Consider the following 52,735-nt stretch of genomic DNA (forward strand, 5'->3'; position numbering starts at 1 on the left):
CCTCGCTGTGGAGGCGGCCACAGCCTCGCTGTTTGTGCTGGCACAGCCTCGTTTTTTGACGCTGGACAGCCTCGCTGTGTGAGGCTGGCACAGCCTCGCTTTTTGACGCTGGCACAGCCTCGCTGTTTGACGCTGGCACAGCCTCGCTTTTTGACGCTGGCACAGCCTCGCTGTTTGACGGGCACAGCCTCGCTTTTTGACGCTGGCACAGCCTCGCTGTTTGACGCTGGCACAGCCTCGCTTTTTGACGCTGGCACAGCCTCGCTGTGGGGCTGGCACAGCCTCGCTGTTTGACGCGGGCCACAGCCTCGCTGTTTGACGCTGGCACACCTCGCTTTTTGACGCGGCACAGCCTCGCTGTTGAGGCTGGCACAGCCCCGCTTTTTGACGCTGGCACAGCCTCGCTGTTTGACGCTGGCACAGCCTCGCTGTTTGACGCTGGCACAGCCTCGCTGTGTGAGGCTGGCACAGCCTCGCTGTTTGACGCTGGCACAGCCTCGTGTTTGACGCTGGCACAGCCTCGCTGTGTGAGGCTGGCACAGCCTCGCTTTTTGACGCTGGCACAGCCTCGCGTTGAGGCTGGCACAGCCTCGCTGTTTGACGCTGGCAAGCCTCGCTGTTTGACGCTGGCACAGCCTCGCTGTGTGAGGCTGGCACAGCCTCGCTGTGTGAGGCTGGCACAGCCTCGCTGTGTGAGGCTGGCACAGCCTCGCTGTTTGACGCTGGCACAGCCTCGCTGTTTGACGCTGGCACAGCCTCGCTGTTTGACGCTGGCACAGCCTCGCTGTGTGAGGCTGGCACAGCCTCGCTGTTTGACGCTGGACAGCCTCGCTGTTTGACGCTGGCACAGCCTCGCTGTTTGACGCTGGCACAGCCTCGCTTTTTGACGCTGGCACAGCCTCGCTGTGTGAGGCTGGCACAGCCTCGCGTTTGACGCGGGCACAGCCTCGCTGTTTGACGCTGGCACAGCCTCGCTGTTTGACGCTGGCACAGCCTCGCTGTTTGACGCTGGCACAGCCTCGCTGTTGACGCTGGCACAGCCTCGCTGTTTGACGCTGGCACAGCCTCGCTGTTTGACGCTGGCACAGCCTCGCTGTGAGCTGGCACAGCTCGCTGTTTGACGCTGCACAGCCTCGCTGTTTGACGCTGGCACACCTCGCTGTTTGACGCGGCACAGCCTCGCTGTTTGAGGCTGGCACAGCCCCGCTGTTTGACGCTGGCACAGCCTCGCTGTTTGACGCTGGCACAGCCTCGCTGTTTGACGCTGGCACAGCCTCGCTGTGTGAGGCTGGCACAGCCTCGCTGTTTGACGCTGGCACAGCCTCGTTGTTTGACGCTGGCACAGCCTCGCTGTGTGAGGCTGGCACAGCCTCGCTGTTGACGCTGGCACAGCCTCCCCGTGTGAGGCTGGCACAGCCTCGCTGTTTGACGCTGGCACAGCCTCGCTGTTTGACGCTGGCACAGCCTCGCTGTGTGAGGCTGGCACAGCCTCGCTGTGTGAGGCTGGCACAGCCTCGCTGTGTGAGGCTGGCACAGCCTCGCTGTTTGACGCTGGCACAGCCTCGCTGTTTGACGCTGGCACAGCCTCGCTGTTTGACGCTGGCACAGCCTCGCTGTGTGAGGCTGGCACAGCCTCGCTGTTTGACGCTGGCACAGCCTCGCTGTTTGACGCTGGCACAGCCTCGCTGTTTGACGCTGGCACAGCCTCGCTGTTTGACGCTGGCACAGCCTCGCTGTGTGAGGCTGGCACAGCCTCGCAGTTTGACGCGGGCACAGCCTCGCTGTTTGACGCTGGCACAGCCTCGCTGTGTGAGGCTGCCACAGCCTCGCTGTTTGACGCTGGCACAGCCTCGCTGTTTGACGCTGGCACAGCCTCGCTGTGGAGGCTGGCACAGCCTCGCTGTTTGACGCTGGCACAGCCTCGCTGTTGAGCTGGCACAGCCTCGCTGTTTGACGCCGGCACAGCCTCGCTGTGTGAGGCTGGCACAGCCCCGCTGTTTGACGCTGGCACAGCCTCGCTGTTTGACGCTGGCACAGCCTCGCTGTTTGACGCTGGCACAGCCTCGCTGTGTGAGGCTGGCACAGCCTCGCTGTGTGAGGCTGGCACAGCCTCGCTGTTTGACGCTGGCACAGCCTCGCTGTTTGACGCTGGCACAGCCTCGCTGTTTGACGCTGGCACAGCCTCGCTGTGTGAGGCTGGCACAGCCTCGCTGTTTGGGACGCTGGTACAGCCTCGCTGTTGACGCTGGCACAGCCTCGCTGTTTGACGCTGGCACAGCCTCGCTGTTTGACGCTGGCACAGCCTCGCTGTGTGAGGCTGGCACAGCCTCGCAGTTTGACGCTGGCACAGCCTCGCTGTTTGACGCTGGCACAGCCTCGCTGTTTGACGCTGGCACAGCCTCGCTGTTTGACGCTGGCACAGCCTCGCTGTTTGACGCTGGCACAGCCTCGCTGTTTGACGCTGGCACAGCCTCGCTGTTTGACGCTGGCGCAGCCTCGCTGTTTGACGCTGGCACAGCCTCGCTGTTTGACGCTGGCACACCTCGCTTTTTGACGCTGGCACAGCCTCGCTGTTTGACGCTGGCACAGCCTCGCTGTGTGAGGCTGGCACAGCCTCGCTGTTTGACGCTGGCACAGCCTCGCTGTGGGAGGCTGGCACAGCCTCGCTGTATGACGCTGGCACAGCCTCGCTGTTTGACGCTGGCACAGCCTCGCTGTTTGACGCCGGCACAGCCTCGCTGTGTGAGGCTGGCACAGCCCCGCTGTTTGACGCTGGCACAGCCTCGCTGTTTGACGCTGGCACAGCCTCGCTGTTTGACGCTGGCACAGCCTCGCTGTGGAGGCTGCACAGCCTCGCTGTTTGACGCTGGCACAGCCTCGCTGTTTGACGCTGGCACAGCCTCGCTGTTTGACGCTGGCACAGCCTCGCTGTTTGACGCTGGCACAGCCTCGCTGTTTGACGCTGGCACAGCCTTGCTATTTTACGCTGGCACAGCCTCGCTGTTTGACGCTGGCACAGCCTCGCTGTTTGGCATCGCCCCCCCCACTTTCAGACACTAAAGTGCCATTTTGAGCTCGAAATAGAGAGAAAAATATAGCAATGTCGCAAATTCTTTGATTTTTGGCTTCTTGCCCGCTTTGCTCGCAGGTTTTCTTAATTTTCCTCCATTATTTTGCCGTTTGGCTCGCTTCGCCCACAATAAAGCGTGTGATTAAGCTCTGAAAAAAGGCAAAAGTTGTGTTAAAGTCTTGAATTGTGTGAATTTTTTCTTTAAGCTTGCTTCGTTTGCGGATTTGGAACACTATTAGAGAAGTCTAAACCGTATTGGGGGTTGCCTCTTAACGGTAGGCAACCCAACAATTTTTCATAAAAATTTCACCCCCCCCACCAGAAAGTACTTCCGGCGGCCCTGGCCGCGAGGCCGTCGCGCTTCCCCTGTCGCGACACTGTCGCGCTTCCCCTGCCGCGACACTGTCGCGCTTCCTTTGCCGCGACACTGTCGCGCTTCCCCTGCCGCGAGGCCGTCGCGCTTCCCCTGCCGCGACACTGTCGCGCTTCCCCTGCCGCGACACTGTCGCGCTTCCCCTGCCGCGACACTGTCGCGCTTCCCCTGCCGCGACACTGTCGCGCTTCCCCTGCCGCGAGGCCGTCGCGCTTCCCCTGCCGCGAGGCCGTCGCGCTTTCCCCCGCCGCGACACTGTCGCGCTTCCCCTGCCGCGACACTATCGCGCTTCCTTTGCCGCGACACTGTCGCGCTTCCCTGCCGCGAGGCCGTCGCGCTTCCCCTGCCGCGACACTGTCGCGCTTCCCCTTTCCGCGACACTGTCGCGCTTCCCCTGCCGCGACACTGTCGCGCTTCCCCTGCCGCGACACTGTCGCGCTTCCCCTGCCGCGAGGGCCCTCGCGCTTCCCCTGCCGCGACACTGTCGCCCTCCTCTGCCGCGACACTGTCGCGTTCCCTGCTGCGAGGCCGTCGCGCTTCCCCTGCCGCGGCACTGTCGCGCTTCCTTTGCCGCGACACTGTCGCGCTTCCCCTGCCGCGACACTGTCGCGCTTCCCCTGCCGCGACCCTGTCGCGCTTCCCCTGCCGCGACACTGTCGCGCTTCCCCTGCCGCGAGGCCGTCGCGCTTCGTCGTTCAAGTCAAAAATATAGGGTAGGTCAACCCTGGGGTGGGTCAACTTTTTTTGATAATATTTATATTACTCCTATTTTTTTTCCCATATTTATATTCTAATATTTATATTAATATTTTTATTAATTAATATATAGGTAGGTCAACGAGGGGGTATGCACTCGCGTAATAGTCGGTACACTCTATCTGTAATAGCTTGCGTAATAATACGCGTAATAGTCGCGTAATAGCCAAAATTGTCAAAATTTTATTAATTTTGGTGTGTTTTAGGCCGTTTTTAGCTAAATTCCGATTAATTTGTGGCGTAATAGAGCGTAATAGCGTAATAGTCGGTACACAGGTTCAGAGAGCGCATACCCCCTCGTAGGTCAACTTTGAGGTGGGTCAAGCTACATAGACTCGTCTCAGACCCACCTGCCCCAACGCCAGCAGGCTGACCTGGGAGCTCTCCTCCAACTGGTGGTACACCAGGTCGCGCGCGCACGCGGCCGCCAGCGACTCGGGCTGCGAGCACGGCAACAAGGCGACGGGCGCGGCGGTGCGCGCGTCGACCAGCGCCAAGAAGAGCGTCACGGCGGACACCCGACGCCAGGGCGCGAGCATGCTGGCCACCGCGGCGGAGGCAGTCGGCAACCACGACTGTCGGCAATCGGTCTGCCGGGGATTGGCGGGGCGGGTAATCTCCGCGACGCCATCGCAAGGCGCGAGCCGTGAGCCGCGCCGACTAAGTACTCCCGAAGCCCGCCTCCAACTGTCAAAGTCGTCTCGGAACTTGCAGCGATAATCAGTTCATTACTTCACCGAGTTGAGTCGCGATCGATTTTCGGGAAGGCCACGCTGCTCTCGCCTCTGGTGAAGGCGGTCAAAGTCAGGACTCGATGTTTGAAAGCCCTGCGACAACTGATAGCACATTCAAATTTTGAGCCAAAGTTGCTTTCTCTTGGCACTGCGCCGGGATCGCGTCATTGGTGTGGATGGAAGCGAGTGGAACCTCTAGAGCGAACAACACACTGACCCACCGGCCTGACCAACTAAAATAATCGAAAATAATACTCGAGAAACACTTCCCTGCGCTGTTCGCGGCTCGGAGAGTAGAGTCTCTGCGGCGCGGGGTACTCGCGACGCACTTGGCGCGCTCGCCGCTAGCTGGCGCTTCTGGTGGCGCCACTGCGAGCGGCCCAGGGAAGTCCACGCGGCCTGCTCTGGCCAATGCCGATGCCGGTCTCCACATTCCGGTCGCCCTGTCTCTCTCGCACGCACTCGAGGTGCCAGAAAGACAGAGCGACGAGAACAACTCTCGGAATGGCGCCAGGTCGGTTTGAAAACTGTGCTCTAGGACTCTAATTTGAAGCGGCCGAGACGGCATTCGGGGATCGAGGCCGGCGCCGCCAGCCAGGCCACCAGCGTGTCAACTCTAGCAGCCCCGCCACTCTCATTGGCTGAATAAAAGCGAGTGTGGCAGAGAGACTGGGAGAGAAAGGGGGGAGGAGGGGGGGCAGCGGCGGCGAGAATGCAGTTACACTCCGTTTACGAGCCGCGTGCCTCGGAGGTGACCGTAAGTGCGCCCTTAAAACAGACCACACAACTCAATTGCGGAATGCCGAGCAGAGCCGAGTGGTTGCGGCCGTGCCGTCGAGCCCCGTCGAACCGAGTATGTGGCCGACGTGTGAATGACGATGCGCGTCGACAGGCGGAGGATCGAACCCACTCTCCCCAGAGAGTGGCGTCGAGGCGAAAGTGCAACAGTAGCAACAACAACAATGACAAGTACAACGAAAACAAACAATAACAACAAAAACAACGACGACGAAGACAACGACGAACAGCAGCGACGCGCGAAAAATGTTCCTCGGACGTCACTGCAGCAACAGGCGCGCCACCCCGCCGCCGCCAAGAGGGTAGTGGTGGTGGTGGCAGCGTGGCACGCCCCCAGCCGTGCGGCGCGGCGTGGCGTGGCACGGGCTCGGTGCCGCCCGTTCATTCAGTGGCCGACGTGGGCCCCGGGTGGATCGCGCTCCCTGCCCTCAAGGACCGCCAGCCGCCGGGCCGCCGGGCCGCCCTCCACGCCGCCGTCCTGCTCCTCGGCGTCCTCGGCGTCCTCGCGTCGCGCCGTGGTGTTCCGGCGCGGAGAGTAGCTCAACCGTCGCGACGTGTGTAGTCGGACAGTTTACACGGCACGAAAAAAAATTCTGGATTTGTTTTTTTTTTTTGGCAAGTCAGCGAGTGCGCGTGTGTGCGTCGAGTGTGCGACAGTGTGTGGCAGTGTGCGGGTGATTGTGCTGGCGGCGGACTAACGTGATTGGATGACAGTGTGCCCATTGAGTGGATCATCCTGCTGCTTTGTGGCCGTCTCGGCGTGCCGTCTCAGCGTCTCGCGCCCGGCGAAGCGGAGTGGGGACGCGGTGCCAGGGATACTTCGGTCGCTTTCTTTTGGAGGTGGGTGTACCCGGGCGTACCTCATGACGGCCGTCTTCGCGATGGCGTCTAGCAGTGTGCGGGCAAAGCTGAGCAAAAACGCGTGAGAGGCCTACGCCGGACCCAGAGTCTGCTGACTTGAACACCTGGGTTCGCCTCAGGGCCTCGGAGTTCGCCGTGCGGTAGCCTACGTGTAGACCACGGTTGAATCCAACCCAAGGGCTCCCCCCCCCCTTCTCCTCCCCACAGTGCTGCGTAGGTCCTTAGTTTCGTTTCGGCGCTGCTTGCCTTGGCGCGCCTTGGCGGTGCCCCGGCCCGAACGGCTCACGCTCCCAGTGCAATAAAGGCGGTACCTGGCTGGATGCGATCGGAACGAGCCAAAGAAGGCGCCCGACCCTCGCTTGGGGTGAGGGAGGGGGCTCCCTCACCGACCTTGTTTCCCTTGTTACGATCCCCCCTGCCGCCATTCACCGTGCGCGGCACACTTTTTGCACCGATTTCCCGCGGTTTGTCAACAAGAAGAAGAGGAGCAGGTGGGGGCTGCTTTCATTACGCGGGCCGCAACGCAGCCCCCCTGGCCCGCCCTGGCCCGCCCCTGGCCCACCACAGCCACCGCCCTGCCCTGCCCCGCCCTGCCCTGCCCCACCACGCTAAAAAATTGACAGGATTGCACTCCCGTAACTCGTTAGCCAGGGGGACGAACTAAACTAAGACAAACGTTCAGGACAAACAGACTCCTCCCCGGAGCCGGGGGAGGGGAAGGGGCGGGGGGACGGGCAAGACAGTGTTGACTTAAAGTGGCTTGGTGCGGTTCAGAGCGCCCCGAGAAAACACTGATTGCTTTCCCTTTCGACTTCTTTTTTCGCCTTATTTCAGTGCGCAGCTTTATTTTTTTTGCCCACAGAAATCAATCTTGATTTTTCTGGCCCGTTTCTTCCTCTCCATTTCTCGTCGTCTTAACCCCCACCCCCGAAAAAAAGACTGAAATATGTGTCAGAGACTCACGAATTCGTTTATGTGAGCCGCTCGCTTGGGACTGGCTGGGGCTGGCTGGAGCTGGCTGGCTGGCTGGCTGGCTGGCTGGCTTGCCACGGCCTACGGGAGGACATCATTCATTGGCATGCCCACTGCGTTAGACCTTGCCTTATCTCGAGGCAGGGGGTACCATTTAAATGCTCGACTGCATTATGGGTGCGTAATAACTGCGTGAAAATCTCTGTGAGCACTAGAGAAGAAGAAAACCCCCCAGAAAAACCCTCGCGGCGCCTGGCCTGACAGTTTTTCCGGAGAGCTTTTCCCTTGGCTTTCCCTTGAAGAAAGACGCGCGCGCCTCTCCATTGAGTCGAACCTCGCGGAGCGCGGAGAGAGAGCAGGGCAGATTCCGCTCAGTGCTTTCGTCGCTCCGTCCCCCTCGCACCCTCGCGGGACGCCGCGAGAAAGAGAGAGAGAGAGAGAGAGAGACAACCCTGTTCCGGACAGTGAGCTGCGGAGAGTGTGTTACCGTGCCGCGTCGCGAGACTCTTTGGAATAGAAAAGAACAGCGAGGGCGACGCGGACGACGCGGACGACGCGCACACGCCTACACTGGCGGTGCGTATTGCGGTCCGATCCGGTTACCGCGGAGGGTGATGAGGCTTGGCGGGCGAGGGCACACAACGAACGCACTGACACCACACTGGCACCGCACTGACACCGCACTGACACCACACTGACACCGCACTGACACCACACTGACACCGCACTGACACCGCACTGACACCGCACTGACACCACACTGACAACGCACTGACACCACACTGACACCGCGCTGACACCGCACTGACACCGCGACTGACACGGCCACTGACACCGCGACTGACGCGCGACACATGTGGCCACGGTCCCCGCCAAACCCGACGGCGGTGGCGCGAAACTCTGTCACGCGTTCGCATTGAATTAGTCAGGGAGTCCCCGGGCGGGCTCCACCCCGGGGCCCCGGGCCGGGGGCGTGCGGCGATGCCACGAGACGGTGCGGCAAGGCCGGGCAAGGCGCTGGCGCTAGGCGCGAGGCCCAAAGCGAAGGCGGACTGCGGCGCTCGCGTGTTACTCGGTACACATGTTACAAAACTTGTACGTCACTCGTATTTTGCAGTTTAGAGTCCACGAATATTAACGAAAAAAAATCAACTAAAGCCTGCAGTTGGACTGAAGTATTTGACAGAAAACAGTAAAATGGCATGTTTGTCACAATATTCCTGTATTCCTTCGCATCGCACATGACAGATGACAATTGACGACCCATCTGAACCGCGCGCTTTGCCTCCAGGGAGGAGTGTCGGTTAGGATCTGGTGTGTGTGTGGGTGTGTTTGTGTGGGGTGAGTAAGGAAGAGGGTGAGCGTGCGCGAGGAAGAGGACAAAGCGACGGGGAGTGCGAGGGTGAGAGAGGGACAGCTGAGTATGTGTGGCGATTTCGGCGCCCAGGGAGCATATCTGGGGCTGGGCCCCTCTCTCTCCTCTCTGATGGAGGAAGTTGACTTGTGACTAATTTCCCTGGGCGGTCCAACTTTGCCCATTGCTAATGCAGTGGCCTGCTCAAAAAAGAGACACTCGAGACGGACAGGCGAGGCGGGACGCTCGCTGTCCACCGCCCTCCATCGCTCGCCAGTCGCCGCGGCCTGGAACCAATTAAACTCGACAAAAGGACCGTCGCCGCGTTTGCCCTCTTATCTCCGCCAGGCCAAATCTGGGAAATGGGTCTCCGGCCTGATTCGGTCGAGGAGGCGTTGTCGGGGCGGCCGGGACGAGACACCGGTGGCGCGTGGAGAGCCGCACCCCACCCGCCCCCTCCTCCGGGCTACTTGCAAGATTAAAGGCACGGCGTGCTTGCGAGGGCACGCACAGGCACGCCGCCGCGCTGAATTCCCGCCGTGCCGCGCCGTGCCGCGCCGTGCTCCGGGGAACTCCCGCAGCGCTCCCGCGCGTTTTCCGTGGAATCCCTGTGCTGCTTGCATCGGCTTGCCTCCCCCGCGAACACTGCCGCGTCGTGCCGCCGAGCGCACACGACGACGCTGTCCGGGCTATGGTCGTCGCCGAGGCGAGGCGGCGGGGCGCTCCGAGGAACACTGCGGAATTCCCCCTTTTCTCAGCGGGTACGCGACGGTGCGAGCCGCGCCTGGCAGGTTATTGAGGACCGAGGCGGGCGAGGCGGTGCGCCGTGCCTGGCCGTGCCTGCGGTTTGTCCCGGTGACACATTCCGCGGTGCCTGCCGGGCCTCCAGGCCTCCAAACGCCGCGCCGTGCACCCCACTGCGCTGGTGCTGTGCTGCGGACGGGGAGCCCCGTTGGTCGTGGTGCGCGTCATACCCGTCGCGAGGCTACAAATTAACGTACGCTAAAAAAAAACCGTCTGTTCTATGGCCAAAACTTTTTATAGCTTATTGTTAAGGAGTCAGCTTGCTTTTTCATTTATTTTTTTTTTAATTTTGTACAACTGATTTTGTGTTTTAAAGTGTACCTACAGGGATGCCATCACGGTTGATGTTAATCCAGGCTGTGGTTGCAGATGAGGTGACATGCCGCCCTCCATGGACCTGAACGAGTCCCGCGTCCCGGTCCTCGGCGGCGTCCCCGGCGGCGTCCCGGGCGCCGCCCTGGCCGCCGAGCGCGCGGACTGGGACTACGACGGACTGAACGGGTCGCTGGCCCGTAACGCCTCCCTGCTGGAGTTCCCCGCCGAGGACTACGTCTTCGACCGGGCGGACGTCCGGGCGCTGTTCATCGTGCTGTACACGCTCGTGTTCTGCTGCTGCTTCTTCGGTAAGGTGGTGCTGCACGTCCTGGACGAGGTTCCAGAGCGCTGTCAGAACAACCAGTGTATGGGTACTCCCCTCTCCCCCCCCCCCTCCCTCACCGAGGGCTGACACCGACAACACACACCGGCCCAGTCAACAGTAATTTAACACACGTAACACATCGCCGTTTTCACTTTCACTTCAAGTTTGCTATGTTTTATCGAAAATATTGATGGATTTTTAACGTTGTGCAAAGTAATACACAAAGTAATATGCACCCTTTGCACAGCACGGAGCAATGTGCAAGTTGACGCTCCCTCTTCCCACCCTCCCCAGGTCCTGGCCTGGGTCCCGCCCCGTCAAAGCAAGCCCCTAGGCCTGCCTCTGTCATCGCCTCTGATCTGCTCGCGAATCTTGCGAAGCCCAGGCTCACCCGCCCGCGCGCGCTTGCCTATCCTGAATACACACTATCTGGCGTACACCCGGAAAAGAGGGTCCGCACGGAAAATATGGAAGCATCCGCGCCCCACTCGGCGTCGTGACGAGGCGGCCCGTATAGTTTGCCGCGGGGGGCGGAACATGGAACCATTCCGCCTCCAGCAGACTGAGTCCGAGGGTCGCTTTCGTCGCTGTCTCTCCCGCACCCATGGGGCGTCCCGTATGGGCGCGAGAGAGACAGAGCGACGAGAGAGTGTTTCTCGGAATCAGTCCGCAGGGGCGGAAGGAGTGCCCTATGTTTAAGACGGCGAGGGCGGTTCCCGGGCCTACTCCCTCGGCATGTGTGTGGAGCCCGTCGAGGCCTTCGAGGCCTTCGAGCCTCTCGCCGCGAGTCTCGGAACCCTGGAGTCGACTCCGGCTCCACGAGATTGCCTCCCTCCAGCGAGACAGCGAACCGCCCCCGAGAGTCGTCTTCGTCGCTCTGTCTCTCTCGCACTCGTGGGGCGTCCCGTATGGGTGCGAGAGAGACAGAGCGACGAAAGCGACCCTCGGAATCAGTCTGCTGAATGCAGCGAGGCCGGGCGGCATAATTCGGCCTTTCTGCGTCCCTTCGCGGCGTGGCGGCGTAGCCATGGCGGAGCGTAACGAAGTCTGTCGGAAGTCTGCAAATATGAAATGAAAAGCCCGGCCGCGCCGCGCGCTTTGCGGCTTCGGCCGCGGACTCGGGGCGGGGAGCACAGAGGGGGAAAGGGAGGGGGGGGGGATTTGCCTCCCGGTGCGAACCGGCCGAGCCGAAAAACAAAAGAAGAAGAGGCGATGAAACAGAAACCGGAGGGACCGGAGGCGTGGCGGCGTTCGACGCGATTGGCCGCGCAATGTGCGAAAGGTTTAATGGACTTTGGCGCCGAGCCCCGAAACGCCGCAACGCCGCAAAGCCCGCCTACACTGCCGTGGACGACGCGCGCCGACGCGAAGATGAGCCGCAGGAGTTATCATCCCTTTGTAATGAAAAAGCAGAGGCGCTTTGTGCGCCAGTGAGAGAGCCTCCTTTTATCAATCAGCGCGGCCGACTTAATCACCGGCTCTCTGAGAAAGAAGGCGGCGAAAAGGCGACGCGGGTATTCGAACCCGGGAACCCGGGTCGTCTTGGAACCCCTCCCTGTTAGCGCCATACAATGGATGGAGCGGAGCCATCCGGGGAGGGAGGCGCGTGTTTTGCGTGGGCGTTGCCCCCTACACCATCATTACTCATTGTCGTCTGGAGGTTCAATGGTCTCGGCACTGCTAATTGGCTGGTACCGCGCGGACGGGCGGACAGGCCGGACAGGCGGACAGGCCGGCGGACGGGTGGACCGACAGGCGACGAACGCGGCACGACGCACGCGCCGCGCAGGGCCGCGGAGTGCAGCCCGGGGCGTTGCCACACGCGCGACTACAACACCCTCTCTCTCTTCTTAATCCGGGGGCTGTGGTGGCGCGCGGCGCCGCGTGGCCGGGGAGGGGAGGGGGTCGTTCGCCCGGAGCCTGAAGGGCCTGAAGGCTTGAAGGGCGTCTGCGTGGAAAGGCTTTCATGATTGAGGCTTCCTCGTGTTTGCTCTGGCCGGGCCTGGCGGGCCGGGCCTGGCTCGACGGCCACGTGTGTCGCCTGGCCGCATGGCCGGCCGGCCGATTACTCCACCACTCCCACTTTTTCGCTCCGCTGAAGCGCGGCCCGCGGCGACACGTTTAAAGCGATCAGGAGGAAGAGTGGAGTCGTGTAGAGGCAGGTCTATCGTCCTCCGCCCCTTGCTCCGCCCCGTCCACCGCCTTTTTGGAAATTTGCGTCCCCGCTCTGCTTTCCCGCGACGCCTTTCCTCCCTTTGACAGCGCGGCGGTAACTTCCCCGATAATTGCGGCCCTGCCCGCCCTGCCCGTCCGTGCCGATGAGTGCCCGTCTGGAGGCCGACTGTCTGCCCCGCACCGCGCAGGCACGCCCCGCGAGTGTGAGAGAGACAGAGCGACGGAAGCGCCGCGCCGTTCGGAGTCAGCCTGGCTGGCGCCGTAATAATGCTTTCCCCGGGCAGCTGTCGCCGGCGGCCGAGCTGGCAACGACCGTGTCGGCCGCGGGCCGCGGGCTGGCAGGGCTGGCAGCCCGCTGGCACCCCTCGCAAATTCGCACCTCCCTCCCACACGCCCACATACTCCCACACGAGTCCTCAATCTCCACCTCGGCTGCCATTTTCCAATTCCCGAGCCTCGCCGCCTCGCCGCGCCGTCGTCTGCAGGCCGCGTGTTTTTCGGCCAATTTCTCACTTGAAAATTAGGGCGCGGGCACGCGCCCACGCGAGTGTGCGAGAGAGATAGAGAGAGGAAAAGGGGCGGGGGCATGAACGTGACATACGGCCGGCCGGATACAGCAACTTCGGCGCTAAGGGGTGCGGCTGGGGGGCTGTGGGAACGGCCGTGGGGCTGACAAGGGTGCGCCCGCTTTTGAGAGGGTACTTTTTCATCCGCAAGTCGGTGTCGGCCGGGTCGGCCTAGAGAGGCGGTAGTCGCCCTGTCTCTCTCGCAGTCGCACGTCCTGCGAGTGCGAGAGAGAGAGAGACGGACAGGATGCCCTTATTGCATGCGCATTTCGCACCCTGTTTGCTTCTGGGCCCCCGCTCCCCGCGGCAGGCTGGGCGGCTCGGCAGGTATGGCGTCGCGCGCAAAGTTTGTAGCCGACGTGTTGAAGTTTCCCGGATTGGTCCGGAGGCAGTGCGGTGCGCAGCGGTCGGGGCGGCTGGTGTTTATGTAAAACGCGGCGCGCATTATGCCTCGAGCGACACCGCGTGGCGTGACGTGGCGTCGCACCGCGGCGGCCATTCGTAAACTCCTAATCGACTTAGCGCGGCCGGCCGCCGAGCCGCCAACTCCCCGCGGCAGCCACGGCCGCCAGGGCCGCGCAGCAGCCGGTCAAAAGAAGCAAACAAAGGCAAAAGGGAGGGGATAAGCGATATTGCGCAGAGAGGTCGGTAAGCGCCTTCGAGGGCAGGCGGGCCAGGGCCGGGGCCAGAGCCAGGCGCCGGCCGAGGCAAAAACTAGCAAGTTGGAAGCCGAGGGCGAGTGTAGGCGGGCGAGGCATGCGGGCAACATTTCGGCGCCACTACTTTCAAACTCGCCAAGTCGGATTTAGCGGATCCGGGTCGCGGGCTGGCGGGCTGGCCGGCCGGCCGGACGGACGCGCCGAATGCGTCAGAAGTAAGACTCGCAAAGTGCGCGTCGTTTTCCGGGCCGATGCTGCCGAGGCGGGACTTGGTGCTGGGGGTGGCCATGGCGTGGCCATGGTGTGGCGTGGGCCGATATCACGGCCTGCCGAGGACGCTCTGGACACCGGGGACCCTCGGGGAGGTCAAGCAACAGCGAGAGCTTTCTCTCTCCCTCTCCCCGAGCAGCGCGTTGGCACGGGCCGGCACGGGCCCTTCTCGCCACCCTTTGTCCGTCACCGCCACCACACACACCACACAGGCCCTCCGCGACCCTGGTCGCCACCTATTCAAGCGCGGCCCCAGAAAGGACGGACACTATCTCAGCTCCCAATAAATAAATCAAACTGCCGCTGCTGCCTCCCGTATCACTGACGGTTGCTTCCAATTCGCTACAAAGGAACGTCCGACCCGGGAGTGGCGTGGCGTGGCACCCGTCCCGTGTTCCCGGAATTCACGTTACCCGCGTTGCATCGCGCGAGTACGCGAAAGGGGAAAGGCTGCAACGGGCGCTGAGCTGGCTCCGAACCGGGCTGTCGTCTCTCTCTCTCTCTCTCTCTCTCTCTCTCTCTCTCTCTCTCTCTCTCTCTCTCTCTCTCTCTCTCTCTCTCTCGCAACCCTGCGGGCTGCTCGGCTGCCCCACGAGTGCGAGAGAGAACGACAGCACCGCCCACCGTGCCAGCAGAGCCAGGCGACCCGTGCAGCATCCAGAAGTGCGGCACCCTGTCACGGGATATACGCCGGCGAGAGTATCGGAGTGTCAACAGACACAGCGGGGCGCCCCGTTGCGGGAAAGCGGGGTAGATTTTGTCGCTCTGTCTCTCTTGCGCTGCTCGACCGCCCGGTGAATGCGAGAGAGACAGCGCGACAAAAGCGCGGTTCGGACTCGTCCTGCGGCGAGAGGGAGAGCGAGGCGAGAGCTCAAGCGGGGCATGCCATCCATCATGTGACAGCGAGACCAACTTGATTCTGCTCTTCTTCACACTTCATTTCGCTTCACGCCGGACTGGAGCGGACTGGAGCGGGCTGGAGCGCGCTTCAGGCGGGATGACCTAGGTCAGGGTGAATGAACCGACGGGGCGAAGCAAAACCCTTTCCAGTGGCGGGGCTCGCAGGGCGCTTACACCGCGCGGCCAATTGAATGACAACCGCGGCACCGCAGGGCCGTGGACAACGCGGCGCCCCGCCCCGCCCCGCCGCGCCACCTGCCAGCCCGACTGGAACTGATAACACTAAGGTCGTCCTAGGTCACGCCGTCGCCAAGCCCGCCGGGCTGTCGCCCCGACGCGGCACCGCATTTGTCCGTCTGCCTCGGACCGCGCAACTTTGCGGTTTGCTTGTCTGCAGCTCCGCGAAGATCTGTCTGTCTGTCTGCCTGTCTGTCCGTCCGTCTGTCCGCGCGTTGTCGCTGCCCGTCCTGGGCGGGCCAGGGCCGGGCCAGGGGAGGCTCGGCTCTGATCCAGCAGAGTCCTGCGAGATCCGCTTTGAAATTAGTGCGAGGCCATTCAGAGGGTGCGCGGGGCAATTGGCTGTGGGATCCATTGTCTGGGAAGCTGTTGCCCGGGCAACGGCCTCCAGCCCCTAGGCCGCCGGGCTTCCAAAATGCAGCGTTCGCTGGCGATCGTCCTCCCCGTCGGCCATCCCGCAGACGCGTCCTTCCGGTGGCCGTCGCGGCCGTCGTGACCTTGGCGTCGACCTTGGCGGACCTCATGTCGCGGCCAAGGCGGGGCAAGGTCACTCGGCCAGCAGGGGATGATAGCCGACCCGAAAGAAATGAGAGGTAAAATGAGGTGTTCTTCCTCGGGGTAATAATCCCTGGAACGCGCGGGCCCGAAATTGAATTCGGCTTCATGATAACGGGCAGGGTCAGCCACCCCTCTAATGCATGCAGACACACAAGGCCGTTAGCCTGAATAACGGCTCCAAGAAGACTCCCCGCCGTGAGTGTCTGTGTGTAGGTGGGGCGGGCGGCGAGGGACGGGGCGAGGGCGCTCGCCTCCAGAATACAGCCGTCGCTGTGTTCTCGTGTCTTCGCAACTAAAGACCAGACATAACTTTTCTTTCGCGTTGGAAACGCCAACAAGTTTGACGCGCCCCGAGGGCCGTCGCGGAGGATGCGGTGACGGCCGCCCCCGCAGGGGCCACGGGGACCGGGGACCGCGAGTGGGTAATCTCTGCACCCTGGTGTCGCTTCAAGACATGCTACGTCGTCTTCTTATCACACCCCGGCGCACTCAGAGGCGCAGCCGACGTGTATACACAATACACAGACAAGCGTACCAGCTCACTGCGCTAGCGAAAAGGGGGGAGGAGGCCCACCCCTCGCCGAGGAGCCCCACGCCTCCCCCGGCCGACAGAGGGATGGGGTTATCAGTGGCATTAATCGGATGGGGCGGCGTGCCCAATCAGTTCGCGCGGGGTCCTCGCGGCACTCCGCGGAACGACGTCGCATTAAAATCGAGATTAAACCTCCATCTCTTTTTTTTTGTCGCGCACCGCGTCATATTGGCTCCACCGTGGGAATCCATCACGACGCGGCGCCCCGCGGTGCGCGTCCCCGCATCGTTTCCCGGCTGGGTGGGCAGCGCTCCGCAGCGCTTCGCCAGGGGATGGATGGACGATGGACCCGGATGGACCCCGGACACGTGGCTCAAGTATCGACAGCAACAACGGACAACTTTTTCTCGCCGGCTACACGGGCCGTGATTGGTCGAGAGGCACTCCACTCTCCCGCCGGCCACGTCCCCCCCCCCCTCCCCGCGGGCCAATCCCTCCCCCGAGTCATCCTAAACTGGCCCGGCCGAACCAGAGGAGGAACCGAAAAGTCTTCATCCCTTACTCTCTTTTTCTTTTTCTCTCTCTCTCCTTGGATCGGAAATGGGAGCCGAAGTGGCGCGCGTGAGCCGAACACAAAGCAGCAATAATCTCTTTGTGTTACCAACTGGGACGAGTTCCGGCCCGCCCGGGGGCTTCAACGAGGTGAGCTGATTATTTACCTGCAGAGTTTCATTTCTCGCTGGCGATTTTTTCTTGCCACGACTCTTCTGGACAGAATCCCGGAGTGCATTTGGACGAGCGGCCCCCAGTCACGTTCCCAGTCTATTTAATTTACAGATTTGTACTGGGCGATGCGGCGGCAGGCGCGCGCTCCTTGCCATTCTGTCGCGCGTCCGCCTCTCCAATCCGAATTACAAATTCTCTCTAATTATCCTTGGCGAAGTACCCATCTTCTACCTCGAGCGCTTCTCTTTCTTTTTGAGAGCGCCCCATCTCGGCGCGCCGTGTTTGCAGATAAAACAAGAATTGCCTTTCATCTTACCAGATAGCGATGCGAACCCCTTTCGGGCCAACCTCGGCGAATCAGGAGGGGACACGCCGTGTAAAACCGAACTCGGGAAACCGACCAGCCAGCGGCCTTCGCAGAGGTCACCGCCACGAACAGTGGTGGTAGTTTGTTTTCGTGGTGAAATCAAAATCTTGCGGAAAATCATGAGTCATCACTAGAGACTTGTTGAGTTTTAGTGTTTCTAAGGGATCGGGAATTGAAATGCTCGGATGTGTTGACTCAAAGAACATTCTCAATGCAATATGCGCGCTCAGTCCTTATTTTAATTTCTTCTTTAGCAAACAACATCTAACACCTGCTATCGAACTGTAATAAATGCACTCGTCTGCAGTAATGAACTCACATATCGCCCGTGCCCGTTACTCACCTTTCCTTTGTATTGTACAGGAAGCGCAGGTTCCCTATCCAGTGCTGTCTTTCTTCTTCTCGCTCGCCGAGCCCCTGTGAGTCACGGCTTAGGCTGTGCCGCAGCACACGAAGGCTCAACGGGCGGCCTACCACACCCCACCCCACCCCACCCTAACCCCGCCTCGGAGGCTCTCTGCTGCTTTGTGTACTGCGTGACCGGCTTCTCCCCTCGTTCTCGCTGACAGGAGGCACCTTTATTTCCCTGTTTGCCTTGATGGTGCGCAACACACCTGCCGACTGATTTCACACCGCGTAGAGCGCGTCTTTCTCCCCCGCACGGGACGCTCCGGAGCGGTGAGAGAGAGAGAGAGAGAGAGAGAGAGAGAGAGAGAGAGAGAGAGAGAGAGAGAGAGAGCATGCTGGGAACCAGGCAGCCGGCTGCGGAAAGCCGTGGCAAACGAGCCAGCGCAGCCAGCGTCCCAAAGGCGTGTTCGGTTGGTTTGGTTCGGTTGGCGCGGCTGATCCGGCAATCGGACGCAAGCACCTCCAGGCAGCCGCCAGGCACTTCGTTAGCGCTCCCGCAGTGCCGCGTGGCTGCGTGATTTGCGCGCCACCCGTTTCCGCACTGCTATTTCACCTGCCGATCTGAAAAAGCGCGGAGCAGGCGGCCGCGTTCCCGCGGCTCCGCTCAGCCCTTCCGGCTTTCCAGCAGGCCGAATCTGAACGGTGTTCTTTCTCGCAGGCTTTCCCGCGGCCTACTACTGGGTGCGACAGATCAGATCGAAGTTGAATTGATCAGCCTCCAGGGGCAGAAACCGGGCATGCAGGGTATGGAGGGCGTCGCAAGCCGGTTGTAAAAGCCAGCATGCTGAGCCAGCCCCCGCAGGGCTGGACTCCGCACTTGAGCGCGACGTGCGACTTTGTTTCATGCAAGTCAGGTTGCTCAGCTTATCGTCCGTCGTGCCACCAGGCGGCATGGGTCGAAGAAATATTTGGGAGACTACCAACCGAGGCGTTGCGCGGAGGGAGTGTTTGCGCAGCGATGTTCCGCGTGGGAATGCAGTGATACCTCGTTATTTTGACATCCCTGCTGGGGAAAGCGATTGGTAAATACCGGTAACGAGTCAGCCCAGGAGCAAACCCTTTTGGCATTGGTGCCGGGGCCAGGGCACGCCGGTGGTGAGGCTGTCCCACTCAGGTAGAGATTACGGCCCTGCGATCCCCCAGTCGAGCTGAGCTTGCCGATGGCTAAGCTCATGGTCGCTGTTCTTTCCACACGCAGTGTCCGAAGCCGTGCGGTCCTTTGCTGTCCTCTGGCACACAGTTTCAGGCGTGATCCCCGGGCACGGGTGATACAGCACACCTTAAGGAACACGGGCCTCGCGTTCGCCGTCCGACGTCTGTTCATTTGGCCTGAGTCCGTGAAGCTGCGTCGGCCAGCGGAAGGGACACCCGTGCCACGAAATTAAGCAGCACAAAGAAAAGCAAATTTGAGATTGACATTCATGGAAAAGCTAAACAGCAAACCCGAGTGTGCCTTGTCACGTGCCGAACCTTGGTTCGCCAGTAGTATAGGACCTCCGCCATCACGTGGCCATAGTCGTTGCATCCTAGTAGTATGGGTACCCCATAGTCACGGGCTGCCATCTTGCTCCCCCATCGTTGCGTGTAACTCCCCTGTCTCCTTAGGCAATGGCTTTCTTACACGTACCGTTCATCCCAAGATGATAAATAATCGTGTGAAGTGACCCAAGTTTTCTATCTAAGAAAACATAATTGAAAACCAGTGTATCAGAGTACACGTAACAACGCTCTCAATGCTGTTGCGCGATTTCTTTCTTCTCAAAGACTGTCCCATCAACATTGAAAGCTGGCCGATGCCATGGCCACCATCGACAACACCGCGCGCAGGCCGTTCCAGCCCTGATGCGTGCTGTCAAAGGCAATCGCCACGCGTTTCGCCCTTAACAACCCCGCGAAGAGTCGCACACGCCTGCGACCTTCATGCCTGAGGATGAAAACTGACATGCCCATTTTTCCCACAATGTAAACTGCTGTAAAAGTAATACACGCCCAGCAAAAAGGAGAAGCTTTGCTAGAATTCGACCTAACATTTTTTTTTTTGGGGGGGGGGGGGTTATTTCTTCAGTGTCAAACCAAGTTCACTACCTCCCAAGCTTCCGATTATTCTTTAAATCACACTCCTTTGCTCCTCCTCCTTCCCCTCCTCCCGTCTTAACCAAGTGCGGCGCCTGCACGTGCTTCCACCCTGCGTGGCCTCCAAGCACGCCGAGAGCTCGTTCCAACGTCCGGACAGGACGAGGGCCGCGGTGGTGGCGGCGGTGGCGGCCTGGCGGCGGCCACAACTTTTATGATATCGGGCAGCCCCTGCTGCCAAGAGCCGAGCGGCAAGTGCTGCGGCTGGCTGGCTCATCTGTCGGCACGTAGAGCAGTCCTCTTAATCCGTCTGGCCCTCTCAAAGGCGGGCAAAAAACGAGAAAACTTGGCTCGGCTCTCCACGGTTCGGTGCGCTGTCTGCGCGACGCTACGCACCGCGAGAGGCAGGGGGCTCTGCCTTGGCTTTGCCGCTTTGCTGTCGTTGGTCGCCGGGAATCTATTCACCGCGAAGCGGCGGCGCGGCCCAGAGTGGCACGTGGCCGCGGCCTCACTCCACTTTTAATATAGGAGAGCCCGGGAAAGCCCCTGCAGCGCTGCAGGCTAAAATGAAGATTTTGAAATAATTTCAATGGAACACTTTTTTGCGTGGGGCTGCGCTGAGCAGGGATTCGAGCGTTGCTTTCTGTGGCCAGAGGAGGAACACGAACACAGCGTCGTGGCCAAGCAAACCAGCGGGTAGTACAGCTAAATTCAATTTGTAAATGGTTCAAACTTTTTGTTCGTTGGTTTTCATCGCGATTTCATCATCAAAAAGGTTTCATTCGGACGTCTCGCGTCTGCGGCCAGAGCCCGACAGGCGGGCGCCACTGGGATGGCAGCACTCGTGGCACCGCATGTGAGCTCTATTTATTTTTTTATTTATTTGAGGTGTCTGTAACGAGGTTGTCGGACCCGATGAAAGGGAAGCGGGCTCCGCGGATTGAATTCCAAACTCGTTACGTGATTGGCTCTCCCAGGACCCATGGCATCGCAGCAGGGGCCCTGGGCCACCGGGCGGGCGGTAGGCCGCTTTGAAAGCAGTGTACAACGACTGCAGGCGCAAGACTGTGCGCAAGGCCCGGCCGCCTGTTGCGCGTTCGGCCCGGCTCGGCCCCCGCCCGCATCTTACCCGTGTTTACTTTTCATCGGTGCAGCCAAGCCATGCGTGAAATTATCCTCGGCGAGATGAAAATGCCGCTCGGTATTGGATATCGATTTCGCGTGCTGACTGACTGGAGCCCATCAGATCAAAGTATTCGGGGCTCTGCGCGCTGCTCGTCGCTGCAGCCCTTTGGCTCTGCGCGTCTTGCCCTGTGGCGGCGGTGTGTCCCGGCGGCGCACCCCGTCCCACCACTCTTTGGTGGCCCTCCCCCCCATGCGGCGAAATCACATGGGATTATGGAACGGGACGCGCTTGCCGGCTGTACCCATATTCTGCCCCCAAGCCTTGTGGGTACTTACTTTTCAGGAGTACAAACGGGGAACGCCTGAACCCCTATAAGAGCATCTGCTAAGCATGATTTTACAAAGATACTCAAGCCGAGCCACCCAGAGTTTTTTTGACAACCGATCTTGCAGATTCACACCCCACGATATACTCTTATCAGAGTTATTCGGGAAACGCCCGCTCAGTCGTGCCTTGTTTCACATCTCAATAACGCTGAGTCAGAGCTTGAGAAACGCGAGAAGGTGCCTGGGGTTTCCTTGTATCTCTGCTTGAGTAAAAACGGGTACTCACGCGGTTCAGCATCCCGACAGGTTGCTGGTTCCGTTTTTCTGCTCTTTGGATGCGATGGGAAGACGATCCCGCGGCCCGGATCAAAGTCGGCCCGGGTGTGGACCGCCGAGCGGAAGGGAACGAGAACAAGAAGGGTTTGATCGTGCATGTCACGGCTCGGGAGGAGCCTCCGGTGCGGCCGTCGGGTTGGCCGTCGGAGAGCGTCCGCAGAACGCCGTTGAAGGAAACCCAGAAACTGCAATGCATTTACTATCACGCGCGAAGTTAAAACTTTAAATCTTCAGAGAAGATACGATAGAAAAATAAAAACAAAATCCTTTTCAATTGAGAATGTTTACAGGAAAAGAGACGGCAATTCGGTATTTTTTTCTGACACCCGCTTTCGCCCCTCTCGCCATTGAAATTTTCCGCTATTATGCACGAGAAGGAGGCGTCATTAGGGAGAGATGCGCCGACTTGTTTCCTCAAGATGAGTAGTACTCCCAGTGAGCGCCGCCTGAAGCCAGTTAGTCGTTGAAAGTTGTTGGCGGGTTCGCCGAGTCGCGACGAGTAGCTGAAGTTTGGCATTTGGCGCTCGCTCCCCGCCCCGCCGTGCTTTCCACTTTACCGGCGCATTGTGGAGTCTGTTGAAAGGGCGGGGCCCGGCGCGCTCGAAAGAACAATCATCAATTGTTCACCTTCCGTAATCCTGCGGTGGCACTTTTTGTCCACCATTTGCTGGTCAACGGCCAAACAGAACCCTCTCAACAGAACCCTCTCTCTGAGGGTGGAACACGAGTGCGAGAGAGGCAGAGCGACGAAGTAGCACCGGAGAACTGCACAACGCAACGTGAATGTCAATCGGGAGCCCACGCAGAGAAAATACACAGACGCCCATTTTGCGCTTCTTTTCTCCCCGGAACACCGGCCGGGCCGCAAACACGAAGGCAAACTGGCGGAGCAGTGCGGGTGCATTCATTATTGGAGGCGCTGGCGCCGCGCTAAAAACGGTCTTGAAAAATGTCGCGGCCGCAACGCGGAACGCCCTAGGAGCGGCGGTGGCCTTCCTCCCACCTGGTCACCCTAAGAAGCCACCCTACCTCTCCACCCTAGGTGGCCACCCTACCTCTCCACCCTAGGTGGCCACCTGCTCGCAGCCCCACCTTGCCCTGCGCGGACCTTCCCCGCCGGAATGGAAATGTGAGTGTGTGTTTAAGGTCGACCGATTTGAATAATCTAATCCGAGTGGGTTCCCGAATTAGGGACGACCGAGGCCGAACATCGCCGCCGCCTAATTGCACAGCACTGCCGTCGGCCAATTGGCTTTTCGAATTTGCGCGCGCGCAGCAAACACCACCACGCCGCCGGCCGGCCGAGCTGGCAGCCACCACTCGGTACCCGGAGGCGGTCAGACCCGGAAGAGGAAAAGTCGTGGCCGCGGGAGGGGGGGGGGCTGATCTTGAGAGTGACTGGCCGATTGATGCGGGGCAAAAAGAATACTCCCTGCTAGGGGTGGCTCAGCCAATGGAGGAGGTTATGGCACAGCGCTCTTTGGAAACGACTTGTTTTGCTCTGGCTGAGCCGAACCAGACGCCAGAGGTCGGGAGAAGGGAGTGACCACTTGAACGCTGCTATGACGCCTCGTTGTTGTGTGTGTGTGTGTCTGACTGTCTGTCTGTGGGTGTGTAGGTGTGTGTAGGTGTATGTGGGTTTGTGTGAGCGGGAAGTATGAGTATGGCTGAGGTGTGCGTTGGCATTGGCGCAGGCGTACAGATTACGCGTTTTGTTTGGGCAGGCTTGACAGGGGCCTTCAACGCAAACAAAACACCGTAATTAAATTTACAAAAAACAGCGCAGCGTGTTTGCAGATCTCACCGTGGTGTCAGCCAAAAGTCCATAAAAGTTGGCAAGCTCCCTCGTGGGAACGGGGAGGCTCTGGCGGGCTCTGGGATTGGGGTCAGTATGCAGGGGCCAGGACCTGGGCCTCGGCCAGGTGTGGCTTGAGACGCTTGAGACAGTACGGCTGTCCCGAGGACAGGCCTAGGACAGGCCTAGCCCAGCGGAGGCCCGGCCTGTAGGCGGCGTTCGTTGCGGATGGTCCGGCAGCACGCACTGTCCTTGACACGGGTCACGACGCGACACTGCGAAGGACCGCGCGACACTGCAAAGGGGCAAACGCCAGAAAGAGGAAAACAGAAAGGGACGGCCAGCGGTGTGCTTTAGTGGAATTAATTCAAATAAAGTGCTTTTCTCGCTGCGACCGGCCGGCGCCGCCCGGTTCCCTTCACTGTTCCCGGATCACGCGCAGTTCGCTATTAAAGGCGAATGTGTTATTCAACAGGACGGCGAGTCCCTCTTCGCCTCCTCAGCCAACGACCTTCTTTTATTGCTTCTCCATCATCGTCACTTCTGTCTCGCTCCGCCCGACGTCGGTGACGTCCCTTCGCCCGGGGCCCCCGCCACACTGCCTCTCCAGGTCCGCCGGGAAAGTTGTCCGCCTCGCCTCGCCTCGCGTCGCGTCGACTCGTCCCAAACTGTCGTCTTGCCCGGCATTCTTCGGCAGGGATCACTGGCCGGGGCTCCCTGTAGCCGTTAGCCCTCGATGCACCCGTTTCAATATGACGCCCCGCTCCTCCCCAAAACTTGGCGGGTCCATCCCGTGGCTCGTCGCTAGGGTTGCCGCCCGGGCGGAGCCCCGGCCCGCGCCAGGGGGCGACACAATCGCTCGGAAATTTGCTTCCCGGGGCGTGCCGGCGTGCGTTGGATCGTGGGAGGAGGACAAATGGGGCTCCCTCTCGGCGAGATGTAAGGGTGGTTATGGAGGAGCGCCGCGCGATGCCTGCTCGCGTCTCCCGGATTGCTGGCACACGCCTCGCGCAGGCCTCGCTGGAGGCCGTGTTCCTGGAGGCGTGCTGCGCCGAATTGGCTGAATTGTAACCTCGCCTTCCTTCCTCCCTCCCTCCTTTTCTTCCGTTCGGCTCGACGTGTGAGGTGCTTCGGCCGGGCCGGGCCGCGCTGGGCCGCCGGGCGTTGCCGGGCCGCCCGCCACGCGGAGGGCTCGTTAAAGGGGCCTTCAAAGTGCCGCATGCAGGTTTACGGCTCCCTGCAGCGGGTGGCAGCGGGCTGATAATCTTACCAACACACACACACACATGCAGGCATGCACACATACATATAAATGTACATGTAACGACGCCTCAACTTAAAAAGAAAAAAAGTTTAAATTAGAAAAAGCTAACTAAAAATAATTTTGACTTTTTTTAAAATTTGTTCTTAGGGCATTTATAAGCATTTTCTCGAAGAATTTTATTAAAATAATATCATTTACTACTCACGCTTGCACATTGCACACCTGAGCTGAGAGCAACACGTTGGTCTTGTTGTTCCAGGCAACCTGCTGGTCATCATCGTGGTCACGCTGTCGCGCCGCCTGCGCTCCATCACCAACTTCTTCTTGGCAAACCTGGCCGTGGCCGACCTGTGCGTCGGCATGTTTTGCGTCTACCAGAACCTCTCCACCTACCTGGTGCAGAGGTGAGTATCTTTCACGTTTTCCGTTTTTTCGAAGAGGGAAGTTTTTACGGCCCTTGCCGGCGCGGCGCCGCCGGGCACGAGGAGGGCAGGAAGACCACGGCAGGGCACCGCGTCGATTTGCTGTTGTTGATTCGATTGGTTGCCACGTGCCACGATCGCACGCAGCACGTGTAATCGTTTCATGTTTCGCCGTCAAGGGATCGAAAAATGATTTCGTTTGTAGTGTGAGGTTTCGGTGTGGCGCGTGTGGCGCGTAGCGGAAAACTGACTCTGCCAACAAAAACGCAGCGTTTCGTATTTTAAAAAATAGCAAGAAAACGGCAGAAAAATAATTTAAGGCAGTGCTGCAGCGGGCCGGGTAAAAATGTCCTGCGTGTACAAACTCCAGACGCATGTAAAGCCCGGCGCTCGAAGAACTTGGGCCCATTATTCGGGATAGCTAGATGTGTTTATGGCGACTGTGGAGCGCCAGATGGCTGGATTCGAACGCGCCCCACCCTGCCCCGCCCCGCCCCGCCACACTCCACCCCACCCTACCCCGCCCCGCCCCGCCTCCGGAATCGACAGCGCGGTCGGCACACCTGCGTCTTGCCCAACTTCCCCTCCTCGAGCGAGCGCCGCTAGCAAGTCCAGTCTGCGCCGCACTGCATGCACACTGCCGCGCCGACTGGTCGCGACTCCACCAGAGCGCCTGTGAATCCGAGGGTAGGCAGCCCGCCGCGCTCGGACGCGCTGCGTGGGCATGGCTGCCTACGCGCCGGGCGCTCCAAGCAGCCAGGAGCGCGCTGTGTGTGCGCGTGTGCGTGCGTGTTGTTGTTGTTTATGTGTGTGTGAAGGTGTGCGTGCGTGTGTGTGTGTGTGTGTGTGTGTGTGTGTGTGTGTGTGTATGGGTGCGCGGGCCTGTAAAATGGATGGCGGGGCCTGATGGAGGGTCACCTTACAATGCGCACCTGTGTGTGACCGCCACGCCTCGCCACTCAGTCGCCACAATGAAGGGGTCGTCGCTCCCCCAGCACACACACACACACACACACACACACACACGGACGGACTGGGAGGCGCCGCAGACTCCTCCGTGGAGTGGGCCGCGGTTCATTGTCAGGCAGAAACACGCCGGTCTGCATTACGCATACTGGCTGCCGAGTCGTTGCCCCGACGGGACGTATGGCCGCCACCGTGGAAGGCACTGATGGATCCCGAGCCGGCCTGAGGGAGGAGCAGAAAAGCATTTTTTTCGCCTATTTGTCGGGTCCAAGTGGCTTGCTTACCTTTCAGGCGACTATCTTCAAATTGTCCTCTCCCCCCCCTATCCTCCAAAACTGGATCCGTGCCTGCGGTTGCGCGAAGGCCGCCTGCAAGTGGTCGCGGTGCCGCGGGGCGGGTCCGGGCGAGTCCGGGTTAGCCGACCGGCTAGCTTGGCTGCCCGAGCGGCGCGCGTGCAAACAGTAAAGTTTCGCCACCAAGCAATCCCAAAATCACTCCACTTCCGGTCGTGTTCCTCTGGCGGCGCCGACCGTGGGCGGAGGAGGCTCGGCAGGGCGCCCCAGCCTCGGTGCCAAGAGCCGCGTTTCTTTACTGAGAGGAATTTTGTTAAAAGAAAGGGGCACAGCCTGGAGGCTAGAGCGCCTCCGTCCGTCCCGCCCCCGCCGCCTCCACCTCGCATTCCAGCAGCAGCAGCAAGCAGAAAGCAAGGCGATAGGCACGCAGCGCGCCCGGACAGGTCAGGGAACCCCAACGGCGAACGGATGGGCGGCGGGGACGTCACCAGTTCCACCAGATCGGACAACAATCGGCGTAATAGCGCCTGGCCGGGGTTCGTGTGGTGGGACCGGGGCCCCGCGGGGGGCGGGGTGCCAGCCGGGGTGTTGCCAAGCACTCGTTACGGCCAGCAATGATTGGCCGCTCTCCAGTTGCCGTACTGCGACGCGCTGCGACGCCACACAACGCGACCTCCCCCCCCTCCTATTTTCCCTTTTTGCCCAGCCAGTTCGTTACACGCCGCCAGCCCCTCGCGCCTCATTCCCAAACGGGTTCTCTCTTTTTTGTCGCCGCCACCGGAGGTTTAGGGACCCGTCCAAGCGCGAATACTTCGGGAATACTTTGGAGCCCGCCCTGCGCCTTGCCGCGGCAGCGAATGGTTTTGTCCGGGGAAGGCGCGGCCCCGTTAGGTGGTTATCGCTTCAGCGTTGCTGTTTTTTCGCGATGCACGCGGTGGGTCATATGGGCGGAGAGCGATTCCGAGCGCTGCTTTCTGTCTCCGTCTCTCTCGCACCCGTGGGGCGTGCCGCATACGTGCGAGAGAGAGCGAGAGACCCCTGGGCCGCGGCCGGGCAGGGCGCGTTGTGCCTCACTTTGCGAGCGCAGATCGCGCCGCGGGGCTGTGCAAAGTTTGCGCTCGGCGTGGCGGAGGCGTGGCGGAGGTGGGGCCCGGCGGGGCAGCCAACGCACCCTGCGAGACTGAGGGCTCTGCGGGCAGTGGGGGCAGTGCGGGCACCTCGGCGAACACACCCGGCGGGCGGATGCAAGTCAAGGGAAAAGGGGGGGGGGGCTGCGGTCGCGACGTATCTACTGCTGCTTGTGGTCGTCGCAGCGGAACCGCGCGGGTGTGGATCAAGGTGTGTGTGTGTGTGTGTGTGTGTGTGGTGTGTTTTTGTGTGTTTGTTTTTACCTGGCCCCTGCGCTGCCTTGCCTGCCGTTGGCACGAGTTTTGCCATTAGTCTGCCGGCGTGGCGCTGGGAGCGCCGCGGCCAAGTTGACTGGGTCAGGGTGACCATTTTCGGTGCCAGCACCGCATCCATTGCCAATACTTCTATTCCACAGGCCAACTGTTTGTGTCCTGGCCTTTCCCTCCCCGCCCCTAGCCCTCCTAAAAAATGGCTGGCGGCGGCGGTTGTTGTTGGCATGGTGGTGGCTAGGTGGTGGTGATGGTGGTTGGTGGTGGCATAGAGGTGCGGAGGTGGTGGTTGGGGCTAGGGGTATTGGCCTTCCCCGGCGTTTAACTTGGCGGCGTGTTAATCCTCTGCGAGGCCTCCGCCGCCCCTCCGAACGACGACGCCGACAACGCCGCGGCCGGAGTTCGCCCCCCTCGCCCTCCCTCCACAGAGGTCATTTAGAGAGGACTCCTCCGCCTCCGTCAAGGAGGGACGCGGCGAGGCCAGGCAGGGCGAGGCCCGCAACGCATTGCTGCGCAGTGCGCGGTGTCGGCGCAGACATCGCCCCGGTTTCGCGGAGTGGTATTGCACAACAGGCACTAGAGGGGGCTGCCGCCGGGCTGCCGCGGCATGCCGGGGGCCGTCTGGAAGACGTCCGTGTCACGGCGAGATATTACTATTCTCGAGCCAGGCGGGTGGCGGACGGACAGACAGGCGGACAGAGGGACGGACAGACAGGCGGACGGCGAGCGGACGAGCTGCGGTGCAACCCGCACCCGCGCCGTTTCCCGAGCGTTCACCCTCCCGGTGTGCGTCTCGTGCTGCTGCTGCTGCTGCCGCTGTTGCTCGCGGGGGAAGATATTGTATCGCATATGAAATGTGTGAACGCGAGGGAGAGGGGATGGAGGGAAGGCCTTTTGTGCGTATCGCGTCTGTACCAGTCTGTACAGCCTCAGCCCTCTCACCCTGGCAGCATTGTGCGGTCGGGCCGAGTCGGGCGGCGGTCCATTTGGGCGCGGTCTGTCAAGTCATAAGGACACCGGGCAAACAGACGGACGGACAGGCGGACAGACAGGCGGACGGACGGACGGACTGACAGTTGGACGCCCTTTGACACAGGCAGCACGGCCGAATTGATCGCCTGTTATATGGGGTTTACATGGCGACGGCGCGCGCAGAGGCGGCGAGGCAGCCAGGCAGCCAGGCAGCCCCGCCACTGCTCTTCGTTCTGCCAAATATTTCATTTCCAAGCCACGTCGCACCGCGTCGCACCAGGCTCTCCGAACGGTGGCTTTTCGTCGCTCTCTCTCTCTCTCTCTCTCTCTCTCTCTCTCTCTCTCTCTCTCTCTCTCTCTCTCTCTCTCTCTCTCTCCCCCCTCTTTTTCAACAGTCCCGTACGGTGCGAGAGAGACAGTGCGACGAAGCAGCAGAGAGGAGCGCGCCGTTCGATGAGAAGTGGGTAGGAGGGGTTGGGTGCGATGAAATTTCCGGCGACGGTCCCACGGTCGTCGTCGTCGTGATGAATGTAGCAGTGTAGCGGCAAAGGGGCGCGCGCAATCAAGACGAGGGCCGTCCGGCGAAGGCTAGGTTAGCCCGGAGAAAGGCAGTCGCCGCAGCGGCGAGAAAGGAAGGGGGGAAATGGAGAAAAAGAAAAGGGGAAGGAGGAAAAGCGAGCGGACCGCGATGGATTGCCGGAGATGGACGTGTAATGAGGTGGAGAGTGGAGACAACGGGGACGCCGCCCGGTTTGTTCTCGTCGTCGCACACGTTGGCAGACGCGCCTGCAGTCTGGGATGGAGGTACGAGTGCTGGGGCGGGGCGGGGCGGGGCGCGGCGGGGCGGGGCGCAGAGTGTCCTCCGCGCTGAACGGCATCCCCGGGCGCGCATTTTCTCCGCAAGTGTGTCAAGGGCCGCTCCTCCTAACACGTCCCGGTGCGAAAACACACTCTCGAAACCGAGGACGGGGCGTGCCCGGCGTGCCACGCGGGCAAGGCAAGACGAATGCGCGAGCGCGGCGCAGCCTGGGGCAACCTGAGGCAGCCTGGGGCCAGGCGGTGCAGTAGTTGTCCTGCTGCTTGCCATGCCCCCACAGTAATTTTGTTTCATACACAATTTTAATTACTATCTTTGGAATGAGCCCGCATACTACCCCGTATAAGGAAACCGAACGAGTATTAACCGAGAAATTTGAAAGGGAAAAGAAAAAATTTGAACTCTACACCCCCTCCCCAGTCTTAATGGGGAGGCCTCCTGCTTTACTTCGGTGTTCGGGATGGGAACCGGTGCTATCAGGTACCTGGGGTTAATCCCGTCAGCGACCCAAGCGTTCGCCGGGGGACCCAGTAGGACCCCAAAGCTCAGGCAGCTGGGTGAGAGCACCCAGTGTGAAGCTTTTTGAGGGGCGGGACGTAGAGTGAGACGACAGAGAGACAGAGAGAGACTCAGACAGAGAAGAGGTTTGGTGGGAGCTTCTTGTTTTCGTAGGGTTGGTTGTGTACCCCATGGTACCCCCACTGTCCGGCGCTCCCGTACCGAACATACAGCGTTTTAGGCCAGCTTCAAAGGACTTATCATCGCCTCCCCGACGGATCGAGGAGGCACCACCCGCAACCACACACCGGGTGGTCTGGATTGATGGATCAAATACGCCATCGCTCCAGTGCCGAGGCCAACCCGCCGAAGCGGATTGCTTTTTAGACACCCACAGCGGAGTGGCCAGGTGAATGTGACTCTGACCACTACGCTATCACGCTTGTACGTCTGGCAGCGTGTTGGACGACGGGTTTGAGTTGCACTGGGAGGAGGGCGGTCGAAAAATGTAATGAAATGATGGGATTCGATCCCCGGACCCCGCCACCGGGATCACACGACTTTAGGCTCTCGGCCACCACGGCCCATGGTGAGGGGACCGGCGTGAGGTGGGTTCTTGACGCAACAGGACTCGACCGACCCGGTCAAAATTTCGCAAGAAGTTGGGGGAGTCGAACCGCCGACCCTAGCATTGGGAACCGACGCCTCTACTCCCTGGACCACCACGTCCCATGCACGGAGTGGGCTCACGTTCACGGGTTTGAACCGCACTGGGTGAGGCAGTAAAATTAAATGGAAATATTTGTTAGGAGTCGAACCTTCGGCATTTGGGCCTGTTGCACACGGCTCCGCTCTCATGGCCTCGAACCACCACCCTTAGGATAGCAAGTCGAAAAAACTTTTGTGACGCTGGTATTCGAACGCCGGCCTGCGGTAACTCGATCCCACGTCTCTAACCTCTCGGCTATCACAGCAGTTGTGAAACGCGATGGATCATCTGCTTTCATTAACGTTCGTTGAATGAGATTTTTTCGTGAATGCCAGTTGTTCGAGCTTTGGTCAAGCCTTAGTGAGCTTAGTTGATTCCTGTCCAAGCAGGTATCAATTTAACTTGATCAGGGTCACGGTGTCGAAGGGTCGCTGACGGAGCTCTGCACACACTCTCCGCCAATGTCACGCTAAAGTCGCGGCGTGTCGGCGACAACAAAGACATCGTCACCAGCAGGACCTTACTAGTTGCTTGGCCCCGTGAACGCGAACAACGCGCCTCGGGGGCTCGGCGGGGCTCGGCGGGGCTCGGCCGCACGGGGGCTCCAACTCGCACGCAGCGACGCGGCGGCGACCCGGCCGGATGCACTGCGCCCAACTTTCCCGGCAGAAAAAAATAAAACAATTTGCGGCGGGAATCGAACCCGCGGGCCAGCGGCGGCGCGCTCTACGGCCCCCAGGGCCCGTCGAGGTCCGACTGCGACCGCGGCCCCTTCCGGGATGTCCCCTTTCCGGCGGCGGCCGGTTTGGCGGTTTGACCCGGCCAGGCCGGCCGGGGCAAACTCCGACAACTCCACGTCGTTTTGGCATTCACAAGTTGGCAGCAGTGCATCGGAGCGGACGCCTGCTGCTACACTGGACCATGGCCGCTGAGCTGGCCGTTGTCGGCGAGCGCTTACGCCGTCACGAGTCTGTAATCCGACACGCAGCTCGCGGGCCGCGCAGGCCGCTCAGCGCCCGAAAAGCGGAACTCTGTTGTTCCACACACGAGCGCCGCGCCGCCGCGCCGCGCCTTAAAACTCTCGGCGAGGACGCGTCTCGTTTGGCACGTTTTATTGGCGGCGTGTGGGCGCCCGTGGGAGCAAGCCGGGCGGAAATGAGAACAAGGCGGCAGCGAGCGACGCCGCCCTCCCGGAACAATGCACCGGACCGCTTCGGCGGCGCCGAGGCATCGCGGCATTCGCCATCCCGCGCGCATTTTTGTATTTCTGTATTTTTGTTCTGCGGCGGCTTTGTGTTCGAAGGGTGGAAGAGAGGCGCTGTCGGACCGCTTGCGACGCGGCGGTCAGCGTGGTCGCGGCGTGGGCGCGGCGCACAGTGGACCAGAAGACCGGCGATGGCGGCCAAAACTGTAGACGCGTGTTGAGCTACAGAGTCGCTAAGCAGGGCTCGAAACGAGCGTGTGATCCCACCAATGAATTCCTCGTTCGGAGAGCATTCCGTTAGTGGGGTCACACGTTTCCGTTCGAGTCCCATTTAGCGACTCTAGAACTCAAAACGCGTCCTTGGATTTTGGCCGCCTCCACCGGCCTTCTGGTCCACTGAGCGGCGTGGGCGCGGCTCGCCGCCAAGGGACGGCTCGGCGGCGTGGCCGCCCGGCCGGGCATGGCGCGTAATCCGGGATTCATTTATCAAGCCCGATGTACGGGGACGCCACGCGCGGTCGCCGCCATACACAAGTTGTTGGCCAAGTTGGCAACACTGGGGCGGCCGGGGGCGGCCGGGGGCGGCCGGGGTGGGGAGGACTGCGGATTCTGCCTAGGAATCTCTCAATCGCGAGTGAGGCCGTGAAGCCAGACGGGGAGAGAGCTCGCGAAACACGACGGCTTTCAACCAAGGCCTCCTCCCCCCGCGGCCCCACGGCCCCGCCTACACCCTTCGGGCCCTTCACAGTCGTCGGCTTCGCGCCCCCTTCGCGCCCCCGGGGGCTTTGATTAGTTATGCGGATGACTATTTCTACTTTCTCGTGCCTCGTGGGGTGTCCTTGCTTCGGCATTTTAGCGAGCCGGGCCCGGGGACGGGAGAACAAGGGGGCTATTCCAGGACCGACCCTCGCGCTGTGTTTGCAGGTCTAACGCGGCAGGGACGCCGCGCACGCCACCGTGCCCGAGTGGCCGGGGCCGCGTGGCCGGGGCAGGGGGGTGGGGGCCCACCGTGGGGCTCGCGAGTGGTGGGTACCTGTTAAATTAGTAGTGGGATGTGGACGCCTGCATTTTTCCACTGCTTTACAGCGACCTCTGTGGTGGCTCTGTCTGAGTGTGTCTGAGTATGTGTGGGCGTGTGTGTGTGTCGGGCACAGGGCATGCTCCATTTGCTCGGGGAAGAACTGGCAGTAATAATAAATTACGCTGCTCTAGTCGTGCGCACCGAACACCGGCCCGAATACACACACATGCACACGAAGACACACACACACACACACTCACACACACACACAAGCGTGGGCGGGCGCACACATGCCACACGCACCCAAACACACTCACCATCACAACACACGAAATAAGTAAAAGTTCCCGACCCAAAAAAATAAAAAACTTAAAAAGTAAAATGAGAATCACGGCCGGAATAAACATATGAGCGTCGCTTTATCAAGCACCCAGGCCGGCCGGGCGAGCCAGCGAAGTGAGGGCCGCAGTCGGCGGCGGTGGAAATAATAAATGTGGAAAAGAAGAGAAAGGGACCGGAAATCGGCGACCATTTTTCGCGCGCCCCGACGGGCGCGGCCCCTGGGCTGCCCTGGGCCCCTACGCCGTGGCCCTGCCCTAGCAGTGCCACAATAAGCGCCCTTTGCGCGGCGCGGCGCAGCACGGCGCGCCCTGGCACCGCCGCGACCCGCCAAACGCCAGCCGCGCCAGCCGCGCAGGCGAGTCCATATTTCTGCGACCCGCCACTGAAAAGGGAAGGGCCCTGTGAAGTTTGGGAGCCGGACAAAGAGGTCCCAGGCGGGCCAAGGGCGAGGCGGGGGTGGAGCGAGAGGGGCTGCCGATCTGAAGGGAGGGGAGGGGGGCCACGGCCCCGGCACTGTAATGAGAGTCCGGATGCAGAGTCCGCTTGTATGCTTATCGGCTTGGCCGGGTGCTCCACTGGGTCCGACCCACTGGGCTCGACCCACTGGGCACACTGGGTGGTGGGCACGCGCTGCGGCGCTGCGTCTTGGGGTCCCTTCCAAGTGCCCCTTTGCCGACGCGCACTGTTCCGCCAGTTCCGGCGGCAGCCGCCAGACGGCACCGCGCCGCGCCGCGCCGCGCCACGCCACGGTCGGCTAATGGTGGCGGAAGACAACAGTGCAGCGGCGCACGCCGCACCGACCGCCAGTTTGTTCGCCCGGAAATTCGTTATTTGTTATTTGCAGTCTGGTGCGACCCGCGGCGGCCCACGGCCTGCGGGATGATGCCAAACAGTTGCCTCCATCGCTCTGTCTCTCTCGACAGCACTCGTGGGGCCGGGGCGCGCCGGGGCGTCCCGCGGGGGCGCGAGAGAGACCGCGCCGCGCGACCGCCGGCGCGGCCGGGCCTGGCTGGGCCAAGGGATGCAGTCAGGCTGATTGAGACGGATGGCGGGGGTTTTGAATCCGGGCTCCTCCGCCACGGCCGAGGCGCCGAGGCACCGAGGCGGCGCAGTGGAATTGATACCCGCGAGCGGAAACAGCCCCGGGGGAAATCATCGCCACTCGCACTCACACACGCGCACACACCCACACACACGGACACCAACTCGCTCGCGGCGACTAAACGCGGAGGGTGTATGACCATGACTTCTTCTGCTCCGCGAACACCTTGCCGCCCCGCGCACGTCTGCCCCACTTCTCCGTCATCCAGGGGCCACGGCCACGCTTCGTCCTGTTAGCGTGCAGAGAAGAGCAAAAAAAGGGTGGGACTCGAACGAGACTCGAACAACCAACCTCGTTGTTACGTGCCAACGCCTCTAGGCTCTCGCCTGTCATCGGCTATGGAACGCGGCTCATCAAGCAGGGTACTTGAAGGTACTTGAAGAGCCGGGACTTCAAAACATTTTTACGCGGCCGTAGGGTTGAGTGAAAACCGCTGTGCCCGGCTGTGCCAGGCCTACCCGCCAGGATGTGAACCCTTACTGCTCTTCGAGCCGAGCACTGCCGCGCTGCGCAGTCCTAGGGTTCGAACATAAACGCTGTGGGGGACATGTCGCTCAAGTTAAACCCCCTAAGCCTTCTCCCGGGGCGCCACGCAAGCTTTATGGGCGTCCCCGGGCGTCGCCGTCGCCGCGCTGCTTTCTGTTAGCGTCCGCTTAGTGTCCGCAACTTTGCTAAAAGCCGCGCGAACCGTTCTGTGTTCCAGCTGGGTGCTCGGGGACCTGGTGTGCAAGCTGTACCACTTCGTGCACAGCCTCAGCTACACGGCCTCCATCTTCATCCTGGTGGTGATCTGCACCGAGCGCTACTTCGCCATCATCCACCCCATCACGTGCAAGCAGATCCTCACCCCGCGTCGCCTCCGGGTAAGCACGTCGTCACTGTCAGCGCGCGGTTTTGCCTCGGTCCTGCTGGAGGCCGTGCTGGGCCTGCTGGTGGAGTCTGGGTCGTGGGCGGCGCGGCCGGCCGGCGCGGCGGTCTTGTGGCGCCGGGCGGCAGGCTTTTCGCAACACGGCCGCGCCGAAAGGGCGGCCTACCTGGCAGGGGCACGGCCGCGCTGGGCCGCGCTGGGGCGGGCTGGGGCGGGCTGGGGCGGGCTGGGGCGGGCTGGGGCGGGCTGGGGCGGGCGTGGGGGGCTGGCCGGGCTGGGGCTGGGCTGGGGGGCTGGCGGGCTGGGCGGGCTGCTACGGGCGGGGCGGCTGGCGGCTGGCGCCTGTGGGCGGGCTGCTCCGCCTGGAGCAGGCTGTAGGCTGGTGCTCGAGGATGATGATCCTCTTAATCAGGCGGCGGCACGGCATCGCCAGATTGAAGTGCGTCTGCTCCGCCTGGAGCACTGTCTCTCTCGCACCTCCGCGGGACGCCAGGGACGCTCCGTGAGTGCGAGAGAGACGGCGCGACGAAAGCACACTGCTCGGAATCCGCCCACTGCTCCACCTGCTCACCCCAACGGAATGGCCGTCTTCAAGGCGCGGGGCGCCGCCCGGCCCCACCCGCCTCGGCCCTGAGCGGGTTGCCTGCGGTGGCGGTGCTGCCTCTGGTGGTGGTGCTGCTGCTGGTGGTGAAGTTCCCGAGGGACACCGTGCCGTGACAGGCAGGCCAGCACCACGTGATGTGCCGCCACATAGGTCCAACACGCCGGACTGCACGGCAGCGGCTAGCGACGCGGCACGCCCGCGAGCTAGGCAGCCCTTCCGGCTTGGCCGCGCCGGGACAGCCGCGGCTGCCGTTGCCAAGGCGCGACGGAGTGGGAGTGGGGCGCGGCGCGGCGGGGGAGTCCCTTATAAATCGACTGCTGGGCCCTGCGCCACCGCCCTGGCGCCCTGGCCATGCAAAGCTCCGGAGTGCCGAGCTCTCACCCGCGGGTAGCAGCTGGCTTCGCCAAGTGGCTCTTTTTTCCGAGTGGAGTGGCTGGCGAGGGAGTGGGGACGGCCGGAAATCCATCCGATCGTCTTTTGAGGACGGCATTTATGGAGACCCCAGAGAGAGAGACAGAGGAGGGTGTTGCGGGGCCGGGCCTTGGGCCAGGCCACCCCCGAGGGCTCCGGAAAGTTTGCGCCTGTTTGCCAACAGCCCTCGGACATCCCGACCCAGCCGCTGCAGTGCCCCCCCCCCCTTTTGGCTTTTGCCTTCGCCATTTCGCTGCGACGCATCTCCCGCGGCCATCGGCCATGCTCCTCTCCGCCGGAACGACGCGGCCCCGCACACCGCGCACACTGACTGATGCCGAGAATCGTTTTCGTCGCTCCGTCTCCCTCGCACCTTTACGGGACGCCCCATGAGTGCGAGAGAGACACAGCGACGAAATGACTCTCGGAAACAGTTTGCTGACTGGCCGACTGGCTGGCCGACCCCACGCCCCATTGGTCGCCGCCCTGCAGGCTGCAGGTGGCGAGGCTGGTCCAGATGCTGCCCGGGAAGCCGGGAAGCGGGTGCGTTTCCGGCTCGCTGTTCGCGGGGGTCATTCCGGAGTCCGCAGTCTAGAGTCCGGGGCGCCGGCAACGGACGGGGGGTGCCTATGGGCGGGCCGGGCGGCTAGTATGCCAGACGGACGGACAGACAGACAGACGGACAGACAGACGGGCAAGCACAGGCGGCCGGCGCCGCAAGTGGAGCAGGAATGCTTTAATTGAATCGCCGAGTGCGATTTCCAACCTCCTTTCGGCGGCGACCTTGCGCGCTACATTCCGCGTCTTTGCATACGAGAGATTCAAGGCCGTGCGTCGTGCATCCCGCCAGGCGCCGCCAGCACCCGCCAGGACCCGCCAGGCCAGAGACTAGACTAGACCGCCGCGCACCGCCGCCCCAGATTTTGTCGGGCCCGGGGGGTAGTGCGGCCCGGCCTCGAGGAAGGCGTGCTTGGCATGCATACGGCGCTCCGGGCACCTGCGGCACGGCGCGCACGCCACACGAGGACCGCGCCGATCCTCCGTCCTCCGCCCGCTCCTCGCTCCCCGCTCCGCGCGCCCGTCATTCATGCGCTGGCGTTTGTCGGCCCCCGGGACCTCGCAGGGCAGGCAGGGCAGGCGGAGGGCTCCGCCGGGCCCGTCGTCGCCTCTGCAGGATGCCTGCCTGTGCCGCCCTCCCCCCTTCCGCTCCACCGGGCCGAATGAGACTTGACGGGGAGGGGCGCACGTGCGAAGGGCGATACAATGGGGCATGGAGAACTGCAACATCGGATGAACCGTCTAAAACGGAAAACATTGATCACGGGAAGAGAGGAGTGCGTCACTGGGGGAGGGGGGCGGATTGCCCTTGGAAGGGTGCTGCGCTGCGGTGGGGTGGGGTGGGGTGGGGTGGGGTGGGTGGGGTGGGTGGGTTGGGGGGTGGGCTGGCGGGGGCGGCCCACGTGAGCGGGGACTCACAGGGAAGCCTTGTAATCTGTGGATGTTTCGCCGCCCGAGCCTGTCATTGTCGATTATTGGTCCCGTTTGCTCCCGCAGATCGTGATGCTGTGCGTGTGGGTGCTGTCGGCGCTGTACTCGTCGCCGCGCTTCTTCTGGGTGCAGACCATCTCGATGCGCCTGGGCCGCTCGGGCAGCACCGAGACCATCTGCATCTCGCACCGCCAGAAGTACAACTCGGAGACGTTCGACATCATCAACTTCGGGCTGCTGTACGCGGCGCCGCTGGCCGTGATGCTGCTGCTGTACACGCGCATCGCGCTGGTGCTGTGGGACGCGGGCCGCGGGCCGCCCGGCATCCACCACCACCCCAGCCACCAGCGCAGCCGCAAGGAGGTCAGTACACCGCCGCGCCCCGCGGCCTACCCGCCATGTAGCTCACCGTCGCTCTGTGCCCGCCCTATGCCAGACCTTCTCTTCTGTCCACGTAGAAAACGGCCGATTGGTTGCAGGAGCGCGTGACGTGGCGCGGCGTGGCGCCCTCGCTGCGGGTCACGTTCGACGCGGCGCGCGAGACCTCCAACGGCGCCGCGGTGCCGGGCGCGGGGGACGCCAGGGTGTCCATCGCCGCCGAGGAGACCAACAACGCGGCCGCGGTGGCGGCGGCGGACGGGTCCCCGCACTGGGAGCCCAGCAACGGGCAGGCGCGCAAGTCGCGCCGGTCCCGCGGCAGCAGCGCGTCCGCGCCCGGCCGCTCCTACCACGTGTCCGCCAGCCAGAACATCCTCAAGGCGCGGCGCGGCGTGGTGCGCATGCTCATCGTCGTCGTGCTCACCTTCGCCATCTGCAACCTGCCGTACCACGCGCGCAAGATGTGGCAGTACTGGTCGGCCAGCTACGAGGGCGACTCCTCCTTCAGCAGCCTCTTCACGCCCGCCACCTTCCTGCTCACGTACTTCAACTCGGGCATCAACCCGCTGCTCTACGCCTTCCTGTCCCGCAACTTCCGCAAGGGCATGCGCGAGCTGCTGCTGTGCCCGTCCAGGGAGAAGGGCCGGCCCCTGGCGCCGCAGTCCTCCATCACCAGGAAGACGTCGGTGCGGTCCGCCACCAAGCTGTACACGGCCGCCGCCGCGCACCACGCGGCCCACAACCTGGCGCTGGCCAACGAGCACAGCGGCTAGGCTCAGGGCACTCCGCCACTGGGAACGCGGCTTTCGTGCGTCGACCACTTGAACTAGGCTAAAGAAAGGAACAAGTTTCTTCTCGAACGTGGCTGTATATCAGAGACCGTCAGCCATGTTCGTGGAGATTCTTCTTCTTCTGTCACCTAGTCCGAGTCGTCTATTCTCGAGTTTCCACGTTCGCTAACCTGACCTAACTAGATAAACTCTCACGGCTGTGCTCACTGTGCAGTCATTCCTGCCAAAGATATGTGTGTGTGCGTGTGTGCGCGTGCGTGTGTGTGCGTTAGTTTTCTTGAGGCGCTTCACTTCGCCTGTGTGTTCGCCGTGTGTTTCAATCTCTGTGATATTCTCTCTCGTTAAGTCGTACCAGCACAGGCCTTTCGCCTGAGCTACCACCGGCTGCACTTTACTTAGGAATTAGATATTAAAAACTTAATCAATTACCTATTGTGTACATAGTATATTATCGTCTTTATTAAAAATAAAGGAATTATATTAGCTCTAGGTATACGCAGCACGTGTTTAGCCAGCAGGGCTGCGCGAGCCCGCCAATGCTGTTAGGCCGTAGCTGTTGAAAGTCAAGCTAGAAGGTCGAGACGATGACGGACTGCTGTGTCGTGTGATTCGAGTGTACAACTATTGCTCTAGTCAGCCATGTAAAATTATCGTTAACAATAAAGAATACGACGTCCTTTTTTATCCACGCAGTCGAGAAAATACCTCCCTCGCGACCTCCGGCCTCCGGCTCCACGAGTCTCATATTCGAGAGAATGGCGCCCCGCAGCCCGCGAAAGGGGACGCTAAAGGATGGGGACAGCAACAACAAAAGTAAAACGACCAACAACAACAACAACAACAACAACGAGGGCAAACAAGCGCGGGGGCGTTTAAGACCAAGGCAGGGCCCTGCCGGCGGCCCCGTGCTCCTGACGCGTTACCATTTATTTGATGCGGCTAATGAACGCGTGGGCGGCAGGGCCAGGCAGGGCGGCCGACAAGACAGCCTAGTTATTGTTTTAGTCATCGTGGTGCGGCCGGCTCGGCGCAGGATGTCATTGTTTTGCCATTATAATGAAGGCTGCACCACGGGGGTAGAGCAGCCGGGAGGTCCGGGTGGTCCAGACAGCAGTTTAGTCACGGAGTCCCCCAGGCCGGCCAGGCCCAGGGCCCAGACAATGGCGTGGTCCGTGTTTCCTCGCCGTGCCTCGCCGTGCCGCTCCCCCTAGATCCCCGGCCTGGTCAACAACCCCCCGCGCGACGTGGCCGGCGTGACGCTGCAGTGAGCGGGCTGCACGTCGCCGTCGTCGGAAGTTCGTCGCGTCGCCGGGGACACGTCGCAGCGGAGCCAGCAGAGCCAGCGGAGCGTGGCATGGCAACGGCAAAAAGGAAAAGAGCTGCGGAGGACGCGGGGTTCAAGTTTTCGATTCAGGATGACTTTCCTGAGCTGCCGCGTCGTTCTCAAACTTGGCAACTTGGCTCTTTCCTGCCCCGGAATTGATAACACTCCACCCCCGACGGCGTGTCGGTGACGAGTTCGCGAGGGGCATAACCGCTTTTTATGTTTGGGTACTCCACACGGTTTTGAAGGAGGGAGAGGAGGATTTCGTCGGATTCCGTCAGCTCCAGCCAAAATCTGGCCCTTGTTTTTCCCTTTTGGCGTGATTTCGGTTCGCCGGGGATTTCGGGCGCTCAAGTGGACAGAGGATTTGGCGAGTGGTTGCCCTGTCGTGAGTTGGGCACTTCCCCCATGCCAAGGCAGTAATGCTGACAGGGTGCGTCGCAGGGCCGATGGCGCCGCCCTTAAGGCAGTGCGGCGTAGGGCGTAGGGCGTAGGGCAGCCCCGCGCCGCCGCGGTGTTTCGGTTTAAGCGCCTTAGGGCCGAAAGAGAACCGCCCGCCACCTCGGCGTCTTGCGTCTCGCAAACAGTGGCGCGCATTTCCACGCTCATACACATCACTGCTGGCGCCCTGGCACCGTGTTTGGATTCCGCAAACACGCGTTCGCTCAAAGCACTAATTGCATGTCACGACCAAATCATCAGGGTGGCGCCTTCGCCCTGCTTCGCCCCGCCCCGCCCCAGGCGCCGCACCTGCATGGCAACAACAACATCACCAACAACAACAGCAACACTCGGGCACGGTCGGGCCGCGCGTTAAATTAACATGGCAAGCTGGCGATGACACTGGAGGGTGTCGGTGGCGCGCCATGGCGTCCTGGCTCCGGCCTGGCTGGGCCTGCCGCCTGGGCCTGCCGCCTGGGCCTGCCGCCGGGGCCTGCCTCCGTTCGGCCGTCATCAGGGAGTCATGGCAGGCCCGACGCGGCCCGCCTCCGGCCACCGCCCCCGCCGCCCCCGCCGGCCCCGCCAGCAGGCCCATGCCGAGCGGGGCGCCGCGCCTGTCTCTGTCGCACCCACACGGGGCGCTCCATGTTCCATAAGTGTGAGAGAGAGAGAGAGATCACCGCGCTCAGAATCAGTCTGCCGGGCCCCGCCAGTGAGTCAGCAGTCCGGGCGAAGGTCCCGGGCCGTTCTAATCCCCGAGATATTTATTTTTCGCCGCCCTCGCCGCCCTGGTCCACGCCTCGCCGCCCCGCCGCCCTCGTCCTCGCCTTGCCACCCTCGTGACTCCTGTCTTCCGAAGCCGCGCGATTCTGAAGATCGGTTCGTCGCTCTGTCTCTCTCGCACCGTTACGGAGAGCCCCATGAGTGCGACAGAGACAGAGCGACGACACGACTCTTCTGGATCGCTCGGCAGGCCGCTGGCAGCCGTCGACGGCGGGGCCGCGCAAGAGTCAATTAGAAGCCAAGAAAAACGGAAAACAATTGAAAAGAAATAGAACACGACGGCGTCGACCGGACGCCGGCGCGGCGGCGGCGGTTGTTGTTCCTCCTCTAGTTTCTAATGGGGCTCTTGATGTCATTTTGGCAGCGGTGCGGTACGGTGGCGCGGCGCGGGGAGCTTTTTGATCCGCCTCTTCGAGACTCCCTGCCTCTCTGTTCTACTTACTCCGTTCCTTTGACTCATCACGAGCATTAGTGCCCGACGGAAACAAACTGGCCCAGCGGCGGCGGCCGGCGGTGCCTCTTGCGGAGACGTTCGGAGGCGGAGGAGAAGGGAGTGGGAAGCCGGTTGCTCTTATCAATCAATTTTCTGCCTCGTTCGACGCGTTTGCTGCGTTACTCGCCTTGGTGAGCACCACATCCCGGGTCGAACGACGACATCGCGCCCTCCTTCACCTGCAAGTGTTATGTCAGCCGTGTCATAATGAAAAGTGACTCACTCCCTGACTCAGTCACCCGGACTGCCTCGCCGGGCCAACACGCAGACACGCACACGCCGCGGCCCGCGCGCGCGTCAGGGAACCTCGTCTTGTGTGCGCGCTTGCGGCCAACCCCGTACTACACCTCCTTTCTACGTCAAAGTCGCGTTAAGCTGTTGAGCCTCCCGCGGAAAGCGAACTGGGCCATCGCCTGGGGCCTATAGTGCCCGGCAGCCTGGCAGCCTGGCAGCCCGTCGTACAGGCACAACAAAAAGTAAGTGGGCTTTCCTATGCGATCGTAAATACACGGCGGGGTAGGCTCGTTGCCGCTCCGCTCCAGGGACGCCGAGCGCGTGGAGCAGGCGAAGCAGGCCGCCCTCAAGTCCGGCAAGCGCGGCATCTCGTCGACCCGGATCTAATAATCGCTCGTCTGGCTGCGCCGCCCCACCCCGCCCCGCCCCGCCACGGCTCGCCGGCCGCACGCGCATTGCGTAACAGCGTACAACAGACTGCCCAGGCGACTGACTCGGACTCCGGGACTGCCGCCGACGCTGGCCGCTGATTGGACGCATTCCGGGGAAGTCCTGCTGCACAAGCTGCACGATCCCGGAGCCGCGATCCCGGAGCCGGAGCCGCGATCCCGGAGCCGGAGCCGCAGCCCCCGCACCACAGCGAGCAGCAGGTGTGGCTGGCACGGCGGCGGCATGGCGCCGTCGCCAAAGGTCACGCGCGTTAGCGTAAACTAGAATGACCGAGACCGGCGCCAGGGCGGGGCCAGGGCGGGGCGGGGCGAGGAGGTCGCCGAGTCGGGCCTGTCGAACGCGATGCACAGTGTGATGGAGGGCTTCGCATCGCTCCGCGGCCCATCCATCTCTTTGGCAGCTTCACGTCCTTCTCGGCACCTGGGGTGCTTCATTGTGGTGCCACTCGCACACAGGCCCTCTCCCTCTCCCACACACACTCTCACAGCAGGCCTGCGTTTAGCTCCCGCCGTGTCCCTGCGGACGCCTACACCGTGAGAGGTGCGGCGCCACCGAGATCGGGGAGGTTGTGTCACCGGCTGCTTTTTGGTGGCGTTTCCGGAAGGCGGCGCGGTGCCGCGCCACTGCTTTCTCCGGCCGGATAGCGGAGGACGGAGGACTAAGGACGCGCGCGGTGCTGCAGTCATTCGGCGGCCCAGCCGCGCGGGTCGTCTCGTCGCTCTGTCTGTCTCGGAGCCCTTACGGGACGCCCCGCGAGTGCGAGAGAGACAGAGCGACGTTCGGAACCAGCCAGCTGGAACTGGTGCACCTCGATTCCGGCGTTGATCCGGCCAATTCGTCTTTACGGAACTCCGCTCGCGGGGGCCGCACCGGGGATGAGCGTGCGCGGAGGGAGAAGAAGAGGGGGGGGGGTGGTCTTCGAAGGGCGACCGCAGCAGCCGTGCTGCTGCTCAGCCAACTGATACCTGCGGCCAAAAGGTTTGGTGCACCCCACCGCGTCCCGCCCCCGCGTGCGTCCAACTCAATTTGGCCAAAGTGGTTTATGTGTCAAGCGGACCTGGGGGCTGGGCCGGGCCGGGCCGGGCTGGGGGTCTCGTTCTCGTTAGGGTGGCCTCGCGACCGCCGGCACGCACCTCTGCCTGTTCAAGCTTCCTGACCCCAGCCCCGCCGTCCCGTCGGCCCGCCGGCCAGGGGCGAGCAGAGTTCAAGTGCAGCGGCTGCAGAGTGGGCCGTCCCGAGAACAATAAAGGAGGTTTGCAAAAGAAAGAAGACCTGCGCGCCGGGATCCGGTTTGGGGTATCCTCCAAATGGGACCCGGGCCCGGCGGGGCGAGGCGAGCCGCGAGGTTATCACCGAGGTCGCCGTGCAGTCCGCGCCGCAAAGACACGGGCAACAGCGAGACTACTGTCACCCTGAATGAGACGAGAGGGCTTCGGTTTCCTCGAGAGAGCGCTGTGCCCTGGCAGTGCCACACCACACCGCCGCCTCGCTGTATATTCCCGTGCCTGGAGGCGCTGCCCGTCGGTCTGTCCGTCTGTCTGCCCGTCTGCCGGCCGGGGAAAGGCACTTGCAGTATTTGTTCCGTCGCGAGAAATTTCCGCCAGCCATATCCTCCCTCTGAGCCCCCCTCGAGTTCCCCATCGCGACACGTCGACACGTAGTGAGGCCCACCCGGGCACACCGCCCTCGACGACGCCATCGCCGCCATCCGCCTCGCCATCCGCCCCCGTCCGGCTCATCAACTAGAATAACACGAGCAATAGTCGGGACATAATCGTAATAATAAACTAGTACGACGGCGCGCCCGGCCCCGGCCCCACGGCCTCCAGTGTGGTCCCGAGAGGCCGAGAGGAGGAGAGAGGAAAACAGCAAAGGGGGCTAATGAAAGTGGGGCCACTCGAACCTCGAACTTCGAACTGCGCCTTTGATTCGCGTCCCTCAATGCAGTGGAGAGGGGCGCGCGGTGTAACAGGTCCGAGGCGAACTCGGCGGCTGCAAGAGGGCGCTTGGAGTTCTTTTCCAACGGTGGGCGGAACGGGCTGCAAGCGGGCGGCCGACGAGGCCGAGGCGCTTCGGAATCCGGAAGGCGCGTCCAAGAGGGCGAAAAGCGGCTGGAGCGCGGCGGCGCGGCGGCGGCGCGGGAGGCTCGGCATAAGGATCTCGATTTACGGGGGCTGGCGCCAAGCCCGGCCAGCCACGGGCAGGGCACCTTGCGCGCTGCCAGCAAGGTGCCAGTGTGTGTCCTTCATCTTCCTCTCCTTCTTCTTGCGATCAAAGAGCAAGGCGGCGTGTCTGCAACGCGACACTGCAATGTGTGCTGTGGCGTGCCGCGGCGTGCCGGCGGTTGGTTGACTCGTCGACTCGTCCCACTTGCCGACGCCGGCGCCCTGCCTCTTCTTCTGCCCGGTCGGCTCGGCTCGGCCGGTCCAGCGATCGTAAAAAGAGTGAAAAATAGGGTCGCGGCCTCCTCTCGCTGTGTTGCGGTGCGTTCGTGGAGGTCCCAGAGGTCCGCGTGGCCACATCGCGGAGCATGAGGATCATGAAGTCGCCGGGGAGTGCACGCTGTGAGGCACCGCGATTAGCACCTGGCTGTTGCTGCAGTCCGGAAATTAAAGACGCGCCGCTTTTTGTTGGGGCGTCCGTCACGCCACACGATGACCACACTGCTCGCCACCTCGGCCGTGAGAGAGAGATGACAGATCGCCCTTTTTCTCGCGGGGACAACGCAGCGGCCCGGCCCGGCCCGGGTCGAGGAGATCTTCTCGGCGTGTTTGTCTTCACACACATACCCACACACGCACCAAAAAACACACACGCACACACAGAGTCGGAACGACCGCGGCAGACATTTGGGTGCCGCTAACGCGCCGCGACATTTCTTTGTTAGGGCCAAGGCAGTGTCGCTGTCCCGGTGTCCCGAGGAGCCCCCCATTAGAAAAACAGAGGCGGTCGACAAAAAGAAGAGGCTAGACGCACACGGCATGCAGCGCAGGCAGAGCGAGGCAGAGCGCGCCACCGTCGCAGAAACGACACGCCGCCGTCCGCATCGTCCGCCAGGGGCCGTCGCTGGTCCTGCCCCGCCACGGACTGCTTGGACTGCTGCAGCGCGGCCAGCGCGAGCTCCCCGCGGAGCTGTCCGACAGTGCCAACAGCGCGGCCCGAAAGCCCCGCCAGCCCCCTGGAGCCGCGCAGAGACACAGGGGCCTCAATAAAGCCAATTAGAAACTAAACGTCTCGCCCGCTCGCCGGCCAGGCAGGCAGGCAGGCAGGCAGGCGGGCAGGCAAGGCAGGCAGGCAGGCAGGCGGCCCCGGGGAGCACTGAGTAGAGTCGCCGCTTGCAAGCCGTAGTGCGCGGCCAAGCCGAGCGGGCCGGGCAAGCCTGCTTGCTGGTCCACTGGCGAAGCATCTGGCGTGCGAGTTGGTTTCCCTTTCGCTGTGAAGCATGCTGTCGGTAGAACCCCTGGTCATCCCTAGTACCCGTGGTTACCCATAGTACACCACGTCCCCGCTTACCCCTGGTCTGGTACCCTTGGTTATGCCAGGTTACCCCTGGTACTCGTAGTGTCCGTGGTTCACCTGGTACCCCTAGTACTCCTGTTACCCCTGCAACTCCTGGTATCCCTGCAACTCCTGGTACCGCCCTGGTACCCCTGGAGCGAGATATCAGTGCCGGCCGTGCTCCGCCTCGCCTTCCTCCGCCTCGCCTTCCAGAGACGCACGGCCTGCACGGCGCCGCGGAGGGGGCCCGCCCGGCCCGCCCGGCCCGAGCACGCCGCCGCGCCGCACGCCCCACCGCGCCCCGCCACGCCACGCCTCCCGGCGAGCGCAGCGCGCGCAGACGGTCAGTACGTATCGGGGGCCCTGCCGTGTCGGCCCTCTTTCTCTCTCACTCTGCCGGAGTGACTCCGACCCGAGCCGCCGGCACGCCGCTGCACCGCCCATTCGTTTGAATTCGCTGGCGTGTGCGGCGCGTCGTCTGCTACGTGTCGTCTGCAACGTGTCGTCTGCAAACGTGTCGTCTACATCGTGTCGCCTGCAACGCGTCGTCTGCAAACGCGTCGTCTACATCGTGTCGCCTGAAACGCATCGTCTGCAAACGCGTCGTCTGCATCGTGTCGTCTGCAAACGCATCGTCTGCAACGCGTCGTCTGCTCGCCGTGTTCGACGCGCGCGTTCGGCCGTTATCCCTATCGCGCTAGCCGGCGTCCGACGGCGCATGCGCGTTCGCTCTGACCGGCGGTCGCGGCGGTCGCGCGTCACCGGCTGGGTGCGTTCCAGCCCCGCGAGTGTTTGTGTTGTGATGTGAAGCCCCGTGGTGGTGCGGTGATTGCTAGTTGGTGGAATTGCGTGAGTGCTTGCAGAGCGGCGCACGGATTACCACCAGGCGAGCACCCGGCCAGTGACAAGGTGAGTCACTTCTCGGTTTTCGCCCTCGTTCGCCTTCGCGGGCTTGGTTCCCGCGCCACGCGCGCGCTCTGGCGGCGGCGGCCCGAACCCACTGCAGCTCTGACGTCACTTCCGCTGCCCCTGGCCGCACGTGGGAGGGAGGGGAACCGGCTCTGTGGCGGCATGGCATGTGTGTGTGGATAGAAAGGTGTGTTTGTGTAGCAGAGCCTGTTTTTTTTCTATTTTGTTGAAAGCCATACTTCAAGCGCTGTGTGCCTGCGCCGGCATGTGTGTGTGTTAGTGACGTCGGGGTCAACGAGTTGATTGAATTGGACCAATAATTACTTTCCACCTTGAAAACCGTTGGAGACTTAACCTTCGCTTCGGGCTTTTGTTTCCGATAGATCTCGGTAAAAGAAACAACAGACAACCGGTTTTGGCTCACGTTGCACGAAGGAACCGCAAGTGGCTCTCCATTTGCCAATAGTATCCATCCGCTGTGCCTGGCACGCGCTGGAGGCTAGAGCGTCGTTTCTCACGGAGGTGCTCACGAAATGGGCAAACATGTCACCCGCTGGGCCGCTGGGCCGCCGGGCTGTTACATCACGATTACCTTCATCCCGCAAGGACGCGGGGCCGCGACGCGCCGAAGAAAGTCCCGGCGGTGTCGCGTTGCAGGCCTGCCGGGCTTGCGTCTCTCCTTGCTCCATTACGCACTTTCTTCACGGCCAGCCGGCCCGGCAGTCCGTCGCGCTGTCTCCCTCGCACCCCTACGGCTGCCTGCGGCCCGCCGGGCCAGCCCCACGAGTGCGACGGAGACAACGCGCGACGTCCGCGCTCCAGCCACCCAAGTTCGCCTTGGCCGTCCTTGGCGCTCATTTCATCTCCGAAACGAAGACCTTGTTTATCGGGTTGCTAGCCTCGCCGGGGCGGCGGGGCGGCGAGGAGTCCGGGCCGGGGTCGCCGTATAGCCATTATTTTCAACTTGGGGAGACCAACGGGAAATAGGGGTCCGGCGCGACGCCTCCGCAGACTGATTCCGCGCGGAGTTTCGTCGCCGCATCTCTCTCGCACCGCTCCGGCGGCCCATGGGTAGTGCGACAGAGACGGGCCGTGCGACGGACCGCTCAGAATGGACCTGCCGGGCGGCTGCAGCGCGGCAGAGATTCTCTGAGATTCTCTCCGCGGCGCGTCCTCTCTCACTCCCACTCTCACTCATGTGGCGGCGGCGGTGTCACATTTTGCAGTGCAATGTCAAGACCGCCGGCGGCCGGCCGGGCAGGCGGCGGCGGTGTAGCGCTTGGTCCGCTTGGTCACAGATGGCTGGGCCCGGCGCGGCCCGGCGCCTTGGGAAAGCTCGCCCGCCGATCGGCCTCACCTACCTCACCGCTTTCAAAGGAGGGCTTCAAAACACACCGGCAAAAGACTCTCAGCGTCCACACACACACACACGCGCACGTACTCACACACACCCGCAAAACACAACAACACACACATGGACACACGAACGCGCGCAGCGCGCTCGCTTGGAAGCCCAAAGCTAGTAGGAAATAATAACGTGAGTTACATAAAACTTAAACACGTTGTCTGCCCTGTGCGCTAATGAGTCTTTTTGCGCGTGGACGTCACCCTCGTGCCTCCGCCCTCACCCACGCCACCACGGCGACGTCTTCCGGGAGGCAGCGGCTCGCAAAATGCGGCACACACACACAGAGGAGTCCTGTGACAGGACCCGGTGGGAAAAAGAGCAGAGAAAAAATAGTAGACACGAAAAAAGGGGAACAAGAATTGGGCCGTGTTTGCGTCGACGAGGAATCACACACCGCGTGTCAAACACTTTCTCCCGCTTCCTTCCGTAATGAGCCGCGGGCGCCGCCCCGCCCCGACCCGCGCCGCCCCGCGCCGCCCCGCTACGCCACGTCAGACAAAGCCTTGTGGGATTGCGTCCGACAACACGACCCGGGAGGGCTCAGCGGAGTCATTCCGAACTCACAGCGCTCCGTCCCCTGTCTCTCTCGCACCCCTGTGGGACGGCCCGTGGGTGCGAGAGAGACAGACAGCCGCTTGGCTGCGTCTAGTGGCTTAGCCAGGAGGGCAATGAGTGTCGAAACACGGTTTTGTGGCCGAATCCTTGGAAAGACAATCATCTTCTTTCCGTGTGCTCGTCCGCCCGCCGTTGCCTCGCTGGCTGGTGGCCTGGCTGGTGGCCCACACCGGGCCCTGCCAGTGTAGGCTGTCGGCCCTGCCGGCTGTCGACACCGAGGTTAGTTCGGCTGGTGGCGTTGTGGTGGCGTTCCGTGGCCCCGGCCCATTCAGGGGTTCACACACACACACGCACACACACACAGGCCCGCCAGTAGTGCACAGGCGCGTGCACACACACGCGTGAGCGCACGTGATGCCCACAGGTTGCCTAACGGGCAATATGGCTACTCTACTCGTTCCACTTGGTGACCGTCGAGAGCGCTGCTGCTATCTTTTGAAACGGTCGGTGCGTACAGTGCGTATGTTACACCCCGCCGTCTGTCCGCCAGCCCGTCTATCTATCTATATGTCTGTCAGCCTGTCTGCTTGGCCGTCTGTCTGTCTGCCCGTCTGCCGACGAGCCCTCCAAATTAGCCGGCGAATGGCTGCGGCCCGATGACAGCCGTAAAACGGGGTGATGAAACGACCTTGATTTATACGAGTGTGAATGCGCGGCGCGGGGCCCTTCGGCCCCTTACACACAGAGTCAGTTTGGCCGTCCCAGTGCGTCGAGCCCGTTGTCTGTAAGAGAGGTCAGAGTCCCGGCGCGGCGCAGTCGGTTGTAATATATTTGCATGCTGGGGTCACGTCATACTGGAGCCGGTTTGCGAGGCGGGCACTGCACTGTGGGTACCGCGGCAGTACCGCGGGGTGCGCCGCACCGGCCCGTGCTCAGTGAGACGGTGGTGTCATGCCGAAGTCACTTATGTTGATGGAGTCTCGAGTTGCACTGCAGTCGGTGCAGTGAGTCGCCGCGTCGCCGCGTCGCCGTGCGGGAGGCGCGCTGCAGGGGACGCGCTACTGGGGTCGCGTGCCATTGGAGGCCTAGTAGGTGAGCGAGTCCCAGGCGATCCATGCCTGCCGACCCCGAGCCAAGCCCCGTGTGAGTGCGAGAGAGAGGCCCCTCAGCCCGCCGAGCGAATGGAGAGTCCTTCTGGAGCGACACACGCCCCGGGCCACGATGTCATTTTGAATGGCAATGCAAACGCGATGCAAACGAGCGAGCCGTGGGAGCCGCCGAGGCCTGGTCCCGGCGCATTGCGCTTTCATACGACCGATTCGGATTCGGATTGGGCGGACGAATGGTCCATCGGAAAGGCAAATCACCATTCGTCTGGCCGGCCGAGTCGTTCGCCCTGACGGCCCGCGGCCCGGGACCCGGGGCCACGGCAAAGCGGTGGCCAGGCCGCGCAAGGCCGCGAGGACGGTAGGACGTCAGGGCGGATCCGAGGTGGATTCGGGGAGGGGGAGGTGGCGATGAAGTTGCCTTCATAGTGGGGCAAAGCTCGACTTGTAGCAAAGGGGTAACAGCTTCCAACATTCATTGTACAAAATTTGACCACATTCCACATTCAGGTGGCAAAAACGCCTGTAAGTAGGCAACATGTGTGGCAAAAACCGCCAGAAATCCTGCACATTCTTGCACATTCACACCATCATTGTACACAAAATTTTACAGTGGGTCACCCCTCGGCTTGTAGTCAACTTTTCAGGGGGAGTGAGGCCCACATCTGCTCTCCGAGGACCGCGGGGAGGTCGCCGTCGACGGCGACGAGGAGAATCGCGCGGATGCCCTCGCCGATGACGGGCTGCCCGGCTTGCCTGGCTTGCCGCGAACACCCCGCTCGACCAGAGTCGTTTGTCAGCAGCCGTCGAAGGCCTCGCCGGGTTCGCGATAAAACGTCGTCTTTTAAAGCGGCGCGACGCCCCGGCCCGCCCGGCCCGGCCCGGAGGACTCCAGGACAAACAATTTGTCAGGATGGAGAAAACAAACGACCCCCCGCAGTGACAAGAGCAGCGCGTCGAGAAGTAGCTGGGGGTGCTAAGTGGAAGGGGAAGGAGGGAAGGAAATTGTAATTGAAAATTGAACTAGTTTCATCTAAGAGATCAATACAATAGGACTAAGGAGCCCCGTTCCCGCACACAATCTGCTCCCAATGGTTCGTGGAGGGGCGGAGGGGCGCAGGCACGGCGCAGTCTCGGCCTTTGAGATACGCGCCTCACTCACGTCCAGACGGCAGCCCTTTGCGTTGCCGGGCCCTGGGCCTGGCCCTGGGCCTGGGCCTGGCCGCCCTTAGCCTCGGCAGGCCTTAAGGCGGATAAGGACCAAGGACTGAGGAGGGCTCGTTGGCAGCAAAGGAGGTGGAAAACGGCCCGGCAAGAACCGACGAGAAGCACCGTGAATCTGCTGAAGCACACGCGCGCGTGCGGGCCGGGGCGGGGTGTGGTGGGGCGAGGCGGGGTGGGGTGGGGGAACGCCTCCGCCTCGCTCATCATGCGTGTCGTGCAATCATAGAGGTGTTGAGGCGTCGGGGTCAAGCGTGAAAGAACCAGGCTCCAGTGTAGTGCCGCATAGTGCCGCAACCTCGCGCCAATTCGTTGATTCGTTCTCGCCGCCCTTTGGCCGCCTTGGGATGCCTCGCCGACTGCATTGCCTCTATCTGCCATGCGGGCCACGAGGACCGGGCCACCATCACCAGCGTCACCACCAACATCACCACCATCAACAACATCACCAACATCACCACCATCAGCAGCACCACCACCAGCACCACCATCATCACCATCACCACCATTTCCACCATTTCCACCATTCCCACCATCACCACCTCGATGACGGCGAGGCGGGCATTTTCCGGCATTTGCCCTGACAGTGTGCCTGACAGACGGCACCACCTTCTGCCCGCACTTGAGGGGCACGGAAAGACATTGCGCTGGGCGGGCTCCGCTCCGCGCCGGATATAGGGGAAGCGGCTAATGCTGTATCGTTGCTCTACTGCGCTGCCTCTCTCCATCTCCGTCCCTCTCTCTGTCTCTCTTGCCCCTATCCCTGCTCGTTCGCCTCTTCGATCACTCACTCAACACACACACACAGCCACACACACACACATTCCCTTGAGTGCTTTCGCAACTCCACAGCCCTATCCTCACACAACCCGCACATGTCCGGGTAGGATTAGCTTTGGCTAAATGCTGACCGCATCTGTTCAAACGGGCATTACTATTTTGTCCGACGTGTGTGCCTGTGTGTGCGTGTTGTGTGTGTGTGTGTGTGTGTGTGCGCGCGCGTGTCGGTGTGAGCGCGGCCCCCGCAGCATCCAAGGCCCGGCTGCTCGCGTGCTGCGGCGTGCCGGCCGCAAATTGCACAACGAGAATAAGATATTCGGGCGGCCGGCTTCGCTTCGCAGTCCGAACTGGCGCGGGGGCGGCGGGGGCGGCGCGGGGGCGGCGAGGGGGCGGGGGCAAGGTGTCGTGACAAGGAGGCCTGATGGGGCGGCGCCACCCGCCTGCCTCCCCCGGGGACCGGCCGGCCGGTCCGGCTCGCCACGACCCGGTTCTGCAAACAGCAAAACTACCAGGGGGCCGAGAGGAGCGGAGCGGAGATGTCCGGCCGAATTGAATCGCGCTGAATGGACG

The 52,735-nt window shown here is 62.0% G+C and overlaps 1 protein-coding gene across 1 annotated transcript; it reads left to right on the top strand.

Annotated features, from left to right (window-relative positions):
* Positions 1–6,233: 6,233 nt before the first annotated feature.
* Positions 6,234–39,647, top strand: LOC117641207 (trissin receptor-like). Its single transcript, XM_034378355.1, has 6 exons — positions 6,234–6,571; positions 10,092–10,345; positions 24,940–25,084; positions 35,127–35,286; positions 37,861–38,153; positions 38,510–39,647. The coding sequence occupies exons 2-6, from the start codon at positions 10,102–10,104 to the stop codon at positions 38,943–38,945; spliced, it is 1,278 nt and encodes a 425-aa protein (XP_034234246.1). The 5' UTR covers positions 6,234–6,571; positions 10,092–10,101; the 3' UTR covers positions 38,946–39,647.
* Positions 39,648–52,735: the final 13,088 nt, after the last annotated feature.

Source organism: Thrips palmi, unplaced genomic scaffold, assembly GCF_012932325.1.
Source record: "Thrips palmi isolate BJ-2018 unplaced genomic scaffold, TpBJ-2018v1 HiC_scaffold_15, whole genome shotgun sequence".
In the NCBI taxonomy this organism is placed as follows: domain Eukaryota; kingdom Metazoa; phylum Arthropoda; class Insecta; order Thysanoptera; family Thripidae; genus Thrips; species Thrips palmi.

Bases quoted from the DNA above. Each gene is read 5' to 3' on its own strand.
- LOC117641207 (XM_034378355.1), top strand. From the start codon at position 10,102: ATGCCGCCCTCCATGGACCTGAACGAGTCCCGCGTCCCGGTCCTCGGC. The intron at 10,346-24,939 runs GTAAGGTGGTGC...TTGTTGTTCCAG, and splicing joins GTTCTGCTGCTGCTTCTTCG to GCAACCTGCTGGTCATCATC. The intron at 35,287-37,860 runs GTAAGCACGTCG...TTGCTCCCGCAG, and splicing joins TCACCCCGCGTCGCCTCCGG to ATCGTGATGCTGTGCGTGTG.